The following is a 72,089-nucleotide window of genomic DNA, read 5'->3' as shown; positions in this document are numbered from 1 at the left end:
TCAAATAAATAAATAAAAAAAGAACAAAAAGTATTTAAAAAATTAATAACAAATAAAAATAATAAAATAGAAGATCTCAATAACTAAATGATTAAGCTAAGTGAAGACTTGAACAAATGTAAAAATGAATTCCAGGACACATCAAGAAAATCAGAACTTGAACTGAAATAGTTCCTCAAAAAATACATGAACATGTTGCAAAATAACACAAGAGAAAAAAAAAAAATAAAGCTTTTAAATACCTCCCTAGAACCCCTCAATAACAGTTACTCATGTGGAAGACAGAACCTCTGACCTGGAAGACAAGACAGAAGAAATTGATAAAGAGTCCAAATCCTTTGCTAAGTTAAAAAAAAAATAAAAAAATCAACTGAACATGATATGAGGAAACTATGGGGTACCCTAAAATAACCCAACTTTCAGATCATGGGTATATCAGAAGGAGAGGCATTGAGCACCTATAGACTAAACAATACTCAAAGGTGAAAGACTCAAGGAGTTCTCATTGAGATTGGGAACAAGAAAGGAGTGCCCACTCTCACCACTAACATAATACTAGAAGTAATAGCCCAAGCAATAACACAGGAGAAAGAAATAGAAAGGACTCAAATTGCAAAAGAAGAAGTCAAGTTAGTATTATTTGCAGATAATGTGATCCTATACAAAGGTCACCCAAAAGTCTTCATCTCAAAACTTCTAAAGGTGAATAATTTCTTTAGTAAAGTGATGAAATACTAAATAATATACAAAGATAAGTAGCCTTTCTATATGCCAAAAAAAAAAAATATATATACAAAGAAAGAAATCAGTGAGGCTCTTCCATTATCAATAGCAACAACAACCAAAATAAATAAATAAATAAAGCCTTGGGGTCTGGAGAGATGGCTTAGCAGTTAAGATGCTTACTTGCAAGGCGAAAAGACCCAGGTTCAATTCAATAGAACCCACATGAGACAAATTCACAAAGTGGCGCATGTGTCTGGAGTTCATTTGCAGCAGCTCAGGCTCTGGCACACCCATTCCCTCTTACTTTCTCTCTCTCTCTGCCTCTCTCACTCTCAAATAAATAATTAAAACACTTAAAAAATCAAAAGAAACCTTGGAATAACACTATCAAATGCTGTGAAAGACCTACATAATGAAAACATCTAAAAAAATCAAAAACTTAAGGAAGAAATTGAGGAGGATTTGAGAAGATGGAAAGACCTCCCATGCTCCTAGATAGGTAGAACTAATGTTGTAAAAATGGAAATTCTACCAAAAGCAATATACAGATTTAATGAAATCCCAATAAAAATATCATCATCATTCATCACAAAAATAGAAAAAATTCATCTGATCTCAAAGTTCATTTGGAATGGCAGCAGGCCTTCATTATCCAAACATATCCTCAGGAAAAAAAAAAAAAAAAAAAAAAAAAAAAAAACCCTCTGGAGGTATCACCATTCCCAAACTAAAGCTATAAAACAGAGCCATAGTAACAAAACCAGCATGGTACTGGCATAAGAACAGAAACATAGATCAATGGAAAAAAAAAAAACTGTAGACTCAGACCTTAAGTCAAGTAAATATAGATACTTGATATTTGACAAAGGTGCCAATAATGTAGACTGGAGAAAAGAGAGCATCTTCAACAACTAGTGTTAGACAAATTGGATGACATATGTAGAAAAATCAAACTAGACCAACTCATCTCTCCATACATAAAAATCAAGTCCAAATGAATTAAAGACCTCAATATAAGACAAGAAACATGGCTAGTGGAAAAAAACAAAAACAAAAACAAAAACAAAAACAAAAACAAAAACAAAAAAAAACAGGAGGCTCTCATCATGATGTATTAGTTGGGAAAAGACTTGCTGAACAAAACCCCAGTAGACCAGGAAATTAAACAATCACTCAACCAATGGGATCTCATAGTACTGACAACATTTTGCACAAACACACCATAACCAGAGCCAAAAGATTACCCACTGAAAAAGGGAAAGTTTTTGACAGCTGTATCACTGGCAAATGCAATATCTAGAATCTACAAAGAACTAAAAAGAAAAAAAAAACAGACAATAAAAAAAAATCTCTCAACCCACTCCAAATGTGGGGCAGAGAATTGAATAGGATGTTCTCAGAGGAAAAAGTTCACATGGCTAACAAACAGTTGAGAAAATTTTCAATATCCCTAACAATTAAGGAAATGAAAATCAAAACCACCATGACATTCCACCTCACTCAGTAAGGATGGCAACCACTAAAATATCTAACATCAACAAATGTTGGCAAAGATGTGGGGAAGGATGAACCCTTGTCCACTGTTAGTGGGAATGTAAACTTGTTCAGCCACTATGGAAATCAATATGGAAATTCCCTAATAGAATGAATATATACAGAGAGATAGAGTATATCGAGATACCAACAAACCCAGTTATTCCCTTACTGGGCAGTTATCCTAAACGCCCCATGCATCAATACAGAGACATTTGCTCAACCGTGTTCACAGCTACTCAATTCATTATCAGTAAAGAACTGGAACCAACCCAGATACCCAACATTGGATAAATGGATAACAAAGTTGTGGTACATTTACACAGTGGAATTCTACTCAGAAGGAACAACAACAACAACAAAAAAGATAAAATGAAATTTGTAGAAAAATGGGCAAACCTGGGACAGATTATATTCAGTGAACTCACAATCACAGAAAGACCGCACTGCCTGGTGTCACTTATCTGTGTTTCCTAACCTGGACGTTCTTGAGTTGCTGTCATACCTGATAGGCACCTCAATGGCCAGAAAATGGAGATGGAAGGTTTTAGGGGGAAGAAGGTAATTGGAGGAGGGGGAAAGAAACACAAAATTAAATTTAAATGAGCTGATATCATAGAAACTTTTATCCTTGGAGACAGCCTAAAAGATATAATCTGCAAAGGAATAAGGGGGAGCACCTTGAAAGTAGGACTCTGATGAGGGTGGGATGAAGCCTAAGCTTAAAAGAACATTGTTTATCTGCCTCTGACCTGTAACTTCCCATACCAAATATTGATACCAACATTAAGTTGTTGATCAGAGAGACCTATGAGGTCCCCAAATTAAGATATCTTCCTGTCAAAGCATTGATTACCTGCCTGAGGCAAAGGCTAAGACTCTATTGTTAAAGATACCATTGGCTGCTGATACAGAGGGTGGAGAGACCTGGATAGAATTCAGAAGAAAGCCAGTCCCAAGTTAACCTGCCTAGTGCTGGAAAGTGATGTAGGAGCTATGGGGGAAAATTGCCAACAACAATCTGAGCAACCAGAGGTCTAAGCTACTCAGAAGCAAATACCCTGACAGGATGCACATTCCAGCGCAATAGCGGCACAAAGCCTTGGTGGGTAACTCATAGCTTTTTGATAACAGATCGGCTCAGTGTAAAGAAACACTCCCTCTTCTGCAAAATTCCCTGAGCTTTGGTAGGTATGTTTTAAGTCTACTTACGTGATGAGCTTTTAGGAGCCTCTGGATCTCTGCATTGGTAAGTGTTGAGTAACCTCAGATTCTTTCTCCTTGAACCTGGTGCTGATTGGCAGATTCTCCATAGAAGCCTCATTCCCCAATTTCCCTGTGATTTTACCTGTGAGTTGGCTGAAGTGCAAGGGGTAGTTTGCTCCTCAGGTACCACTACATTCTGAAAAATAGAAAGAGATTTTCCAATGGAGAGCAACATCAACATAGTTTAGATGGGATAAACATTATTAGATTAGGAGTAATAAGATGTATGTAGTGCTTCTTTTAGCCAAAGAGTAGTGAGTTTGGCCATGGAGAGCATAATCTTTGTGTCCATAGGAATCTGACCTGGTTCCCCTTCCAAATAGGTCTTTCTTTTTCTAATATTTAATTCAATTTTTTTTCTCAATTTTTTAAAACATATTCCATGATTATAAAAAATATCCCATGGTAATACCCTCCCTCCCCCCCTTTTCCCCTTTGAAATTTCACTCTCCATCATATCCCCTCCCCATCTCAATCAGTCTCTCTGTTATTTTGCTGTCATGATTTTTCTCTCCTCTTATGATGGTCTTGTGTAGGTAGTGTCAGGCACTGTGAGGTCATGGATATCAAGGCCATTTTATGTCTGGAGGGAGCATGTTGTGAAGAGTCCTACCCTTCCTTTGGCTCTTACATTCTTTCAGCCACCTCAGCCTTGGAAGGTGTGATCGAAATTGTACTCAGTGCTCTAGTCACTTCTTTCCAGCACCATGACACCTTCTGAGTCATCCCAAGGTAATTCCCATCTGAAAAGAGAAGATTCTCTACCCAAAGTGAGAGTAGCATTAATATAATATAAGGGTATAAATATTAAGAGAAGTGCTTACTGGACAGTTTATTAAGCATAGTATATACACTTATCCATACATCAGTAGATGTTACACCCCTAGGGTTCACGACTACCTCTGTTTTAAGTTTTCAGTATCACGGATATATTCCCTCCCTTGGAGCAGGCCTCCAGTCCAATAGGAGGGCAGTTGGTTTCCACCATGACAGACCTGCCACTATTTCACCTTTTGGCTCATTTGGCCTGGTTGGCCAATTATAAGGCTTGCAGAGTCCACTGTTTTGTATCTTCACTGGTGGTATCTCTTTCTCCTATTGAACTGCATGTAGAATGGCTTCTTGCAGCTTTCTGTCAGCTGGTCTACATGGAGGAGGTTTATAATTTCATTGAGGTCCCAGTGGTTAATCTGTGGTTTTACTGCCTGAGCAACTGGGGTTGTATTCAGAAAGTCATTGCCAAGACAAATATGTTGAAGATTTCCCTTACTTTGCTCTAGCAGTTTCAGAATTTCAGGTATGATGTTAAGGTCTTTAATCCATTTAGACTTAATTCTTATGCATGGAGAGAAAGAAGAGTTTATTTTCATCCTTCTACAGATACATATCCAGTTTTCCCAACTCCATTTGCTGAAGAGGCTATCTTCTCTCCAATGAGTATTTTCAGCATTTTTATCAAATATCAGGTGGCTATAGCTACTTGGACTTACATCTGGGTCCCTTATTCTGTTCCATTGATCTACATGTCTGCTTTTGTGCCAGTACCATGCTGCATTTGTTACTATGGCTGTGTGGGATAGGTTAAAATCAGGTATGGTGATACCACCAGCCTTATGTGTGTTGCTCAGTATTATTTTAGATATTTGAGGTTTTTGTGATTCCAAATGAAGTTTTAGATTGTTTTTTCTATTTACATGAAGAGTACCTTTAGAATTTTGATGGGGATTTCATTAAATGTGTAGATTGCTTTTGTTAATATTGCCATTTTCACAATATTGATTCTTCCAATCCAGGAATAAAGGATGTTTTTCCATTTCCTAGTGTCTTCTGAAATTTCTCACTAGAGCATTTTAAAGTTTTCATGGTAGAGATCCTTTACTTCCTTGGTTAGGTTTATTCCAAGGTTCTTTATTATTATTATTATTATGCAATTGTGAATGGGAGTGATTCTCTGATTTCATCCTCTGTGTGTTTGTTGTTAGCATATATGAAGGCTATTGATTCCTGTGTATTTATTTTGTATCCTCTTCCATGGCTGTAGGTTTTTATCAGCTCTAACAGTTTGCCAGTAGAGTCTTTAGGGTCCTTTATGTATAGAATCAGGTCATCTGCAAATAATGAAAACTTGATCTTTTCCTTTGAAATTTGTATCACTTTTATGTGTGTCTCTTGCCTTATTGCTATGGATAAGACTTCCAAAACTATATTAAATAAAAGTATGGTCAGTTGACACCCTTGTCTTATTCCTGGTTTTAAAGGAAGAGCATCCAGTTTTTCCCTATTTAGTAATATGTTGGCTGTGGGCTTGTCATAAATAGTCTTTATTATAGTGAGATATGTTCCTTCTATTCCTAGTCTCTGCAGGACTTTTATCATGAAGGGATGTTGGATTTTGTCAAATGCTTTCTCTGTGTCTAATGAGATGATCATGTGATTTTTGTCCTTCAATCTATTTATGTAATGTATTACATTTATTGACTTGCATATGTTTAAACATCCCTGCATCTCTGGGATAAAGCCTCCTTAGTCAGGGTGAATGATTTTTTTGATATATTCTTGTATTCTGTTTGCCAATATTTTGTTGAGAATTTTTGCATCTATTTTAATGAGGGAGATTGGTCTGTAATTATCTTTTTTGGTTCTGTCTTTGCCTGGTTTTGGTATCAGGGTGATGCTGGCTTCATAGAAGGAGTTTGGTAGAATGCCTTCTTTTTCTACTTTATGGAAAAGCTTAAGAAGCAATGGTGTTAGCTCTTCCCTAAAGGTCTGGTAAAATTCATTAGTGAATCCATCTGGACCTGGCTCTTTTTACTTTGGAGATTTTTGATTATTATTCAAATTTCCATGCTTGTCATAGGTCTATTTAAGTGATTAATCTCATCTTGATTTAATTTAGGTAGCTCATAGAAACCAAGGAAATCATCCATTTCTTTCAGATTTTCATACATTGTGGAGGATATGCTTCTATAATATGTGCCTCTGAATTTTTTAATTTCTCTGGCATCTGTTGTGATGTTACCTTTTTCATCTCTAATTTTATTAATTTGTGTCTTTTCTCTCTTTCTTTTGGTCAGATTTACTAATTGTTTATCAATCTTGTTTATCCTTTCAAAGAACCAACTCTTTGTTTCATTGATTCTTTGGATTGTGTTTTTAGTTCCTATTTCATTAGTTTTTGCCCTAATCTTTACTATTTCTTCCCATCTGCTGATTTTGGGTTTGCCTTGTTCTTCTGTTTGCAAGGCTTTAAGGTGAAACATTAGGTCATTTATTGCGACCTTTCTAATTTCTTAATATAGGCACTTAAAGCTATAAATTTATCTCTTAGGACTGCCTTCATTGTGTCCCATAGATTTTGGCATGTTGTGTTCTCATTGTCTTTTGACTGAATAAATTTTTTTTTTTTTTTTTACTTATTTATTTGAGAGCGACAGACATAGAGAGAAAGACAGATGGAGAGAGAGAGAGAGAATGGGCGCGCCGGGGCTTCCAGCCACTGCAAACGAACTCCAGATGCGTGCACCCCCTTGTGCATCTGGCTAACGTGGGACCTGGGGAACCGAGCCTCGAACCGGGGTCCTTAGGCTTCACAGGCAAGCGCTTAACCGCTAAGCCAACTCTCCAGCCCCTGAATACATTTTTTGATGTCCCCTCTTGAGTTCTTCATTGACCCATTCATCATTTACTAATATGTTGTTTAATTTCCATGATTTTGTGTATGCTCTATAGCCTTTCTTTCTATTGATTTGTAGTTTGATTCCATTGTGGTCAGATAGAATGCAAAGAATTATTTCAATTTTCCTGAATTTGTTAAGATTTGCTTTGTGGTCTGGAGGAATGGCTTAGTAGTTAAGGCACTTGCCTGCAAAGCCAAAGGATCCCTGCTCAATTCTCCAGGACCCATATAAGCAAGATGCACAAGGGGGTGCACACGTCTGGAGTTCATTTGCAGTGGCTGGAGGCCCTGGCTCACCCATTCTCTCTCTCTGTCTTCCACTTTCTCTCTCAAGTAAATAAATTAAATATATATATATTATAAAGAAGATTTGCTTTGTGTCTTAATATATGGTCTATTTTAGAGAATGTTCCATGTGCTGCTGAAAAGAATGTATATTCTGCAGCCTTTGGATGAATGTCCTGTATATATCTGCTAGGTCCATTCCTTCTATGACCTCATTTAGTCCAGATGCCTCTCTGTTTATTTTTTTCCCCGGGATGACCTGTCAATTGATGAGAGTGGGGTGTTGAAGTCACCTCTACCACTGGGTTTGGTGTTATCTGTGACCTTAGTTCTAATAGTGTTTGTTTGATGAATTTGGGAGCCCCCATGTTAGGTGCATATAGGTGTAGGAATGTAATGTCCTCCTGTTGGAGGGTGCCTTTAATCAATAGAAAATGGCCTTCCTTATCTTTCTTAACTAATGTTGGACTGAACTGTACCTTGTCAGATATTAGAATAGCAACCCCTGCTTGTTTTCTAGGTCCATTTGCTTGAAACACTGTTTTCCAAAATTCACCCTAAGAGAGTGTCCATCCTTTGTAGAAAGGTGGGTTTTTTGGAGGCAACAAATTGAAGGATCCTGCTTTTTAACCCAGTCTGCAAACCTATGCCTTTTGGTTGGGGCATTGAGGCCGTTGATATTAAGAGATATTATTGAAAGGTGTGCATTTATTTTTGCCATTTTTTTTTTGTAGTTCTTCTGGTTTTACCTTTGCTTTCTTGTGTTAACTAGTATTTGAGTATTGTTTGTCTCCCCCCCCCCCCTTATGTGTGCTTTTCTTTTTCCTCAGCATGGAGGATTCTTTCAAGTATTTTCTGTAGAGCTGGTTTTGTCTTCAAATAGTCCTTTAGCCTGCTTTTGTTGTGGAATGTCCTTATTTCTCCGTCTATTTGAATGGATAGCTTTGCAGGATAAAGTAACCTTGGTTGACAGTTGGTATCTTTCAGAATTTGGAATACATCACTCCATGCCCTTCTGGCTTTTAAAGTTTGTGTTGAGTAATCTGCTGTAATCCTGATAGTCTTGCATTTGTAGGTAACTTGATTTTTCTCTCTGACTGCTTTCAATATTTTTTTTTCTTTTTTTTTTATGTTTGGTAGTTTGATTATAATATGGCACAGAGAGGCTCTTTCCATGTTTTGTCTCACTGGTGTTCCAAAGGATTCCTGTATCTGCATTGGCACCTCTTTCCCAATTTGGGGGAAGTTTTCTCCTTTGATTTTGTTGAAGATACCACCTATGCCTTTGGAGTGAAATTCTTCTCTTTCTACTATGCCCTGAATTCTTATGCTTGATCTTTTCATAGTGTCCTGAATATCTTGAAATTCCCACTCATACTTTTCTATAAGTTTGTCTTTCTCTTTGTTGGACTGTATTTGATCTGCCACCTGCTGTTCTAGCTTAGATATTCTGTCTTCTTCATTCATTCTACTGGTGAGATTGTCTACAGAGTTTTTTATTTCATTAACTGTGTTCTTTATTGCTTGAAATTCTATGTGTTTTTTCTTTATTATTTCTATTTCCTTATTTATGTCTAGTATTGACCTCTATTTCATTAAATTGCTTCTTTTGATTTCTTCTTTGAGTTCTTTGAACATATTTATAATTATTCTTTTGAAATCTTTCTCTTGCATTTCCTCTAACTTGTTCTCATTGGTGGTCATTTCTGATGCATTAATGCTTTTTGGTGAATATATATTGTCTTGATTTTTGATGTTTCTTGCATTATAATGCATCTATTTTTGCATCCTGGATTATTTAATGATGTCTGAGTGCTTGCTTCTGAGTAGCTTAGATCTTTGATTGCTCAAACCATTGTTGGTCACATTCTCCTAGTTTCTCATGAAGCATTTTCTAGCATGATATGGGATAACTGTCTAGGGACTGGCTGTCTTCTAGATTCCAACTAGGTTTTTCAATATTCTGTGTCATCATCATATAGTATCTTAAGCAATTGCTCCCCCCCACACACCTGTTTTTTTTCTTTTTTAGTTATGTACATACTCAGTGTATAAACAGCCATGTTGGTACCAGGGTTAGTTTCCTCCCTGTCCACCGTCTTCGGAAGGACCCTCCTCCTTGGGAATTGTAGGTCATGCATTGTGGGGGTAGCCATCAGTTATAGGGAAGGGACAATGTCCCAACGTGTGGCTCTATCAATCTTTGAACCCCCTATTTCTTGAATTTTCCTGAACCATGTTGGGTTCGTTTTAGGTCTACTTCAGTAATCAGGTCTTGGGAACCTCTGTGTATCTGGATATCTGGTTTGGTAGGAGTTGTGTGTTCTCTGTGGCTATCTCCTTCAACCTTTTGCTGGCACCAGGTTCACCAAGAAAGCAGCAATCTTGTTCATTTCCCCAATTATTCTGTGGCTTCAGCTGGGACCCTGGTGAGGTGTGGTAGGCTGAATTTCTCCTCAGGTTCTGTATCCATCTGAAAAAAAGAGAAGCAGATTCTCCAACAGATTCTCCACATTGTATAAATGGGATAACCATTTTAGAGGGAACTTAATAGGTGTATGCCCATTTTTTTTTTTTTTTTTTGATTTTCACTTTAGCCCAGGCTGACCTGGAATTCACTATGTAATCTCAGGATGGCTTCGAATTTATGATTATCCTCCTACTTATGCCTCCTGAGTGCTGGGATTATGGGATTAAAGGCATGCGCCACCATGCCCAGCCCAGTGTAGACCCTTCTGTAGCCCAAGAAGGGTAGGAGCTTGATATTGGAGAGTGGACTTGATTTTTGGATATGGTTCTTACATTTTTCCCAGTTCAGTTTATGGGTTCCATTCCACTGAATGGATCTATTAGCTAATTCAAGAACAGCTGGTTACCCAACATGGCTGTGTGCTACTATTGCACTTAGGTGAGCATCATGTCAGGTTGTTTGTGGCTGAGTAGCTTAGACCATTAGTTTCTTGGACAGATGTTGGTCATTTTTCCCCAGTTGCTCATGTAACACCTTCTGCCACTAGACAAGCTGTCTGGGGACTGATTCTCTTCCAGATTCCAGCCAGTTTCTGTACCAACAGCATGTGGTATCTTTGGGAGTAGTTCATACCATTAACCTTTGGTGGGTAACCAAGTGCTCTGATAGAAATCTGTCTACTTTTGGGAAACCATGTAGCTCTCTCTGGTCAGCAGCTCATTATGGATATTAACCACATTCTGATACTGGGAGTTACAGAACAGCACCAAGGGAAGTGAAAGAGGGAAAAAATAGGCAATATAATAGAGAAAGAAGAGAGAGAGAGAGAAACAGGAGAAGATAGAGATTAGTCTTCATTATACTCTCTCCAGGGCCCTTTGATTCAGGTGTTCCCTCTAAAGACCTGATGAAGATTCTGTTCCCTTGGTCTATAATCCTGTTTTTATGCCAATGCCATGTCATTTTTATTACTATGGCTTTGGAATATAGTTTTAGGTCAGGTATGTTGATGCCTCCAGAGGTGTTTCTTTTGCTGAGGATATGCTTGGATATCTGAGGCCTTCTGCCTTTCCGTATGAAATTTGAGATCATTTTTTTGATCTCTGCAAAGAAAAATGTTGGGACTTTTATTGGTATTGCATTCAATCTGTACATTGCTTTTGGTAAGATTGCCATTTTGAAAATCTTAATTCTGCCTATACAGGAGCATGGGAGATCTTTCCATTTTCTCAAGTCCTCCTCAAATTCTTTCTTGAGTGTTTTTGTGTTTTCACTGTATAGGTCTTTCACATCCTTGGCTAATGTTATTCCAAGGGATTTTTGTTGTTGTTGTTAGTTTGTTTTTTGCTATTGAAATAAGACAAAGTTGCTAATTTCTTTCTCTGTCTTTGTCTTTTGCATATAGAAAAGCAACCGATTTTGTGCTTTGATTTTCTATCCTGCTACTCAGCTGAAGGAGTTAATCACCTTTAAGAGTTTTGAAGTGGAAGTTCTTGGGTGGTCTTACATTTTGACTCAGGTGGGTAATTGTAATCAAGTGCTTTGACAGAAGTCTGTCTTGTTTAGGGGACCAAGTAGGTTTCTCCTAGCAACAGCTCATTGTGAGTAACAATTGATTTCTGGTACTGGGAGCTACAGCCCAGAGACAAATAATAATAATAATAGTAATGAAGGAGGAGGAGGAGGAGGAAGTGGAGAAGTAGAACAAGAAGAGGAAGAAGAAGGGGAGGAAATAAGGTTAGGCTTCAACACTTCAGGTGCTTCACCCTTAGTCCTATTGAGGGTTATATCTTTGGACTATCTCCAAGTATAAAGGTTTCTGTGGTACCAGTTGATTTTGGATTTAGTTTTGGGTGTGCTTTTCCCCACCCTCCCCTTCCCCTACTCTGAAACTCTTCCATCCATATTGTCTGGACTTTAAGGTGCCATCAGGTATATCAGCAGCTTAAGCTGGTCCAGGGCAGGATCTGTAGATGAGCGAGGCCATGTGGCATTTTTCTTTCTATTATTGTATGATTTCACTTGTTTAACTTACAACTACAAAATTGATGAAAGTCTTTCTTCAGTAATTTCTATTTTGACTTAAAGAATCTACTTAGAGAGCAAATCATAATATTTGTCAACCTTTTGTCTTCCACATTACAGCATAAAAATACATGTTTCTCAAGTGATTTTCATTATTTGATAAGGAAAATTGACATTAATCCAGAAGTACCAAATCAAAATTGCAAAATGTAATTTTGAAAGATTTTCTTTAGTATGTTATAAGGCAGTGGTGATGATTAAGAGAATATTAGTTGTAAAATATATGCTGTAGTGTTTGTACCCATCCTAATTTCTATTCTTCTGTGACACTCTTTGCCTACATTTCATTCTGTATATTTGGTATGGGAAATTTGCTTATGCTAGATGGTCCAGAGAAAAAAATTTTTGTTTTTCTAGTCACTCTTTGGGATCTGAATGTTCATCACCTATTTTTTTTTTTTTTTTTTTTTGCCATTCATGTTTGGGGATTGAATTTAATACCTGGAATTTTTACTAGCAAAGAGCTTCCTAATCTCCCATGAAATTTTGGATCCTAATTAAATCATTGTCTTAGATCAGTGATGTAAAAGGAAGACCTTATAAGTTATATAATATGACTTCTTCCAATAAAAATTCAACCATCCAAATATAAAACAAATTTTAAAAAAAGAAATAACTGAATAATCAAATAAATATTAAAAAGTCTGAAAATTATTATATACATATTCTTCTCATCAAACTAGAATTCATTTGAATGCAATTTAATGAGAGAGATAATAGAGATAATTTATGAAATGATACTTTTCTATCACTAACATATTTGGGGGACTACAGATTAAGGTGTTGCTCTAACATCTCACTTTTATTTGCCCTAATTACCATGTCTGAGGTCAGTACCCTTTTGCCCTGACCTCACATATTCAAAAAATAAAACTTAGCTGATAACAAAATAACCTTTTCTTCTCTTCATATTTGCCACATGATATTGTAGCTGTTTGTTCAAGTCCTCAATTTCCTTCTGGTACCTGGAAAGCTTCAAAATGATAGGAAGTGTAGACATCTTTTTATTGTCTCCAGTTAACTAATGACTGAATGATTTATATGTTCAACACATATTTATTTCCTCTTAATTTGTTTTTGAAGCAAGGTTTTATATAGCCCAGGATGTACTCAAATAGTCAAGAAAGATGACCTTGAGCTTGTAACACTTATGTCTCCAACTCTCAAGTGCTCATATGGCTGGTGAGCACCTCCATGCCCAGTTTTATGAGGTGCTGGGGATCTAGCCCATGGTTCTGTGTCTGCTAGGAAGTCACTCTTCTAGCTTAGCTACATCCCTGTCCTTGCTCACCAAATACTTCTTGAACAACTGAACAATTGAATTCATGAAATATTTATTTAGGTGCTACTGGATTTCGTTCAATAAGCACATGTTAAGATTAAAGAAAGAAATACATTTAGCAGAGAAAACCTCTGTTTTTCCATGCAATATGGCCAAGAAGTCATATTTATTCAAGGTCAAATGGGTATAGTATATTGATTTGAGAGAACCATGTAACTTGACTCAGATTGAACCAAGTCCATGTTAATAAAAGTGTGTGAACTAGACTCATTTTTTTTAACCAGGTATTATAATTTTCTTCTTGGTGACATTATACATTCAAATAATTTTGAGTTGAAATATGAAACTAAGCTATAGTTTATTATTCTCTTTATCAAGGTAGCATACTTCTCATTATTTTTTTTTCTGGAAGAATAGCATAAATTCACTAACTATAATATATAAACTGCCAAAATTTTGGGGACATTTTATTTTATTTTATTTTATTTTATTTTATTTTATTTTATTTTATTATTGACCAGATAGCAACTTAACGTTCATTTATTCTGACTTTTGAAGTACAGTTTACTTTTGTTGACTCTCATCCACTTCCTCTCCCCAACCTCACTTTTTCACACAATGCCAGTTTTTCTTGCCATAGTATGACCCCTTTAAAAAAAATTTTTTTTTAAATTTTGTTTAAGAGTGACAGACACAGAGAGAAAGACAGATAGAGGGAGAGAGAGAGAATGGGCACCCCAGGGCTTCCAGCCACTGCAAACGAACTCCAGACGCATGAGCCCCCTTGTGCATCTGGCTAACGTGGGACCTGGGGAACCAAGCCTTGAACCGGGGTCCTTAGGCTTCACAGGCAAGCGCTTAACCACTAAGCCATCTCTCCAGCCCATGACCCCTTTTTAGATGTCACATATTTTCTCACCATTCTCTTTACCCCCTGCTAGCACATCACTTTATATTCACTTTTCTTACCATTCTACCTTTTTAGGTCTTCCCTCTCCATATATAGTCCATGTAGGGTTCAATGGTCAGAATGAATGTGCAATTTATGTGCAAGTTTTATCTTAATATGACTCTTTTTAAATTTATTCAAGATTTTTTTTTCATCTGTTGATTTCCAGATAGACTGGCTCCAATTATTAGTCGCTGTATACAGAGCTTCAATAAACTTGGAGGTGAAGTATGTCTGTAGTAGAGTATGGAGTCTGTATGGTATATGCCCACGAATGTTATAACTGGGTCTCATGTGAGTTATAATCATTTTGGATATCACAATACTTATCTCCATGATGGATGTATAAGTTGTCACTTACATCCACAGTGCTTCCTTCTTCCATTTTGCTTGCTCACTTTGCTAATGGTTTCTTTGGCTATACAAAAACCTTTTAATTTCATATGGTCCCATCTGTTAATTCTTGAAGCTATTAATTTTTATATGTAATAGCCACCCAGCTAAATGTGTTCAGTTGAGCTACATATGACTTTTTTTAAAAAGCTTCATGTACCATTTTATTCCTTCCATATTTTCTTCCATATTTCTTATATGATCACTATCTTTTAAAACATTATCCTCTTAAAACCAAAATTAGTTGCTGGGGATTTATCTCAGCAGTAGAGTGCCTCTCTAGTAAGCACAAGACCCTGGGTTTGGTCCCCAGGTCAGTGATGTAGAGAGGAATAAATCTTAAAAATAAAAGTGAGAAAAATTTCTACCATGTTTATCATGGGGTTTATAATCTAGATGAAAGGTATTAATATATGTGTCATTAATACACACTTGTGTGTATTGCTAAAGATTCATAGATTATGCATATGAATTAGAGAAATGAAATAAAAGCATTCTGAGTGAATTAATTCTTAACCTGATTTTGCTTAGGCCTTAAGTTTTGCCCTTTCAAATTCATATCTAATTTTAATGTCAAAATATTAAAAATGGGGTCTAGGAGATGATTCCACTGTAAGGAAGGGCTGCTAGTAAATGACGATGTACCCCTCCCTTTAGGGCAGGTAGAAAGACATTTTGTTAGCAAATGTACCCATACAAGCACCAAATCTGCATAAGCACTGATTTTTTACTTTAAAGGCTCAATATTTGTGCAGCAAAATGAGTATTTTTTGTAAACTATTTGGTTATTATATTTTTTATAGTTGTTCAAACAATTTAAGATGGAACTGAATGGTGGACTAAGAAACAGCTGGTCAAAGTAAATATGCAAACATTGAAACTATCCAGAAAAAACATGTTTTCAAAAATATGGGACTTATATATTACCACTATACATAAACTAGACAGTTACAGCTAGCATAAGTTATATAGTTTTTCTTTATCTCTTCCAATTCCTCAATAGTGATGTGACCCATTTAGATCATTTGCTCATATTTGAAGGATACATATTTAATTTATGAAATATTTCTCAATATACTTTGAGTATATACTTTAATTGAGGAATAGCTTGAAGTTACTGGCCTTGCTTTGGCTATTACAAAATCCATGAACTAAGGGAACATATGTGTATATAATTCAGTTTTGATGAGAAACCACTGAAATACCTGTAATCTGTACCATGAATAGTAAACATTTTACTTGCATAAATCTTCCTGAATAAGTTATCCATGAATCATCAAAGTGGGATTACAAAAAAATGATATAGTAGTTTCTATACTCTGGTTTCTCTTCAGATTGCCTAAGTCTTTCACCTTTCACAACCTTTTATATTATATCTGTTGAATGTTTCCCCTTTCAAAATGCTTAAGTAGCTGATGGAAAAAATAACAAAGTAAGAGTAGCAAATTAATTTATTTTTCACAGCAGTAATATTTTCAATTCATAAAAGTAATTAAACCAGAAACTTAAGATCAAGATGACATCGTTTTAACCACCCTTCAATTCCCAGGGTAATAGCAGGCAAAATCTGTGGGCCCCAGTTTGTGTATGTCTCAGCAGACCTCCAGTGAGCAAGCAAGGAGGGGCACAGTTGTGAATCTTCTAATTCCCACTCTCTCAGCCTACTAGACCCTTAGGTTCCCCTGGCCCCCCAACCACCAGCCCCATTTGACATGCCCTTGGATCCCTGACTAGGTTCTCTGTTGTACTACCTGCAGGCTCCACTGTCCATAGTCCATGCACCTACCTTTTTTCCTGGACTTTATGTCAAGTAACTATAGCTATTTGATATTTGACAAAGGTGCCAGTAACATAGTCTACAGAAAATCAAGCATCTTCAACAAATGGTACTGGACAAATTGATTAGCCATATGTAGAATAATCAAATCGGCACACACATCTCACCATATACATAAATCAAGTACAAAGGATTCTCAATATAAGACCTAAAACTCTTCTTCTACTGGAAGAAAAAGTTAGGAGGCACTATCCACAATATAGAAGTGGGGAAAGACTTCCTGAACAAAACCTTAGTAGTCTCAGAAATTAAATAACCATTAAATCAATGGGAGCTCATGAAGTTAGTAAGCTTTTGCACAGACCAACATACCATAATCAGAGCCTATAGATTAACCACAAAGTGGGAGAATAATTTTGCCAGCTATACCACTGACAGAAGCCTAATATCTAGAATCTACAAATAAGTCAAAACACCAAACAATTAAAAAAAATCACATAACCCACTCAAAAAAAAAAAAAAAAAGAATGGAGCAGAGAACTAAATAGGGACTTCTCAGAAGTGGAAATACAAATAGCTAAACAAAAAACAAAAACAAAAAAAACCCAAACAAATAAACAAAAGGAAAGAAAGAAAGAAAAGAAAAGAAAATGTTCAACAATTGTGAATTACAGCAACCATGAGATTCCACCTTACTCCAGTCAGGATGGCAATCATTAAAAAAGCAAATAACAACAAATGTTGGCCAGGATATGGAGAAAGAGGAACCTTCATTCACTGTTGGTATGAATGTATATTTGGACAACCATTATGGAAATCAAAATAGGAAGCTGTGGTACATTTACACAATGGAATTCTACTCAGCAGTAAAAAAAAAAAAAAAAAAAAAAAAACAGACTGAAGTTTGTAGGAATATTGATGTAGTTGGAACGGATCTTACCCAGAGAACCCACACAATCACAGAAAGACAAATGCCACATGGTCTGGTGGATCAGCTTGAGTTGCTGATGTACCTACTAATAGGCAACTGGAGGCCCAAACAATAGGGATAGAAGTGTTTGAATGTGGAGGGGAGGTTGTGGGGGAAAGAAAACAACAAAACTAAAGCAAAAATTAACTGGTATAATAGAACTTTCATGGTTGAAGACAGACAAAACAATTGAACCCTCAACAGCCATGTAGGGAAGTACCTGAATAGAAAGGCCCTGGAGAGATTGGGAAAAGACTAACCTTCAGAAATATTTTGGCCCTGGCCTGTAACTCTCAATACCAGGGAGTGGTTGCTATCCACAACGATCTACTGTAGGAGAGACCTACAAGTTTCCCAAATCAAGATAGGCTTTTGTAAGACAATTGATTACCTACCTGAGTTTTTAAAAAGTAAGACTTTATTGCTGAAGACCTAATATCCTGTTTGTCTAGAACAGACAGATCTGGCTAATATTCAGAAAAGAGCCAGAACCCAGATAGCTAGACTATCTAGTGCTGTAGAGTGCCTTATGCAGTACTAAGGGAAAGTCGCCAACCAAAGTCCCAACAATCAGGGGTCTAAGCTACTCAGAAACAAATACCCTGGCAAGATGTATACACTAGTGTAATAGTGGTACATAGCCTTGATGGGTAATCAGTAGCTTTCTTATTGGCTAAGGGATTTTCTCAGTGGATAGGAACACATATCTGGAATTGGGAACACTGTCATAAATCTATGAAGAAAAAGATTATGCTCCACATTGTGAAACTTCTACCAGTCTTTGGCTAAAAAGGTTCTACATCTATCAAATTCTCCCTAAATTAATAACACTTATCCTATTTAAACTTTGCTGACTTCACTCTCCCTTGGAGAACCTATTTCTCTTTTACAGAAGGTAGAAAGACCTAGTGGATAAACTACCCCTTGCATTTCAACCAAGGCCCAGGTGAAACCACAGCGGAGTTGGGGAGATCAGCAAGAATGCAGCTTCTATAGTGAGCCTGACAATCAGCACCAGGGTGAAGGACACAGACCTAAGGATAGTCAACACCTACCAAAGCAGAGATCCAGAAGCTTCTAAGAGCTCATCACTGAAGTAGACTTAAAACACACCCTCCAAGGCTCAGGAAAGTTTGTGAAAGAGGGGGAAGGAAGATTGTAAGAGCCACAGTTTGGGACAACATGCCCATAGACCTTGCCTTTCCCCAACAACCAACTGCTGCTCTCACAATGCAGAACCCACAACCCCAAGGGGAATATTTGCAACATCACTAAGGAGGACATCCAGCAAAATGGGAGCAGGTAATAGGGAAATGATGGTACCAACATAGGATGTATACCAATTACGAATATCAGTAATAGGACTGGAGAGATGGCTTAGCGGTTAAGCACTTTCCTGTGAAGCCTAAGGGCCCCAGTTCGAGGCTTGATTCCCCAGGACCCACGTTAGCCAGATGCACAAGGGGGCAAACATGTCTGAAGTTCGTTTGCAGTGGCTGGAAGCCCTGATGCACTCATTCTCTCTCTCTCTTTCTGCTTCCTTCTCTCTGACCATCCCTCTCAAATAAAAAATATTTTAAAAATAAATATCCACTTCTGAGAAGTCCCTATTTAGTTCTCTGTTCCATTCTTTTTTTTTTTTTTTTTTGAGTGGGTTATGTGATTTTTTTTTAATTGTTTGGTGTTTTGAGTTATTTGTAGATTCTAGATATTAGGCTTCTCTCAGTGGTATAGCTGGCAAAAAAATATAAGTAATAATAATAATAATAATAGTGATAATAACAATAATAAAAGTTCTAAAAGCCATGCAGAAAACTTTAAAAAAGTAATTAATCAAGGTTGTTGGAAGTTATTAGATATAAATGAGCAAGGAAAAATCATTCTTACCCTATTTAATTTTCACAAATTTGTCACACTCAATTCTCATAGGTCAGAATTTTGTTTCAATAAAAAAATCTGGTCATATTTTTGATAATGCATCACATGAATTTTATGTCATAAATTTCATTAATGGATTTTGCTAGATACATCAAAGCTTTAAAAAATGAGAATGTTTAAATTTATTCACAACTCTACTGTTTTCATTTTATGTGAGTATTAAAATGTAATAAAAATTTAGGGCTTGACATGATTTATTAATTTTCCCAGTGTATATATTATGAATTTGTTTGACATTCTGAAGGTATAAAATTGAAACATTTGTAGGTACTAAGCTAATCATTCAGGTTAATTTGCCATCAATATTACAGCTATTATCTTTGTATTATAGAAGGTGCTGCTTCTTTTTCTTCTTACAAACACTAATGTTTCTAAAAGTTTGCCCTTAGCTATGGTAACAATTAATTTTTGGTTAGATGTACAGTTCACTACTGTTTGCTCATCTACTGTTTAATTTAAAATTTGTCTCAAAGTGAGTACATGAGTTTTTGACACTGGAATTTAAGGTTGACATTTGGACCATATGGGAATCAAGGTAAGGGTATTCACTTGCTAAGTGGTTGTAATAACATTAAAGTAAATGTACTATGTGAGTGAGAACCCTAATCAATGAGTTAATAAAGTTGGAACTGTGACATATACATTTCATAGCCAATACTATGGCTGCATTTTATTGGGAAAAGACTAATAAAATATATGTTATTATTTTCCAAAATTTGTTTTCTTTTAAATATTTTTCTTCTTTATTTATTTATTTATTTGACAGAGATAAAGAAAGAAAACAGGCAGATAGAGATAGAAAGAATAGGCATTCCAGGGCCTCCAACAACTGAAAATGAACTACAAACACCTGTGCTATCTTGTGCATCTGGCTTAAGTGAGTACTGAGCAGTTGAACCGGCAGTTATGTTTACATTCATTTATTTACTCATGCATTCACTCATTCATCTTTGTCTTCAATGTTTTCTGTTTGTATCATTCTGCACAACATGACAAAAGAACTCTTAGGTTTTTGTGTTAGGCAACGTTGAATATGAGAATATCAGTTTCTTCAAGTATAATAAGGAAAATATAAATAAGTTCTGCTTTCACCATTCCACAATGATTTTATGAGAAGCACATGATATCAGCTGGAAAATGATTTTCACAGAGAATGATTCACTGGACAGAGTATTCAAGTAGGACATTTCTTGTGGTGGTCAAGGTAACCCTCCTCAATCAGAGGTAGACAGAATAAATTCACTGATTTCAGTTTCTCATATATGTAAGAGAAGATTAGTCTAAATATTCTTTGAGTTCTCATTGACTTTCAGGAACAGGACTTTGCAGCTCTTTCCATTAAGAAGTGGTGTAATACTTAAATTAGTTTTCAAGAAATCTGGGGCAAATTTCCTCTCGTGGAGCTGTATCTCTGTGAAGAATCCTAGTGTACGGTGCTAAAAGGCAAAGGAGACATGGCATAATCACCACTGTTCCTCTAGAAATAGCCAGGAAAATCAACTATTAGGTGACAAAATAGCTAAATCCAAATGGAAGAGTGATCCCAGTTAAAATCAGATGAATCACCCAGGTGGTACCAACTTGATGGGCAAAATAAACTCATTTTTAAAGCCACTGAGTTTAGGGTAGTTCATATGTAGATTGCTTAGTAATACAATTTCCCAATAGTAAATCAGGTTCAGTCAATTACTCTTACTTTACTTTCGTCTGTAGATCAAGGGCACACTTTTTATGAATTCTCTTCAGATAGAAGGTGGAGCATCTGACACATTGTCATGATAATCTTCTATATGCCTTTGCATAATTTTCTATGATTGTGTTAGTTGCTATGACAAAAGTTTTAGCAGACATGTTTAAGATTCATTTTTGCCTTAATCTATTTCATATTTAGATGAAACCAAGTTACGTATAGTTCTTGAGAGTTACTGAAGACAATAATGTAATCAAAGATAACTACTTAATTTCCTGAGCCCTTCTCCCTGAGTGCTATAATCCTTGAAGGGAGATTGCACCTTCTGTTGAGCTTAGATGACTGGAATCTTTCAGCATAAATATGTTAGTGCATTTGTTTATTACTATGTTAAAATACAACTTAGTTTTTAGCATTTCTAGGTAACATTTCCTTAGGTAACAAATTGACTTTGCTATGACATGGCACTGCATCATAGCAAACAGTTCAAGTTGCCTTGAGGAGAAAGTGGAACTTGCATTTTTCTATTACTGGCTTCAGACATGGTTTGAATTAGTTTTTATTCCCTTCAATAATCTATTTTATTTTGGACTATCTTGGATTATAAGAATATTTTCTCCTAAAGACAGCTTTTCCTGCAAAAGTTTACACATGTATTGAGGCAGATTCTCACTGTAACTCATTGTACCACATAAAGTATCTAAACTAATAACTTTCTCTATGGGAATGCAATATTCATTTGGCCAGATGAATAACTCGATGGTGTCTGGATAAAAGGATAGGGTGATAAGTAGCAGTAGGATCAGCATCACTTTGGACACAGATGGAAAGCATCCCCAGGAAACTTCAGGAACTAGTAATTGTGTGGTGAACTGTGGCTGACAGTCAACACCAACATTCAGTGTACTGACTGTTGTCTTACAGGTGTGATGTGCAAAGAATGTGAAGCTGAGAACACAGGTTGTTAGTGATAGTGCCTTCCACTGTCACTTGGGAGAAACATTTACAAACACCATCAAGAGGACTGATTCACTAGGTCTGGTAATCTGTATTATCTCAAGCTCTCCATGTAATTCTAAAGACAAAACAGAGAATTCATGCTTTCCAAAAATTAAGGCTGCTTAATCCCTAACCCAGGAGTAGCTTGAGGTATGAGGTACTAATCTAAAGCAGTATAGCTCTTGAAGAACCTTTCCATTCCAGAGCAGTACAGCTGTCGATGTGTTGCAATATGTTGAAGTGGATGTGAAATTGAATTGGGGCAGGTAGGCAGGAAGTTTTAATTGCTCGCATCACAAGTATCAAAGCAACATGCAAGCCATGATGACAACTTATGAAACTGAACTTTGTGAAAAAAAAAATTGTTAACCTTTACAGCATAGGTCTTACTATGACTCATTCAATTGCAGGGTGAATATAAAAGGAACCTGGATTCCCTGCCAGAGGCCAGTTTCCCTAGGATCAGGTACTATGTTCCTTGGAAGATCCATGAAACCATTTTTCATCCTGACCCAACAGTAACAGGATGAGGTAATCAAATCCCATACTTGCTGCTGTGGAATGATTTCTCCCACCTGTTTAGAGGAGTTTATTTTCTTCTTTAGTGAGGAAAATTTTTTGGCCAATCACAAAGAGTCAAATAGAGACTGAGAATGTGGGGTTGAGATGCCAAAATGTTTTTGTTGCTACGGAGATATACTTCTTTTACACCTACATAATAGAGTATGTAGTTCTATAACCTAAAAAGAATAAGAAACTATATTATGTGAGTAAATGTATAATAATAGTATTTGCACAGTTTTTCACTTTTATTCAAAGGCCAATTGACATAATTTTTGTTTCTGTTCATCATATTTAAAAAATTTTGTTTTATTTATTTGCCAGTGGAGGGATACAGACACACAGAGTCAGTGAGAGACAGAGTATGGGTTTGCCAGGGCTTCTAGCCACTTCAAATGAACTCAAGATTCTTGTATCAAGTTGTGCATCTGGCTTACATAGGTACTAGGGAATCAATCACTTATCATAAGCTTTGTAGCCAATAGATTTAACCACTGAGCCACATTTTTAGCCCCATGATAATATTCAAAGAGTATTTGGTGGGGAATTTAACAATTCCACACCTTATACAACTATATATGTCTAATATTATACTCTAAAATTCATTGTTTACAAATGGCCATGTTTAATATTTTAGCTTTTGTTGGAAGATTTATAAAATGAATAAAATTTCATTCCTTTGATTTGGTGGTGGATTAAGAACAAATATATTCATAAAATGTAGACTAATGACAATATACAAAGCAAAAGATCATGCAGTTTTCCTGATGAACCAGATACCAGCACAAGGGGGAAGAAGACCAACACAGAGAAAAATCAACTCCTACCAAATCAGAGAGCCAGAGCCTCAGAGGCCCCCAAAACCTCATCAGTGAAGCAGACCGAAAATGAACTCAACATGGCTCAGGGAAATTTTGCAGAAGAGGGGGTGAAAAGAATGTCAGAGACACATGTTGGGTCATGATATACAGAGACATTTATCATACCAATAACTGTGGGCTAACCCCACAATGCACGACCCATATACCTCAACAACGAGGGGCCAATGGGGAGGGTGTAGGTCATGGATGAGCCTAATAACGGTACCAAACTGCCTGTACTTGCAGAATAGAAAACTAATAAAAAATAAATAAATAAATAATAAAAAAGATCACATGGTAATGTCTTGTTAAACCTCATCCTTATAGGTTTTCATTTTTTGTCTGTTCTTCTGTCTTATTTATTAAAATGAAGAACATTTCAAGAAGAAATATTTGATGGAATTTAATAGGGCATTAAACACATGTAACAGTATATTTTAGGACATTTGGGGAAGGTGTATGTGGCTAGAACTCTCTTAATGTGCAAAGGACATAAAGATAATGTGTCCCATGTTAATACTCATCAGAAAATGACCTCACCAGAGGATGACTTTAATAATCAAGTAGCTAAGCCGAGCTCTTCTGTGGGTAGTGGTCAACCACCTCTCCTCAGCCATCCCTGCCATTGCCCAATGGGCCCATGGACAAAGTGGCCATGGTGGCAAGGATGCAGGTTATGGATGGGCCCAACAACATGGACTTCCACTAACTAAGGCTGACCTGGCTATGGCTACTGCTGAGTGCCAAATTTGCCAACAGCAGAGACCAACTCTGAGCCCCCAATAGGGTAGCATTTCTTGGGGTGACCAACCAGCAAATTGGTGGCAGGCTGGCCATATTGGACCATTTCTGTCATGGAAAGGGCAGCGTTTTGTCCTTACTGGAATAGATACTTATTCCGGCTATGCATTTGCTTTTACTTTTTATAGTGCTTCTGCCAAAACTACCATCCATAGGATTACAGAGTGTCTTATACACCATTATGATATTCCACATAGCATTACTTCTGACCAAGGAACTCACTTTGCAGCCAAGAAAGTATATCACTGAGCTCATGATCAGTGGAATTCACTGGTCTTGCCATGTACCCTACTCCTGGTACCAACATTTATGTTAGTCAGGGTTCTCTAGTGTAACAGAACCAGTAGAATGAATTTTATTAAAAAAGGAATTTACTGTATTAGCTTGTGGTAGTCCAATAGCAGCTGCAAACCTGAGAATCAAGGAAGCCAGTAGCTACTTGTCCATGTGGATAGATGCCTCAGCAGTCCCAATCAGACTGAAGACAAATGCCAACTGAAGACCCATGTGGAATGAAAACCAGTGGCTCCTCTGGAAACCTACAGGCCTTCAGTGCTTGGTTGGTACTCCTGAGGTGTCTAGTCATGTGGGCTGAGCAGCTACTGGGCTCCTTGATTCTTGGGCCTGCAACTGCTATTGGACAACCCTAAGCTAATCCTATAAATTCCCTTTATAATATCATTCCTTCTAGTGGTTTTGTTCCTCTAGAGAACCCTGACTAATACAGGCATACAACATATGTAACATTTTCGGAGCTTGTGTTAAATTTCCAAAAAAATATATATATATATGGGCATCAGACTATATCTTTGCATTTTAAAATTTATCTCCTAAATCTTCCTCTGATCATACATGTTGCTGATGACAAAATAACTGGTGAGAAGAAGCATCACCATAGAACTGAGAGTTTTTGAAGATAACTGATCATGTTGAAACTCTGAGAAAGGACACTTGTGACCTGCTGCTCAAGCATTCTGGAATGCTTGTAGTAAAATAATTAGTTGAAGAATAAATTTTGGGTAAAAATTCAAGAGTTTTAATGGCACATGGGCTCAGGATGGTAATAAGGAAATATTGTGTTTTTTAAAGATATATTCAAGTTATAAAAATATTTACTTCTTAGTGATGTATACTCAAATAGTTAATGTTAAGTATCATGGCATTTGTGGTTTACTCTGAGAAATATTTTGCCAACAAGTAAAAAACTATTAATAAGAAATTTTGCACACTTTTGTTAATTGAAGATAAGTCTTGTGAATTAAGAACCATTACTCAACAATATTTTAAATGATAAATGTATGCTCAGTATTTGCCAGATGTTAAAATTTCAAGAATAGCTATAAAGCAATATTTTATAAAACACGACAGAGTTTTTAATTTTGGCATTTAATTAATCACTTTTTGAAGGTTATTTATTCAAAAAGGAGTTAAGACCCTTAAATCTTTGAGCCATATTTGAGATCTTCACTATAGGCTTATGCAGATATGAGAGAAAAGCAACCTGATGCTTACAGCTATGGTGGGGGGAACAACAATTTGAGATGTACTCGTTGTATTTTTCCAACCAAGAATGTGACACATGCTGCAAGTGTTCAAGGAGTTCGTTCACAGAAGCTTCTTATTGGAAGATATTTATGTTCAGCTGCTAATACATCCATTTTGCCTCATACATATATGAGCATTTGTTTGTTCAGTTTTAGATTGTATATGACCCATGCAATGTTTTCTTAATTTGGGGAATAGAATGCCCTCCAATAAATTCCTTTAAATCTATGTTTTTCTGGTGAGAGACAATGTGGAAGGATTTTTTTTTTTTTTTATTTAAAGCACCACAAAGTAACTGTGACTTCTTGATGGCATATTGTTCTGGAAAGGTCATACTTTCTATAGATATCTTATAGTTTCTGATTTGGCTAAGTGTCATTTAAAAAATGAACTTGATCAAGGTGGTGAGCAGAATGAACAGTCAAGCATAGAGGCCATGCTGTTATCATGGTTGATCTCAATTGTCAATTTGTCAACTAAGAGATGTGCCCTGGGCAGATCTATGATGGCATTTCCTGGAGCATTAACTCAGGGGGAAGACCCTCTCCAACAGTAGCAAGCATGTTATAATGCAGCCTAGACATAATTAGTCTGAAGAAAGAGAAGGGCTGCTTTTTCTTCCTACTTTTTGCACCTTGCAGGTGATTGCAGCTACATTCAGCTGCCATTCTTTGCTGACATTAGAAAAATGACGACTTCTTTGGTCTTCAGATATGAACTGAAGTTCATTTTCTCTCCAGGAATTATCCACATTAGAACTTTTAAGGCATTCAGCCTTGTTGTCTGATCAGGTACTGGGTTTTACCCTCTTTGGCCTAAAAAGAATCATTGCCAGAATATTCCCCTATATCATGTAAGGCAATTCTAATGAATCTTTGTGTAAGACATGTTCATTCTATTGGTTTTCTTGATCTAGAGAATCCCAATACAGTTTACCTTAACTAATAAGTGTGTGGAACAGTGGGGGATAAACTTCATTAAAATCATAATTCAATAGGATTGAAGGAGTAGCATAAAAGAAAATAAAATTTTCAGAGTAGGATTGGTTATAACATTAGTCAATGCTATGACTCTCAGTGTCATGTGCTGTACAGGGTTGGCAGGAGTTTAAGCAAGTTGGGTGGGAACTGGACATGCTGATACAAAACATATTGCTAAATTTAATTTGTAGTTTAATGGAGAAATCTGAAGTAATAATAAATTTTGGCAACTCTAATTGGATGATATTTACAGCAAACTGTCAAGGAATATATGGATAGTGAAAAGTGAAGACTTCAAAATGATGGCTCATAGTGAATAAAATATAATTACAGCCTTCTCAGTAATCATGAACTTATTCTCACTTTCTAAATGTGTGCACTTAACCAAAACTAGAACAATCAAAACACACTATTCCTTTCACCACAGTTGTTAGTATAAGAGTAACATTAATGCTGGGGAATTATCTCTTCTAGGGAAAAATCTTGGGATGTCTATGTAATACTGAATTATAAAATTAATGATAAAATTTAACATAAAATTAAAGATGTATGCTTAGATACAAGTAAAAATGACCCAGTAATATAAAATTGTAGGAAATCAGACTAAAATTATCGAATTAATTCTTAACTCACAATTGAGGTAGCAATAATAGTAGATCACAATAATTAAATAATAGCATTCTAGCACAGGCATTGAAAGACAACTAAACCAAGCATTGCACCAAACATATCTTTAAAATTTATGAAAGAAAACAATATACAACATTATGTAAACATTTTAGCAAATAGTTTATATTCTTAAACTATTTACGTCCTTATCTTTCATGTAAGCAAATTGATCCATTAATAAAACCATGCTATCATGACACAATTAATGTTACAACTTAAGTAAAATTATCAAATTCTCCCCAAATTTAATTATTAAAATTAATTTCATTTGTATCTTTGTTTTATGTTGATTTTTAGATAAACAACTAAAAACAACAAAAACCTTGTCTTATTTAGCAAGATATGTACACAGGAATGACAGTGGTATTTAGATTTAAATTTATTAGCAATTTAGATTAATTGAGAAAGGAGGTAATGACACAGCATTGTTCTACAAGGAGTAGATCTATGAAAAGATTGCACGCTAGATTGAGTATTTAACAATAAGCATTACTTTATATTTCTACTATTTACAATTGGAAATAATACCTAATATACTGGTTATGAGAACCTTGATGGACGAAAAGTATCTATCTTGAAGATTTTCAGGAAGACTATAATATTTACCCTTTACTAGATGTGTGGGTATATGGGGGCAGTGAAATTGCACAGTAGATGATAAAAATTATATGTTTTCCTCCTTCCCTCCTTCCCTCCTTTCCTTCCTCCCTCTCTCCTTCTCTTCCTTCCTCCATTCTCTTCTTTCCTTCTAGGACTATGAGTTTTTACCACCATACCCAGGTCTTTTTCTTATTTTTATTTACTAAATTTTGAGATGTAACTGCTTTGAGTTGTAAATGGAGTAATATTACAAAAGTCAGTACATTTTAAGTATATAAGTTGGTGCGGTGTTTTCATTCAGGTGTCCCCCATAAACGTAGGTTTTGGGAATGCTAGCTCCCCAGCTGATGGATATTTGGGAATTAATGCCTCCTGGAGGGAGTGTATTGTTGGGGGTGGGCTTATGGGCTTTATAGCCATTTCCCCATGCCAGTGTTTGGCACACCCTCCTGTTGCTGTGGTCCACCTTATATTGGCCAGGGGATGATGTCCACCCTCTGCTCATGCCATCGTTTCCCCCTGCCATCGTGGAGCTTCCCCTCAAGCCTGTAAGCCAAAATAAATCTCTTTTTCCCAGAAGCTGCTCTTGGTTGGGTGATTTCTACCAGCAATGTGAACCGGACTGCAACAGTAAGTAAGGACATGATAAATCCTCATTTATTAATATAATTAATAAATATGCCTTTACCATTTTGCTTCATTTTGGCCATATGTAATTTTACAAAAAAGATGTAATTATAGGGCTGGAGAGATGGCTTAGCGGTTAAGTGCCTGCCTGTGAAGCCTAAGGACCCCGGTTCGAGGCTCGGTTCCCCAGGTCCCACGTTAGCCAGATGCACAAGGGGGCGCACGCGTCTGGAGTTCGTTTGCAGTGGCTGGAAGCCCTGGCGCGCCCATTCTCTCTCTCTCCCTCTATCTGTCTTTCTCTCTGTGTCTGTCACTCTCAAATAAATAAATAAATAATGAACAAAAACAAAAAAAATTAAAAAAAGATGTAATTATATTTTCACAAAGCATATGTAAAGAGGTTGAAGATGAATAGCATGCTGCACTCTTCCGTGCACTTTTCTCTGAAAAGATACCCATGTTTACAAATGCATGCATTATTTTTTTTAAGATTGTCTAGATAAATGATCAGACTTAATTCTTTTAAATGTGGTATAAACAGCTTTGTAATATTATGATGGAATATGCAATATGATACTTTTTAATTAAAAAAACTAAGTACTTGTAATGTGTATGGTGGCCAATTTGCAATTATGATCTCCATGATGAGATTCTTACAGGAAATGAGAAGAGCATTATAATTTAAATGGAGTTGTAGATTGGGTTGATTTCAATTTGCAACCTGGAGGTCAGTGGTTATGGGTGTAATAACCCTCCTGCAATGGGAAAATTTAAGGCACATTTGTATAATGAGAAATCATAACTCGTTATAGCTCAGGATGATAATGCTTTTTCTCTTTGCCATGTGAATTTCTGTGATTCAGCCTCAATTTTATAGAGTTAATGTTTCTCGAATTAAGAAATAGAATATAAAGAATATAATATATATAATACATATTACAATATAATATAAGAATAGAAAGTTAGTTTTTGACTTATAAAAAGTGTGTATAATTTAACTTTCCACGCAGTGTGGAATTAATGTGCCTATCCTTTATAAATACAACACTTAATGTACTTATGAAAACTCTTATTTTTGAATAATCTACTGTATTTTCAAGATTATCTTACAGACATTCAGGTTTTCCTAGATTTATTTGCCAAACAAAAATGTTTTCCACATGGAAGAAATTCAGAGCAGAGATATCTGTGTGTAAAATGCTTTATTATGTATAATATAAAACTAAAATTTATTATTGGGTTACAAATTAGCATTTTCAAGTACAAATAGGATTACTCTGTAAAATATTTCAATTGCATTATAAAGTATCATAAAACTTAATCTTTATTCCTCATTACTTGAATCAGAATGTAACCTTGGACTTAGAATAATACAAGCCAAAGTACAGATAAACCTTAATATCTGAATAACAAAGCTTTTATTGTGCAGAAGTACTTTAAACATAGATGATAAAAAATGAGGTAAGAGCTCAAAAGAAACTTTATTGCAGTGTTATTCTGTGACAGCAACTTTTTTTAGTGATTATTATGTATTCTGTTAGTGAATTTCCATAGAAACTAGATGATATAAGTATCATCATTATACCCATAACAATAGGAAATTTGAACTTTATATGTTTAATATGTAGCTCAGAGTCACATTGCATTAGCCAAATTTAGGAGTTTGTGGTACCTCACCTCATCTCTAAACCTTTGCTCCTCAGAGGTTTTGGTAACTACCTTTAACAGATCAGCTGAATAAGAATTAATAGGTTTTGCAAATATGAATCTGCCTTTTAACATCTATACTCTAATTCAGGTTTTTTCATATAATACCTGGTAGAAGATATGAAATACTAAGGATAATTGTATTTATCCTTAGTTTTAATATACTTCAAATAGGCTACTGAAAATTTGTGTTGATAAGCCCAATAAGAAAATGGGATAAACAACTGATTTTCCCAACTGCACATTTTCAATGTCACCTAACATAATGATGACTTGACAAGTGCTTCCATCTGAAACTTTTGGTTTCATGGCATATATATATATATATATATATATATATATATATATATATATATATGTAGTCTTAATGACAATTTCATTGATATGTATCTTTCTTCTTTCCCAGATTTTAAATAGATGAAACAAATATCTCCTCTAAAGACATTTTAATACTTAAATGAGTAAATTTTCATTCACTTTTTTTTTTTTTTTTGGAATTAAAAGCAAACACAAAATCCAAAGCAGGAATTTCAACCTTGACCATTTGCTATATGGATGAAAGACAAATTTAACATGTTTGGGTTTTTAAATGGTTTCACTGAAATTATTGAATTTATACTGTCTAGAAATCCTGAGAAAATACACATATTAAAATGCAAGATTGTGTCTGGGGAAAGATAAAGGCACCTTCATGCAAAAGCCTGTTAACTTTGGTTTGATTCCCCATCATCCATGGAAAATAGGACACACAAAGTGGTGCATGTATCTGACATTCTTTCACAGTGACAGAAAGCCCTGGCAGGCCCTTAACTTACTCTTTCAGTCTCTTTCTCTTTCTATGTCTCTAGCTTGAGCTTTCTTTCTAACTTTCATAAATTAATATAATAAAATTTGTTTTTTAAAAAAGCCAGTGTTGAGCTGTTTATAGTTTCTTTGATACAAATATCTCTTTTCAAGAAAGAAATACACATTTTGTTTTTAAAATATTAAAAATGAGTTAACAATAAAATAATTTTGTTCATATGGGCTATATTTTAAGAGTTTTATTTTAGCCTGTGTACCTATGACAGTAAGGAAATTATTACATTTAGCCACTGAAAACGCTTAAGAAAAATAAATATACATTCCAGATGAGGCAGATTTGCTTAAGTCCTTCATTATTTCAGACCAGTCCAGCATAGACATGGGTTTGTTGTGCGTATTTATTTAATTGGTATCTCTGTATATTTTTACCTGTATTGGGCTAGCATCATAGTGATATGGTATTTTATTATTATAATGTTGAGTTTCCATCTCTACTGCATCTTTTCATACCAAGAAATAATCTTTGACAACTCTTCATTTCATGACATTATTCTATACCTCAAAAGGATTAAAATATGGTCTGGAGGGATGGTTTAGTGGTTAAGGCGTTTGCCTGCAAAGCCAAAGAACCCAGGATTGATTCCCCAGGACCCATGTTTGCCAGATGCACAAGGGGGTCCATGCGCCCGGAGTTCATCTGCAGTGGCTGTGGGCCCTGGTGCACCAATTCTATTTCCCTCTCTCTCCATTTTTCTCTGTCAAATAAATAAAAATAAAGTATTTATGACAGAATTAAAATATGTAACAATTAAATAGATTATTGGTAAAAATGACAGTTACCCAAAGATAAGGGATAAATACTAGCTTTGGAAATCCACTATAAAAACTCAAAATAATGAGTCAGTCTTTTCCAAGCTGAGTCACTAATTTTTGTGCACTGCATTTTTTTAAACCGAAAATGTGATAGAAATATCTGCTTACAAGAACACAGAGCTCTCATGAGAATTGAATAAGTTAAATGTTAGATGTTATAGTGATAAATATGTGGTACTTTTGTAAAATAGAATGCATGACTGTAGTTCAGATACTTTGTCCTTAGTATTTTTCATACTCACAAAATGGTTTATCAGGTTTTTCCACTTGAATATACTGCATAGAAGCAGCCATCTATATCAATGTGTCTACATTGGAATATACTCATAGCAAAAGCCACCTCTATAAATGCATCTATGTATTTATTGTTTAATCTAGCATCTTAGATTATGTTATCTATCTTTCTCTGTGCTTACATCAAACTTGGGCCCATTCCTAGATACAGAACATAGGTTCTTACCTGATAGGAGAATTTTTGTAATTTCACAAGTTAGGAAACATTAATGTCCCAGGCATAAAATTTAGGTCAATTTCTAACAAATTTTTTAATTAGTTTTGTACTCAGTGAATAGTCAAGTTCGTACCATTGTTAGCCTCTGCCCTATCCTTCCCCCTCCACATGGACTCTCCTTGTTGGGGTATATTGGTCATGCATTGTGGAGTTAGTCCACAGTTATGGGTAGGAAGAAATGTCTCTGGGTATCATGACACAACATGTGGCTCTGACCTTCTTTCCTCCCACTCTTCTGAAAATTCCCCTGAGCCATTCTGGGTTCATTTTAGGTCTGCTACAGCGATGAGGTCTTGAGAGCCTCTGTGTCTCTAGATATCTGATTTGTTAGGAGTTAATTGTTCTCTGTGTCTATCTCCCTCACCTCTGTGCTGATACCAGGTTCACCAAGAAAACAGCTTTCTTGCTTGTTTTGCCAATTATTCTTAGTTTAAGCTGTGACCCCTTTGAAGTATGATGGGGTGGTTCTCTTCTTAGGATCTGCATGCACCTGAAAAAGAGAAGCAGATTCTCTGATGGACAGTAAAGTTTGCACCAGATAAATGGGATAACCATTATTTTTTTAGAGAACATTTAATAGGTATAGGCCCACTTGTAGCCCATGATTGGTAGGAACTTGATTATAGAGTGCAGGCTCATTTTTGGTTCTGATATGTTTCCAGCTCCAGCTATGGGTTCTGTTCCACTTAATGGATGAGTTAGCCAAATCAAGAAAGTTTGTTTCCCACCATGGCTGTGTGCCACTATTGCACTTGTGTGAGAATCATGACAGGTTATTTGCTGTCAAGTAAATTAGACAATGAGTTGCTTGAACAGATATTGGTCATTTTCTTCCAGTCACCAATGTAGCACCTTCTTCCACTACATATGCTGTCTGTGGACTGACTATCTTCCATCTTCCAGCAGTGTTACTCCATGTTACGTGCCAACAGCCTATGGTATCTTCAGCAGTAGGGTCTTACCAATAACCTTTGGTGGGTCATCAAGCACTCTTATGGAAATCTGTCATTCTTTTAGGAAACGTGTAGTTCTCACTGATCAAAAGCTCATTGTGGACAGTAGCCACCTGCTGGTACTGGGAGTTACAGGTCAGTGCCCATGAAGAGAAGGAAGAAAAAGATAAGTAATATAAAAGAGTTAGACAGAAGAGGGGGAGAGAGCAGGGAGAGAGAGAGAGAGAGAGAGAGAGTGAGAAGCAGTAGATGATTAAGATCATTCTTCATTGTACCCTCTCCAGGACCTTGTGACTTGAATGTTCCCTCTAAGAGCCTGGTGAAGGTTCGACAATTTGGTCTGCCTTTTAGTAGGTAGAATTTTATGGTACCATTGACATTTGGGACCAGTTTTGTGTCCCCCACAACCTCCATTACCCTCACCTCCTTCCCCACCTGGTCCTCAAGATGCTTTGTAGGTTTGTCAGCATCTTGGGCAGATTCAAGTTAGGAGCTGTAGATGAGTGAGACTATGTGGAAATTGTCTGTTATTGGTTGAGTTAACTTAGAATGATCTGTTCCAGATTTGACCATTTTTCTTCAAATTTCATTGTGTCATTTTTCCTTACTGCTGTGTAGAATTCCATCATGTAGATATACAACATCTTAGTTATCCATTTGTCTAATGATGGACATCTGGGTTGATTCCAGCTTTCAGCTATTACAAATTGAGCATTTGTAAAGACAGTTTAACAAATTTCTCTGGACTGAGGCTTGAAGGTTTTAGGGTAGATGCCCAGTAAGGGAATAACTGGGTCTGTTGGTAACTCTATAGTCAGCTTTTGTAGGAGTCTCCATATTGTTTACCAAACAATTGTACCATGTTACATTCCCACCAATAGTGGATAAGGGTTCCTATTTCTCTACATCATCATCATCATTTATTTTCATTTCAGTTTTTAATATTTGCTGTACTTTTGGGGCAAGGTGGAATCTCATAGTTGTTTTAATTTGAATTTCCCTGATGATTAGGGATGATGAACATTGTCTTAAGTGTGTGTTTACCATTTGTATTATTTATCTGAGAACTGCCTGTCCAGTTCTTTGTTCCATTTTGTAAGTGGATCTTTTTATTATTAAGTTTTTGAGTTCTTTGTAGTTCTCTGTCAGTTGGATATTCAGCAAATATTTTCTCCCATTCTGTGGGTAATCTATTGGCTCTGCTTATTGCATGTTTGTGAAGAAACTTTTCAGCTTCATGTAATCCCATTGGTTGAGTGATTGCTTAAGATCCTATGCTACTGGGGTTTTGTTCAGGAAGTCTTTTCCCATTCCTATATTATGAAAAGTTCCTCCTATATTTTCTTTCAGTAGAAGCCAGGTTTCTGGTTTTATATTGAGGTCTCTGATCCATTGGACTTTATTTCTGTGTGTGGTGAGATGTGTGGATCAAGTTTAAATTTCCTGCACATGGTTATACAATTTGTCCAGCATAATTTGTTGAAGATGCTGTCTTTTTTCTAGCCTATATTGTTAGGGTCTTTGTCAAATATCAAGTAGCTGTAGCTACTTGACCCAAAGTCCAGGTCCTTTATTCTATTCCATTGGTCTATACTCCTGGTCTTATGCTAGTGCTATGCTGATTTTATTACTATGGGTTTGTAATATAACTTTAGATAAGGCATGGTGGTGCCTCCAGTAGTTTTTCTTTTGCTTAGGATATGCTTGGATATCTGAGGCCTTCTGCCATTCCATATGAATTTTGAGATCATTATTTCCTAATCCTGTGAAGAACTATGGTGGGATTTTGATTGTGATTGCATTAAATCTCTATATTTCCTGGTTCCAATCAGAAGAAAAAATTGACTACCCCAGAGGAGGATTTCACATATTGTTGGCAGTATTTCAAGCTACCTTATAGAAGATACTGGCATCTGGCAGGTTATTGGAAGAACCATGCCTTGATCAGCACTGTTTACCTTTGCATACTTTTGGCCATCTACTTAAACAGAAGCCTCAGTCAAGACCATGAAAGATTCAGAGGTGGTCACCAGACCTCTTTGTCTGTCTTCCTAAAGTAGCCACATTGAGTAAAGCTCTTATTTCTGCTTTTCACGACTAACTTAGCTCTTTCAATTGCATTACTAACAGTGAGTGGACAAGAGTGTTAGACTCCCAGGCACACGCTCTTAAACTAACAAGAGAAACAGCCTCATAGTTCCCAATGTTGCTGCATATAATAAATCATATGCAAAACTAAAAAATACCTTATTTTATAATTGTGTCCATATTTTAAGTTTATTCATTATATAAATCTTTTTATGTTTTCCAAATAATGCATAAAAAATTTATGTAGTGACCAATTCCACAGCTTTAGAAACCAGACTGTGTCTACCTGCCATCTTCATCACTCCATTGGAGAACTTATATCCTAAAAATGCTGACAAATGAAACAATGAAAGACAATGGCAGGTGAAAAGCATGTGCACAATGCAACTGTGGAGCTGGACTTGGTTTGAGAGTGCCTGTCTTTAGTGCTGCACTTGTTCCATGGGTTCAGTGGAGCAAAGAGCAGAATGCTTCAATACTGTACTCAATACCTCCCTTAGGTTGAGTTTTCAAGAATGTAAGCCAGGGTCAGAGCATGTGGATGTAAAATATGTCCAGTTAATATTTCCAAATAGCTAATTTTAGCATTTATTTATTCAGATTACGTGTCAACATTTAATGCTATTCATTATATTTGTGTACTTTTGATTTTAAGCAAATGATTTTTTGTCAATATTTGCTCAGAAATCTCTGTTATTGGCTTTTTTGAATAAAGATATAAATCAGTTATACAGCATTTTAAATGATGGAAATTCAAAGTAGTGGTATGATTTTAAAAAATGGAAGAGAGCTGGAGAGATGGCTTAGTGATTAAAGCACTTGCCAAAGGACCAAATTCAATTCTCCAAAACTCATGTAAGCCAGATGCACAAGGTGATGCATGCTTCTGGAATTCGTTTGCAGTGGCTGAAGGCCCTGGCATGTCTATTCACTCTCTTTTTTTCTCTCTGCCTCTCTTTTTTTTCTCTCTCTCTCACACATATACACACAAGTAAAAAAAATCAAATAAAAGTTTTTAAAAAGAATCAGTGCATTTAAAAGTTCATCAAAACTGTGTCTCTGCTGATATGGATTAGGAACAGGTAGCTTTCTCCCAACAAGTAGTTAGGGATTTGTCCACCGAAACATGGATGCCATCTTGTCTGCTCTGCTAGCACTAGAACTTGCATCCATTGCTACAACTCCAGCATCATCTTTTGGATTACTATTCAACTCTTCCCAGGTTTCAGCCTTGCGGGTTGGCCCTTTCAGAATCAGACTCTTTATAATTTTAAATTGACAATTTTATTTATTTATTTATTTTGTGTTTTTTAAATTTTATTTCTATTAATTAGTTTTGTACTAATTGAATACAGTCAAGTTGGTATCATTGTTAGCCTCCTCCATGTCCTCCCCCCATCCCCTGGCCTCACCCTGTTGAGGTATATGCACTGTGGAGTTAGCTCACAGTTATGGGCAGGAGGAAATGTCTCTACATATCAAGACCCAATGTGTGGTTCTGACATTCTTTCCATCCCCTCTTCTGCAAAATTTCTGTGAGTCATGTTGGGTTCATTTTGGGCCACCTTCAGTGATGAGGTGTTGGGATCCTCTGTGTCTCTGGATATCTGATTTCATAGGAGTTTATTGTTCTGTATGTTGATCTCCTTCACCCTTGTGCTGATATCAGGTTCGCTGGGAAAACAGAGTCCTTGCTTGTCTTGCCAATTATACTTAGTTTCAGCTGGGACCCTTTTCAGGTATGATGGGGTAGTTCTCTTCTTAGGATCTGCATCTATCTGAAAATGAGAGGCAGATTCTCCAATGTAGAATAAAGTTAGCACCAGATAAATGGGATAACCTTTATTTTTTTTTTTATAGAGAATTTAATAGGTGTAGGACACTAATAGCCCATAATTGGTGGTAGCTTGATAATGGAGAGCAGGTTCATTTTTGGATATGTTCTGACTTGTTTCCCAACTCGAGCTATGGGTTCTGTTCCACTGAGCAGATCAGTTAGCCAAATCAAGAGCAGTTGGTTTCCCACCATGGCTGTGCACCACTATTGCACTTGTGTGAGCATCAAGACAGTTTATTTGCTGCTAAGAAGTTTAGATCAGGAGTTGCTTGGACAGATATTGGTCATTTTCCCCCAGTTGCCCATGTAGCACCTTCAGGCACTAGACACACAGACTCTCTGGGGACTACAGATTCAGCCTCTTGATCTCACCAAACTATAAGGTAAATCCCTTGCACACTGGAGTCTGATGATGTGGTTTATTCCAATTGTATGTGATTCATATAATTTGACCTGGGCCACATGTGTGAACTTTAAACTTTGTATTGTATTCTTCCCTAGACTTCTTTCCTACAGATAGATGTGAGAGGTCTTTTGGCTTAGCTATTCACGTCCATTTTACCTGTCCCAAAAATAAATTGCATGATTCATAATTGACCCTTCTCTGAGTATGAATCCCGGTTCATTGTTAATGTGGATGAGAACCTGAGACTTCAGTGCTGCTGGAATGGGAGGTCTAATCCCACTTGGCTCTTTATCCTGTGTCAGTGTCATGGTGGAAAAACCATAACTAGATTAAGCCATGATGAGAACATGGTATCATTTTTGCTGGTAGTGATACAAGGAAGTATATATCTTACTTTTCTTTCCCACTTCTGCCAGCTTTTCCATACTTTGGCTCTTTATATCTGAAAGTATCATTTCAAGTTTTCCTTCAGAAAAACTGTTCTGTGTACTGATGTGGGGAGTGATATTCAATCTATGTACAGATGTAGAAGATGGATTGCCCCGGAATAAATAACACATTGACTTTCTCATGGACTAGTTTCCCTCAACTGAAAAAAAAAAATTGTCACTTGCAAAGTCTCTTCAGATAGCTTTCTCCACTTTTTTCAATGGTTATTGAGTGAAACATTAACCTGAGAAGAAGGATGAATAATGGAAAAGACTCAGGAAACTGGGGAAAGCAAGTTTAGCCTCATATGTGTTTGCCCTTGAACAACAAATGCCTCTGTCAAATCTTTTCTTCATTTTGATAACTCTAAACTGTTTCTTCCCAGGTGTTGAATAGTCAAGCCAGTTTATTTGAATATACTATTTTCTTGACCTTTTAGGTTGTGCTCTTTGTTTCTTCTCCCTTCCATATCATCCTAACAAACATATTTATTAGTTTGCATAATTTACTTGCTATGAATGGACTGAAGCTTTACTTAAAAAATTAAAAAAAAACATGCAAAGACATTCTATCAAGGACTACAAAATATAGTATTTGTTAATGTGGCTGGATAGGGACACATAAACTGCACACAATAAGCATGTTAATTCACAGTTAATAGCATTTACTAGATATTTATTTATCTATACATTAAGCATTGTACTAGGCACTAGGAAATTAGGAAGGATAGACATTTTTTAGGATCCCAATTTCCCTTGTTCTTTTCCATTGTATACACACACACACACACACACACACACACACACACATATTTGAGAGAGAGAGAGAGAGAATGAAAATGGGCATACCAGGCCCTTTTGCCACTGCAAGAGAGCTCCAGACATATGTGCCACCATGATCAGCTGGGTTATGTGGGTACTGATGAATTGAACCCAGGTCTGTAGGTGTCATAATCAAGTGCCTTACCTGCTAATCTCTCTCTCCAGCCCTGTCTTTCTTAGAAAATAAGAAAAATTGGCAATCTTATTATCTCTAGGTATAATGAATATTTCTACAGAGCAAAGTTAAACTTTAAAGTTGTAAAACATGAGCCAAAACAAATGAAAGCAAAAGGAAACATACAAAACTAAATCATGTGAGGGGATGCTCTGTGGTCTGTATACACACACACACACACACACACACACACACACACACACACACTCACATATATATTTGTTATCCATGACCTAGAGCTGTGTCAAATGACAGGAGGGGGGCATGAGGTTTCACATTGTGTCCTTGACAATGTCAGGTCTACTTATTGAAAAGCAATAATAACTGAGTAAAAGAGTACATAGTGTATATATAGTCAAAGAACAGACAAAGAGCTGAGATAGATCAAGGAAATGCCATGCAGTTTAAAATTTAATTTATTTATAAATAGAAGATAAGTAACAGGCTCTGTAATCAATGGATTCATATATTTATTTGACAACATAACTTCATAAATATTCATCTATGTATATTATACTCACCCTAGTGTAAAGTATTTTACACTCAATAATTGATTGTGTAAGAAAGATTATAGCATAGATGATACTAGGAGAAAGCTAATTCAACTATGCTATGCTCAAGGCAGGCAAAAAAAGTCATACATTTAAAAGTGCATTCTTTTTTCAGAATATTAATTAATTCATTTATTTGGCTAAAATTTTTTTCTTATTTAATTTTGAAAGTGAGCAGCTTGGCTCATGATTTTTTTTTTGAGAGGGAGAGGGAGAGAAAGATTGAATGAAAATGAAAGATAAGGAGAAAGAGGAATAAAAGTTCATGTCATGACCTCCTGTCAGTGACAGCTAACTCCAGATGCATGTGCCACTTTGTGCATCTGGCTTTCCATGAGTACTGGAGAAATGAACCCAGGCTGTCAGGATTTGTAAGCATGTGGCTTTAACTATTGAACTATTTCTCCAGCCCCCAAACTGTGTATTCTTAAATATCGTTTAATCATATGACTTCATTGTGAACATTTTGCTGCAAGCTAAGGATAGTCTGGAAAAAATATTTATATATTTTAATTTGGATGTGTTAAGAGAAAAATAAAGTAAAAACCTAATGGAAGGAATTTTAGAAATTAAAATGGCAGTTGAATCAATAGATACTACATGGAAACAGCACTTCAGTGACCAGGTGATAAAGAACTGATGTGCAAAAGCAATGAGGACAGCTGGAGACAAAGGGAAGTCGTTTTATTATAACTATGACATTGTTATTGGAGAAGCAAGAACCATAGCTGTTTCTGTCTGTATAATAAGTAGATGTGGTGGATCTTTGGAAAGAAAGCACATCAACCTGAGGTTAGTAGAGTGGGTTTTGGGCTCACTCCCAAGGTCTAAGGCTAATAATAAATGTTGTGTGCTGACTAAGAGGGAGAAACAACAATGATATGCCTTTAAATAGACCGAAAATATGTTTTTGAGATCACCTTCCCAGAGAGAAAACAATCATTGCGGGAAAGTGTCAATCTAAAAATAAAATTCATGATGGTGTTTGCACAAAAGCTTTGAGAAAGAAAAACTTTCTTTCAAGGTCTCCAACATGTTCTGTACAATTGAATACCCCCTTCCCATTTCTCCTATACACTGGGATAGAAAAAAAATTATAATCAATTTCATGCAGCTATATGAACTACCTATTAAATGCAAAGGACAACTCAAGAGAGCAGAAAACCTATAAAGACTCAGGTCGTATCCACGCCCCATCTAAAGTCTATGCCTCCCCTTATCTTTCAAGTTTTTCCTGCTTCACCTCATTAGAAGTCCATGGAGTACTTTCACAAAAGCTAGGAACCTAAGAAAACATTTTCAGCATTTAGGTTTGGTAGTCATAAGAAATATGAGCTGAACAACTGTATTTATTGTATATTTGAAGTTATTTATTTATTTAACAATAGTGTTTATAATTTAATAAAGCAGACACTTGAAGGAAGACAGCAAACAAACACACAATTCATTGTACAAAAAGTAAATATTTTTAAAAACATGAAGCATAAATTAAAAGTCATGGATGTCAGAGCAAAGCACCACTTTAACACAAGATAGTTGTGACATCAGATTGACAGTTCTAAAAGAATCACAACTATTTATGGTATGTTGTAAATTTTTAAAATGAAGTTCATGAGTAAATATGATTAATTCTCAGTTGAATATGAATGTATGTAAATGATGTAAACTGGCATATTGTGGGTATGCAAGTTTCCAAAGCAAGCATATATTTCTAAGATCTATTAATGTTCACAGTAGTCTGGGTGGACACCTATTAAACTATTCAGCCAAGATGGTTCTAGGAAGTTGAGTGGGCTCTTAGGTCTTTAAGCACAGCCTTCTTGCACATTTCCTTATTCATAACTGCTAAATCAAACCCACATTCCTACATGGAACCATGATAGAACTAGTTGACTCTTGGATTGAAGCAAATTAAGGGAGTTGCTTGTGGACCTACATTTATAACTCCATGTGCACTTTCATGGGAGAATATGTACCAAAAAATTCAGCAAACATTACAAATTGGTAATTTTTGTATGCTTCTTTGTCATCGTGTCCTCATCTTTAGAACAGATGAAAGGTGTACCTTCACCCCACTGGGTGGAACTATTTAACTGGGGTAGAATCATGAGCAGGTGCCCCTCATTAATCAGTTTATGTGAAAGCTATTGAGAAAACTCAGAGATCTTAGCAATTTTAAATGGCTAGATGCCTTACATAGGGGCAGGTCAAGAACAGTGATTATTTTCATGTTTTCTGGACTGGTCTAGCATATTTCAACTATCATTATTAATGCTAGAAAATATATTTCCAGTGTTCCATTGATAAAAGATTTACATGAAGCAACACAAAAAGGAAAACATAGAAAGCACCACACATCAATGACTGCCATGATAGGGGATGCTTAGAGAGAAACAGGGAACACCATGGGGACCAAGTGTCCCTCAGTATTTATGAGTTCATAATTTGAAAGTGATTTGACTTCTAAAAGTTACAACTGACATGTGCATTTTTATACTTCTCAAAACCAAACTCCTCTTGATGTGCTGATTGTGATTAACAGCATGTGATTAACATTATGGGCTTGATTAATTCTGACCTTATTGACATACTTTGTTTCCATTTTTAGCTGTATAAACCTTAAAAAATCATATTTAATACATTTAAATTAAATACATAAAGTTCAATCTACTTTATATAATCCTACTCCAACTCAAAATTACTTACTGTACACAATGTGTGAAAAATAATCTTCATGCTCTTATAAAAGGCATATTCATTTCAAATTTTGTGTTGCTCACTTTAACCATAAATATGACTGAATATGTGGAACTCAGATGGAACAAGCATGTTTTTATTCATTTGACCTGTTGGAAGTGTGAAAAAGAAAAATGGTTTAGTGTAATCATTACCACACACAGGAATCTCAGGCTACATTTGTGATCATGAAGACAGGTCTTCCCCTTTTAAAAGTATCACATTCACACTGTTGTCATTAGTTATGAGAGTAAGACTCTGTCCTCCACCCTTCTTTTCTTTTTTTTATAAATTTTTTGTTGTTGTTTGCCGAGCTCCTCTGGTGGGCAGGTAGTTCTGAGGGAAGGACTAGGCCTGCTGATTCCTCCCTAGGGGTTAAGGAGGAAGATGAGCTTACGATGACTCAGAAACCTCTCCTAGCCACCAGAGAAAAACCACACTGTGTCAGGAGTCTTTTCGAAACAGGAACTCACAGGAACTCACTTTATTGCTAATGAGCAGTTGCCTATATCATGTTAGGGATGAAGGCGGGGATTTTAGGAAGGGGTGCAGGTAAGGGCCAATAGTAAACTGTATCTATTGAAATGGTAATTACAACTGCCAGGCGGAGGTGGCCAGCAAGAAGCCATTAGGCATCTTGCTGAGTCCTAGCTAGCCAGAGACAGGTTGCCAAACTAGCTAGGCTCAGGAAGTTCCACTAGGCCTCACACCTGGGCCTTGCAGGGCCCAACATCTCCCCATTTTGCTTTTATAAGAGCATTAGTCACCATGGCCCCTGTCTTAGGTTGTCCCTCTCTGGGGATCTTACCTGTCATTGGGTACCAGGTGTTTAGCTCAGAGCATTAGTCATCATGGCCCCTGTCTTAGGTTGTCATTGGGTACTATGTGTTTAGCTCACTAAGAACCTACTCCATGGCCTATATTAGGTTGTCTCAGTCAGTCTGACATCTTGCCCACCATCGGTCACATGGAGGGAAGGGAAGGTGGCAGTGGGTCACCTGAGGAACTTAATTCCTGAGTTGCTAGCCTGTGATAATGTATCTCGACCTGATGAAGTTTTATTGCCTCTAGCCACTGGTGAATAAATTGTGTAATTTTGTTAATTACACAAGGCTCAACAGTGAGGATAAGGATGAGGTTGGGGGAAGGGTCCAGGTAGAGGGAGAAGGTAGGGTAAGAAGTCATGTAAGCCCGTCCACAGCAGGTTGTCCTGGAGGTCCTTCTGCCTCCTCTCCAAGTCTTCCTGGAGTCTCTTAATCTTGTCCTGGATGATCCCCAATTTATTGGCATAAAAGTGGCATTTTTTTCTGTAAAAATAAACATACGCCTACGCCTCCCTTTTTGGCCGTTAGCAGGTCTAGTCCTCTTCTGTTTTGTAGGACTACCTCAAAGGCCCATCCAATTGGTGGGAAGAAAGTTATAGGCCATCCTGCCTCCACAAACATAAACCATTTCAGAAGGTGGGCAGCAGTGAGCACTGGGCTCAGTTGTGTTAAAAGTACATAAGGAAGGATGAATGTATCCCACATCTATACTGTAATTGTTAGGGTAAGGTGGGGCACAAATGCAAGTTCCAGAGGAAACACTGGGAAAAGTGGATGGGGAAGGTGGCTGAGCAATTGTACTGCAAGCAGCCGGGGAGGCCCAGATATTTTCAGTCTCTCACTGGTACCCAAATGGGTCTTTTTTTTACAAAGTTTTCCCATGGACAAAAATTCCATGAGCTTTACGTAAGTTTTTATCAAAAACCTCCTTCTTGTTACAGAGGTTTTGCACTTTAATCACTTCTCAGTATAAAAGATTATCCCAAGGTTGGGAAACAAACAAACCCTTTGATCTCAGAAATATAAACATAAATATTAAGGAATGACCATCTCTTATCAGTAACACTGAATATGTATGATCTTTCTGACATGTAGGTCTTGTCAAATGGCCCAGAGTTATGGATACAAGGCCAGCCAAATGGCTTTAGACAATTTCTTCCCTTATTTATTTATTATTTTTTATGAACCAGGCCCCTCTGGGCCTCTGTGCAGAAAGACTGTGTCTGTCTTAGGTTCTCTTGTACTAGATTTGGGCCTTACCCGTCATCAGTACATGAATTCCATCATTCATGCCCTGTCTCAACTCAAGAGAATCTTACCCATCTTTGACTACCAGCTTCTGCAGGGGCTTTTAGATAATGTCTCAGGAAGCCAAGGTCAGGTCCATAGCTGTATTCTATGTACTTCTGTATGGATATCTATAATGGATCTCAAAAGGCATTTAACAAGTATGGGCAGCAGGCACAGAATGAGCAAAAGTCAAACACCTGTAGTAGCAAAGCTTCCTAACTAAGAAGTGAGAGAATTCCATCTAGGCAAGGCAGACTTAAAAGCAGATATTAAGTCATCAGCAGCTTTAGCTGCATTAAAAATAAGACGATTATTTTGTAAATATAAAATCTTTGAATGTAACTGAATTAGATAAATGTATTTTCCCAATGTTGTTGACTGTTATTATATTTTTTAGAAGTAACATAAATCCATTGAAAATCTACATGACACCCCAAATGAGTTTTAACTTTTAACCCTAGTATCTCTTCACCCAAATATGTAACCATATCATATAGATCATCTAACAGGTGAAACTGTACCTAGGGTAAGGATCGAGCCCAAGATCTTAAAGGGAGGTACAGTTTGAACTTTCTCAGGAGCTACTTTAAAGCTACGAGTATGAAGGATAGTTAGACATTAAAAGTACAAGCCTAGGCCTGGAGAGATGGCTTAGCAGTTAAGCGTTTGCTTGTGAAGCCTAAGGACCCTGGTTCGAGGCTCAACTCCCCAGGACCCATGTTAGCCAGATGCACAAGGGGGGCACACACATCTGGAGTTCGTTTTCAGTGTCTGAAGGCCCTGGCATGCCCATTCTCTCTCTCTCTCTCTCTCTCTCTCTCTCTCTCTCTCTGTCTGTTTGCCTCTTTCTCTCTCTGTCTGTTGCTCTCAAATAAATAAATAAACAATAAAATAATTAAAAATTTTTAAAAAAGTACAAGCCTAAAGCCTAAAGCCACAGCACACTTTAGAAACTCTGCTAGGCACACTTTGTGTATCTTTACATTACAATCTGAAACCCACCAATACACCTTAAGATAAACAATTGAATATATTGGGGGCCATTTATTTAAATTGCCACATTTTGCCCCTGGAGCCCAATAGACTTATAACCATCACACATTATAAATTGTTAGAAAAAATTAAAATATTTAGGGTAAATAATGCCATATTTAGGGTAAATAAGGCCTTTTTTAGTTGGTTGTGTGGGGGTAAGGATTTTACATTTTTTTTTTTTTGTAATTCATTCATTTTTATTTACTTATTTGAGAGTGACAGAGAGAGAAAGAGGCAGAGAGAGAGAGAGAGAGAGAGAGAGAGAGAGAGAGAGAAATGGGCATTCCAGGGCTTCCAGACACTGCAAACAAACTCCAGACACATGCGCCCCTTGTGCATCTGGCTAACATTGGTCCTGGAGAATTGAGCCTTGAGCCAGGGCCCTTCCCACTCTGGTATGTCATGATGGACCCTATCCTGTGGAGCTTTAAGTTAAACACTTTTCTTTCCATAAGTTGCTTCGGTTTTGGTGTTCAAACAATGAGAAAGTAGTTGTTACAGATAGTATAAATGTGTATATGAAATATATATATGATTTCTACATTGCATATGTTTTTCAAAATATTTTTCTTAATATTCAGCATCACAGAAAAGAAATGCTTGTATTTTCTACAATCACAATGCAGCTATAGATGTTATATGATAAACAGATTAGCTCTTCTTTGTACAACCTGGGCTAGTCAGAATGATGCCTTAGCAGAAACAGAAATCTGAGAGAGAGAGAGAGAGAGAGAGAGAGAGAGAGAGAGAGAGAAAGGTAACAGCATGTGGAGCCCACACATAATACCTCAAGGTACACTCCAGGGTGACAAAGTTCCTCCAGCAAGTTTCTACTTTCCAAAGGTTCTACAACCTTCTAGAACAACCACAGCTGGAGAGTAAGTATTCAAACACAAGAGCTGTTAGGGAACATTTTACATTCAAATCACCAACTATATTTAACGCTCCAAATATACTGTAGAATGTGAATTTTTATTCAAGTACCAATTATTGAAGGTTTAGTGGCATAATGCTATATGAACTCATTATCCTGTGACTTTAACCTCTGAACAATCTTGGAGGCATATAGTCCTTAATGATAGATGAGAAAACCAACTGGAGATCAGTGCTATGAAATATTTTTTTCAAAGTAATAACTACTAAAATCTAATTACATTATACACAAACATTTCATATACAAAGGCAAATATATAGCATAATTTCACATTAATGAAATCTCATTATATTTGAAGAAAATTTTAAGAAAAAATTATGTAAGAATTTAAAATGAGAGATTAAAGATCATCTGTGTTTTTTGGAAAGAAATTAGATAAGTAGATGTTATGAGCTAATAATTACTGTGGTATGAAGGATCCAGGAAAAATGGCAGGAGATCAATCAAAAATCTTAAAGTATTTTTTTACTGATAATATAGGAGTTAAGACAGGAAAAATGTACTAAAGATAATGTAAAAAGAAAAATTCATGAAAATTTTAAGAGGAAGAAGTTGTTAATAGATAACTTAGTGTTGCATTTAGGTTTAACTTGCTGGCTGGAAACACCTGACCAAGAGAACATTATGAGGGAAAGGGGTTTATTTTGGCTAACAGACTCAAGAGGAAGCTCCATGATGGCAGGGGAAAAATGATGGCATGAGCAGATGGTGGACATCACTTTCTGGCTAACATCAGGTGTACAATAGCAACAGGAGAGTGTACTGAACACTGGCAAGGAGAAATAGTCTATAACACCCATAAGCCCATCTCCAACAATACACTGCCTCCAGGAGGTGTTAATTCCCAAATCTCTATCAGCTTGGAACCTAGCATTCAGAATACCTAAGTTTATGGGGGACACCTGAGTCAAACTACCACATTCTGCCTATGGCCCCCATAAACTGATAACCATCCATGACATAAAATGCAACACATTCAGTCCAACCAACAAGAAGGGTCTCTGTGGTGGGGAGGGCAGGAAAGAGGCTAACAATGGTACCAATATGTCTATATACACACTGTGTACATAACTAATAAAAGAAATTCCCAGATTTCCAATCAAGATGGTAACCGCCTAACTGTGCTGCACCTCCCTGGGAAAGAAAAGCAAGAAATTAAGGGTTCACTGGGTCTTTTAGAGTAGAGCAATCTCTTAATAGATCACCAGTGGGAGGGCACAGAGGGGAAAAAAAGAGAATTGCTGATTCCCTTGCTGACAGTTAGCCTGCCAGTCCCCCAATCCTCCCAAGCAGCCACTATGCCCATAGTCTCAGCCTCAGGCTATTCATGCATTTACTATAGGAAAGGGGAACAAGGCCAGCATAGTTCCACTTGCCTCACTGCACAAGGGCAATTTTTCTGCTGATATCCCCACCCACACGTGACCTTTGGCAGGTTCTTCCTGCTGGCTCACTAGAGGCTCAATTTGTCCATCTGCCCACCACACTTGTGCCACCCATCTGTTCGTGCAAGCTTAGCCTGCTCTGAACATTTTCCTGCTTACTGCTCCAGCCACCCACCCATCCACACAGGAGCTCAGGCCCATTCCACCTGCCCAAGCCAACTCAGGCTCATTCTGCCTGTCCACCTGCACTAGCTAAGGACCTACCCTCCATCTGCCACTGGTCATCCACCTGTGACTCACTGCACATGAGCTTCAGTGTCCTGCCACGCATAAGTTTAGCCTGCTTTGGTGCTCGGTTCTTTGGCATCCTTGTCACATGCAAGCTCAGGCTGCTTTGGTGTTCTGCCAAGTGAGAGCTCTAGGCTTTGGCATCCAGCCTCAGGCTGCTTCAGCTTCCTGCTTTGCATGAGCTGAGGCTGATTCACCCCCCATGTGTTAGCTCAGAATCACTCTTTCCATGTGCTTGCCTGCCTGCTAGCTCAGGCCAGCTCCCTCAAGAGGCACCACTTCTCCTGCCCATTGAGAACACAGTCCTATTCTCCCTGCCCATACACTGTGATAGGCAGACCACAGAGCAAAGGAAATAACATGAAAAATCAAATGCAAGTAAATTCAGTCCTACAATGAATGTCTGTAATCAAAATATAGCAGAGACAATAGGATCAGAACACCAAAATGAAGCTATGAGCAATGCAACCCTGACCAAGATACTGGTAGAACTTGCAGAAAACCAACAAAGGACCGATAATCATGTGGATGCTTCCATCATTAGACTAGATCTAGTAGATAAGAAAATGGAAGGAGTTCAAAGACAGTTAAGAGATATGAAGGAGAGTGAAAAAAAGAGGACCTGAAAAATCAGCTGATGATGCTAAATGAAGACATAAGAAATGCAAGGATGAATTCCAAGAAGCATCAAGGAAATCAGAAAATGATGTGAAAAAGGAGCTTGACAGATGGATGAAAATTAAACATAGAAAAGTAGTAGAAAATGCAAACCCAATTGAAGAAGTCCAAAACTCTCAAGAAGTTTTTAAGAATAGAGTCAGTCATGTGGAGGATAGAAAATCCAATCTGGAAGAAAAGACAGAAGAAACAGTTCGAGATTTCAAAGGTTTCAAAAAGTTCAAAAATTTCTGTGAAGAGAACATGAGGGAATTGTGGGATACCCTCAAATGTCCCAACAGCTGGATCATTGAAATACCAGAAGGGGAAGAAATTTAGACCAAAGGCATGGAGAAGTTATTTAACAAAATAATTGAAGAAAACATTCTCACTCTCTCAAAAGAAAGGCCCATCAAGGTACAAGAAGCTAACAGAACTCCAAACAAATTGGAAAAAAGTGGAAACTTTCCAAGACATATTGTCATTATGACTCTAAACATTGACACCAAAGAGAAAATCCTAAAAGCAGCTACAGAAAGAAAGCACATCACTTTTAAAGGTAACTCCATGAGAATTACTTCAGATTTCTCAACAAAAACCCTGAAAACCTGAAGGGCCTGGAATGGAATACTACAAAGTCTAAGAACCTATAGCTTCCAACCCAAACTACTTTACCCAGCAAAAGTATCCCTTATAATACATGTTAAATAAAAACTTTACATGACAAAACTCAGTTTTATAATTACACTGACACAAAACCAAACCTACAGAGAGGATTTCAGGAAATTCTCCCCACAGAAGAATCAAATAATCAACCACAAATGCCTAAAAGAAGTATAACACAATAACCAAAATCAGAGAAGGCACAAAAAACATCAAAGTCCATGAAAATACTAAACCACATATACCAATACAATATGGCAGAGATCAAATTAAACCTCACAGTCATTACCCTAAATATTTATGGCCTTAATTCATTCATCAAGAGACACAACAGAATGGATCAGAAAATTAACCCATCAATCTATTGTCTTCAAGAAACCCACCTCACCTCCTCAGGGTGAAATGGTGGAAAAAAATATTCCAAGCAAATGGACCAGAAACTCAGCTACTACTGGAAGAAAATATAGGAGGAATGTTCCATGAAATAGGAATGGAAAAGGACTTCCTGAACAAAATCCCAGTAGCACAGTATCTTAAACAGTCACTCAACCAATTGGATCACATGAAGCTGAAGAGTTTCTTCAAAGACAAGCATGCAATTAAGCAAAGGCAACAGATTACCCTGACAGAATGGGAGAAAATATTTGCTGAGTATCCAGCTGACAGAGGCTTAATCTCTAGAGTCTGCAAAGTGCTCAGAAACCTAGATGATAAAAAGTCAAACAACCCACTCACAAAATGGGGCAAAGAGCTGGACAGGCAGTTTACAGAGCAAGAAATACAAATGGCAAACAGACATTTAAGAAAATCATCATTCCTAATCATCAGGGAAATACAAATTAAAACAACTATGAGACTCCACCTTATCCCACTAAGGATAGAAAACTTCAAAAAATCAAATGAAAATAAATGCTGGTGAAGATGTGGAGAAATAGGAACCCTCATTCACTGTTGGTGGGAATGTAAGATGGTACAACCACTTTGGAAGACAATATGGAGACTCCTAAAAAAGCTGGCTATAGAGTTGCCAAAAGACCCAGTTCCTCCCTTACTGGGCATCTACCATAAAACCTTCAAACCTCAGTCCAGAGATATTTGCTCAACCATGCTTATTGCAGCTCAATTTGTAATAGCTAAGAGATGGAATCAACCCAGATGTCCATCAGTAGAAAAATAGATAACTAAGATGTGGTATATCTACATGATGGGATTTTACACAGCAGTAAGAAAAAAATGACACAATGAAATTTGAAGAAAAACTGTTGAACCTGGAATAGGTCATTATCAGTGAACTTACCAAATCACAGAAAGATAATCGCCGTATAGTCTCACTCATCTACAGCATCTAAACTGAATCTACACAAGATGCCAACACACCCAGCAAGCATCTTGAGGATTAGACAATAGTTTGGGTTGGGAGGGAGGGGAGGGCAAGAGAGGGGGTGGGAAGCACAAATCTAGATCCAAACAGCAATGGTATCATAAAATTGTACATCCTAAAAGGCAGAACAAATGGTTGCACCTTCATCAGGCCCTTAGAGGAAGGACCTGAGTCACAAGGCACTGGAGAGAGTAAAATGAAGACTGACCTTAATCTTCTACAGCTTCTCTCTCTCTCTTTTTATCCTTCTCTCTCTCTTTTATCTCTAACTCTTTTATATTAGTTATCTTCTTTTTTCTTTCTCTTAGTGGACACTGTCCTGTAACTTCCAGTACCAGCAGGTAGTTATCATCCATAATAAGCTTTTGATCAGAGAGACCTACAAGTTTCTTAAAAGAACAACAGATTTCTGTTAGAATACTTGATGACCCACCAAAAGTCAGTGGTAAGACCCTATTGCTGAAGACACCTTCTGCAGTTGACACGTAACTTGGAGTGACATGGCTGGAATCTGGAAGAGAGTCATTCCCCAGACAGTCAGTGTGTCTAGTGCCAGAAGGTGCTACATGGGCAACTGGGGGAAAATAACCAATATCTGTCTAAGCAACTCATGGTCTAACCTACTTATCAGCAAATAACCTGTCGTGATGCTCACACAAATGCAATAGTGGCACACAGCCATGGTGGGGAATCAACTGCACTTGATTTGGCTAACTGATCTGCTCAGTGGAACCAGACCCATAGCTGGATCTGGGAAACAAGTCAGAACCATATCCAAACTTGAGCCTGCTCTCCATTTTCAAGATACCAACAATCATGTAGTACAAGAAGGCCTACACCTAATAAATTCCTTATAAAAAAGTAAGTGTTATCCTATTTATGTGATGCAACCTGTACTCTGTGTTGGAGAATCTGCCTCTCTTTTTCAGACAGATGCAAATCCTAAGGAGAGAACCACCCCATGATACCTGAAAAGCTGAAACTAAGAATAATTGGCAAAAGAAGCAACGGTGCTATTTTCATGGTGAACCGGGCACCAGCAAAAGGGTGAAGGAGATCAACACAGTGCACAATGAACCCCTACCAAATCAGATATCCAGAGACACAGAGGCTCCCAACACCTCATCATTGAAGCAGACCCAAAATGAACCCAGCATGGTTCAGGGAAATTTTGTGGAAGACGGGGAAGAAAGAATGTCAGAGCCACACATCGGGTCATGATACGCAGAGACATTTCCTCCTACCCATAACTGTGAGCTAACTCCACAGTGTATGACCCACATACCTAAACAAAGTGGGGCCAGGGAAAGGGGAGAGGACTTGGAGGAGACTAACAATGGTACCAACTTGACTGTATTCACTTAGTACAAAACTAATTAATAGAAAAGAAATTTCCATAGGTTTTATAAATACCAGTGATATTCCAACATCCTCATAATCTAAGATCTTTTAATTGAGCCATAATGCCAAAAAAATCCCCCTCAAAACCCATAATGTCAAAGAATAAAAATTCATACTGAAAAAGATGGCATTAGGTATAGCAAAGAAATATGCAACCAATACATCATTTAGAACAAGTAGGGCAAATTTATGGGGGACAACTCAATCAAACAACCTCACTTAGTATTACATATAACTTTCAGACTGGAGAGATAGCTCCGTGAATAAAGTATCTGCCTTGCAAACATGAGGACCTGGGTTCATTTCCCAGCACCCATGTAAACTGCTAGTGTGTTGCCACTTGGTTCTTATCCTGGGTTTGTGGTCTCAAAGACATAGGTGGATACCCAGGGCTTGCTGAGCATCTAGTGTAGCTTAATTGGTGAGTGACAAGCCAATGGGAGATGCTGTCTCAATGGAGGTGCATGACATTTCTTAAAATGATACTCTACTGTGTCACACACACACACACTCACATGAAATAAAGTATTGTATATAATTATTTTCAAGGACAATGATAAAAAAAGTAGTATACCTTAAGATTATGTGTCTGATACTTTATAAATTAGAAACTAATTTATAGTAAATTTCCTAGATAATTGATGTGAAAAATTAGAATAAGACAAAATGTCCTAAATAAGCTTGTTTTATTAGTACCTTTACATTTCCTCTCAATCAAATTACTTTTATTTTGCTTTTCATGTTGTTTTCAAGCTCGGTATATGGACACGGTATAAAAAATCTTTATATTTGTTCTTAGTGTTTTTGTAGCCTTGGTTTTAAAACACACGGTTCTATGTCTTCTATTTTTCTTCCTGAAGTGAAACTTCATAGTCTCTCTGAAATATGAAACTCTTGGCAAAATAATTTACAAATCCTAGCATTGAGGCCTGAAGAGAACTATTGATAGGCCTTACAAAGTTTAATGTACTATTCACTATTCATTAATTAGCCTCAAATTTAGCTTAGAATATCTTCTATGGCTGATCCTGTGTGCTAGTTTTCATATATATTTTCTGAACTTTTATTGATTGCAGAGACAGTTCAACAGCATGTGCTATATCAAACATTGGGATTAAGGACATCACTTTACTATTAGGAAATGTCCCTTCTAATCACAAAGTACACTGAGGATACAGTCATAGGTCTGTTTTATTTAACCTTAATGTGATTATGGAACTTTAAGGGATTGGGAAAATAATGGGAAAATGGGAGAAGGGTCACTGGGTAGAAGACAAAAGGATGGGTGTGATCATGAATGAAAAATTCAAGTAAATATCATCTTTAACTCTATTAATTTAACAAATAATTATGTTAAAAGCATAAAAATAAAACAATGAAAATATGAATCATAGGTATCTAGAGAAATATAGAGATTTTGAATATTTATTCAAAATTATATTTCAATTGATGTATAAAGGAGGACAGTAAATAGAAGCAGGTCAAATATTTGTGGTCTTCCCAGAACATGGGCCCGTGTACCAGAACATATGAAAAATAAAGTTTGAGGAAGACTGGAACACTTGTATTATCCCTTTTATTTTCCACTTCTCCACATGAGTAAAAATGGAAAAAAACTGTGTAACAACTAACAAACACCATTTCTCATATTTATCTTATACAAAAATAATATCCACATTTCACAATTAAAACATTAATTTGGGGCTGGAGAGATGGCTTAGCAGTTAAGCGCTTGCCTGTGAAGCCTAAGGACCCCGGTTCGAGGCTCGATTCCCCAGGACCCATGTTAGCCAGATGCACAAGGGGGCACACGCGTCTGGAGTCCGTCTGCAGTGGCTGGAGGCCCTGGCGTGCCCCTTCTCTCTCTCTCTCTATCTGCCTTTCTCTCTCTATCACTCTCAAATAAATAAATAAAAATAATAAACAAAAAAATTTAAAAAAAATAAACAAAATTGAAAAAAAAGAAACATCGATTTGGGGATGGAGAGATGGCGTAGCAGTTCAAATGCTTACTTGTGTAACTTAAGGACCCAAGTGTGATTAACCCAGTACCAACATATGCTAGATGCACACGGTGATGCATGCATCTAGAGCTCATTTCCAACGGCTAGAGGCCCTAGCGTGCCCATATATTCTCCTCTCTCTCTCAAATATATAACTAAATAATAAAAATATTTTCCAAAGACATCATTTTTTCTAAATTCATTCTGTACAGTTTTATTTTCTAAGCCACAATTACCCCATAACAAATTCACTCTAGCATTTTGAGTAGCTATAAAATTTTTTAGCATTCTGTAGAGAGTTCAACAATAGGATCTAGATTGTTGCTCACAGTTTATAGAAATTTCACATAGAAAATGAGAATTGCTCCTATTTTGGCATGCCTGTTGGCTGACAGCAATCTATTTACATTTCTAAAGTGTTCCCAAAGGTTTTGCACCTCATGGCCATTTTTGTTGCAGCATATGTACACTTGAATTTTTGGACCTTAGAATTAGAATTTTCCACTGTCACCATTTCTAAGAATAATTTAATCTTTTACAGCGGCTTAAGTTAAGACTATTAAGTTCCCTTGGTAAAAATGTCAATATCACATTTGTACATCATTTTTTTCATGGATATCTATCACCTTGACTCTTTTGAAAATACTATTAATACCTATCTCTCCAACATATCTAAATATAGCTCTTCTTTTCCTGAACTTATAAAATTTTATTATACAGTTGCCTTCTTGCCAGTGCTGTTTTATACTTAGAAGCAAGAACTAAAATCCTCTCATCTTGTCTATTATTCATGTAAGAATTTGTTAAGTGCCTACAGTTGACCTGAAATTATAGTAGGTCAAAGGAAATAGGACCCTAGTAATAGATGACCTCATCTTGGAATATTCAGCTAAGAAGAGAAGATGAACATCAATAAATGATTTGAAATTGAGGCATGTGATGAACATGATGAATACAGCCAGTATGTGGACATTTCAAAGGTTTAAAGAGTTGATGCTATTGTGAAGATTTTATAAATGACTCAATCATTTGGGGCCAATTTACATGAGAAATTTTAGATAATAACAATTAAGTAAACAGAATTGAATCCCTATACCATTTTCTTAATTGTCTGATAATTGAAAAGTACTGTATTTACTTTTATTATATTTTAGGAATGGTGGACAAACCCCACATGTCTGTGAAGGTGATGTGTTGGAAACAGCTTCACTAGTAAGATACAGATGCCATCCAATAGTCACTTGGCATTTACTCTGAAAGCCTATAACGTTTAGCTTTTCCCAGTGAGTGACCTTGAGGATGAAATTGGACATTGAATTTTCTAAAATCATATTATTGTTAAAAGTAGTTTTATGAAAACAATATCACAGAAACAAACACAGTTCTACAAGTTATTTGTGAGTGGTATTAGAAGAAACTTATAAAGAAAAATGTCATATCTGGTAATTTTCTTTCGCATTTCTGTATTGAGGTCTGTAAATTAAGATAGCACCACCTCGTATCCTGTATTCATTAGAAATGTGCATAAACACTGCCAAGTGACTGAACATCCAACATACACAATAAATTATAGATATTCTATTGACTATGGTAAGTGTGACTGTGTTCACCTTCGGGATATGGAAAACATTCAATTATTTATTTTAAATGGCATTAAGAAAACAGATGTCTTTAAATTTTATCAGTAAATCTTAAACTAGCCCTTGTTCAAAGGCCAAACTTGGTATTGTGTCTCTAGTTTCTAATTCAAGTACTTGGGAGGCTGAATAGCAGGATCATCATGGGTGTGAAGCCAGGCTGAACATATAATAAGATTCTGTGTCAAAATAACCAAGCAAACAATCATACCAAAGTACACTTTTTCACTATGTTTCTATATATTTGTCTCAACTTCTGATATTTTCTAACGTATATAATTGGGAATTTGTAAAGGTGTTTTTTGTAAATATAATTTTATCAATATAGTCTCAGAGACTATATTTGCCATACTCTTGAAATAGGCTGATAATATCTTGTAGATTAAGTTTATTTTCTGTGGAAAGGTTTATTAGGATATCTCTCCTCCTATATTTATATTAGGCATCTTTCCATTTAGAATTATCAAAAATTTATATTACTTATTTCTCAGATATTTTCTTTTTTAATTTCTATTTGTGCCCCCCCCCATAGTTGGATTTTTGAGGCACCCTTTATTTTACATTCTTTTGTATATTCACAGTAATAATCAGTTTTGTAATGACTTCAAATCAAAGCTTCATAACAATCAGAAAATGACACAAGCTTAAGCCCATCCCTGGCATACCACACAGATCAGCTATGATTGGAAGCATCCACTCTGTGTTTTCTGTATTTCTAAGAGAATTCCATATTAGCTCAGCCCAGTGAAACCAAAATGTTTCTTGTTGTACATAGCATACATTTTTTCTTTAGCACTGATATGCCTCAATGGTTCATGACTCCATTGTCCACCAACGAAACTGCATATATTTCTTCTACTTAGAAACACCACTTATTCCTCAATCTGTTCCTAGCATACTTAGTCCTCAGAAAATTGAAGAAATAGTTGTTACATCCAACTTCATTTTATATATGATGAAATCAAATCACTCCTAGGTTAAGTAAAAAGCTGGTAGTGACACCTTCACTTAGTGGAAATACTATTTGTACATAAACCTGAAACTTCAGTAGACTCTGGATTGAGTGTCTTTTTCTGAAGGATCCTAACTTCTTATGGCTAATGCAACTTTCTTACTATGTTACATGGTTGGAGTTTCTACTTTTGCTTATAACAATTGAAATCATATGTTTCACATTTAACATGTTAGTGAAAGAAAATCCTGAAATATCATTCAGCTCTTTCTTAATGCCAAGTTAAAGCAACATTAAAATTTGATAGTTCTCTATGGATTCTTGTTATACCATAACAACATCTTAAGCTTATCATTTTCTAATAAATAAAGGTTTGATCAAAGAAAGGGCATCAAATTAAAACTCTGAAGCAATGTTTTAAAACATTATTTAGTAAAAATCTTCTAAATTATTTGTGAGAAAGTGATAGAAAGGCCTAAGTTATAAAATATTTAGTATAAAACTGCAGTTTTAGCACAATTTATTTATTTAGTGTGTATTCATCCAAATATTTTGGAGCTTGGAAATTGGGAAGAATTTATCTCCATAATTATTGAAGGTTCTTTATTTTTCTTCTGTCTCATATTTCTCACAGTTAACAAAACTGTCTAAGAGACTTAAGACATTGACTATAGGAAAAATATTTACAAAAATTTTAAAGCAAGTATAGTAATATGGTTCATAATAACTTGACTCAGGTAAAATTAAGAAAAATAAAATTCAGAGTGAAGAATGACCTAGGACTGATACAATTCAATAGTCTTTGACAAAAATCTGACTTAATCTTCATAAGACTCTTAAATAGTACCTTCCTGATATTCAAAGTTCCTATGTTAGATGAAATTTCCAGAAAAGTCATCTTTGAATAGAATCACGTTATTTGTTTTCATATTCCAAATATAGACTGAAGCAAAAGATCCCTAATTTGTAAAACAACAACAACAACAAATAGCAACAAACAACAACAACAACAACAACACCCAAATGTTTACAAGAATGAACTACTTTCGGGCTGGGGAAATGGTTTAGTGGTTGAGGAGCTTGCCGGCAAAGCTAAAGGACCCAAGTTTGATTCCCCAGTATAAAGTGTGCAAAATGTTATATTCTCTATATTTTTGTATTCCTATATTAGAAAAAAATAGAAGTCACTTCCTTATAGGAGCGCATAAAAGAATAAAATGAAACCCTTGTTTAAGCAGATGGGGTTATAGATAAACAGGAGGCTCTGCTGGTCTGAGTAGCATTTCCTGGGGCCTGCATTGCTGAGCAAACTCCTTACCATAAATGGGACTCCTGGTCACAGGCCTACCTTGCAGCCCCACCCCCCAGGTGCTTCTTCCTGTAACTGACCAACAGACCTATTTACAAGTTATTCTTTTTTAGCTTTTCTGGCTGTAACTGTCACATGTGAACTGTGATTTATGGCTTAACTTCCATCCTGTTTCTTTTTCTATAAAACTTACACTCCGAGCAGTTCAAAGCTGTACTTACATTCTGGGGTGCAGACTTGACATACCAGACTTTCTTCTTGTCCTTTTCTTTCTCTTTTTAACCAAAAAAAAACTTTGCCTCACATTCTATGAATCAATGGTCTTACTTGTATGACACTAGACCCCACAACACCAGGACCCACATAAGCCAGATGCACAAGGTGTTATATGCGTCTGGAGTTCTTTGCCAGTGGCTAGAAGCCCTTGTAAATCTATTTTCTCTATATATATAATTATTTCTTTCTCTCTCTCTCTGTCTCTTTAAAATAAATAAATACAAATAAAAACTTTTTTTAAAAAATGAATAAACTGCTTTAAGACATCTAGAGTGTTTATTCCAAACACATTGCCTAAATGCTATTGCCTATTATGTTGGAATCTTCTGGGAAAAGTTAGAAAGGAAAAGAAAAACACCACATCTTCCAAATAGATGGAGATTTGAAGACCATCTCTTGCTTTCTCTTTGCTAGGTTCTGAAATGAGCAAGGATTCTACATTTTCATATAGACTATTAGTTTAGTTTTTGGCTAGATCAGTACATTATTTAAAGAAGCTACTTGAAATTGATGATGCTAAGATCATTTGTTAAAGATATGTTTGTGTAGTCTTTAGCACAAATATATGTAAATGACATAGGAGTTATTTTTAAAGTACCTAGTTAATGAAAGTTGTATAAGAAATTAGATAGACAAGTTGGTAGATCATGAATTGAGTAACTTTTTTTAAATCTGTGATTATTGTTTACTCATTTGATATTATAAAGGTAGAGAGTGTATCAATATGTGGGGAAGTAATTTATGCATAGCAGATACAGAAATGCACAAATCAGGCAGAAGTCTTTGCTTATAATCTTTCTAATGAAAAACCAAACAAAATATATATCATATTAGTTGGAGAATGTACACCACAGGGGACAGAAGTTAGGGTACAGAGAAGCACTCTGTGCACATTTCATGGTAGAATGAAAACTATATAAAATATTTATGCCACAGTCATACCTTTATGTAACAGATTAAAAAAAAAAAAAACCTTCCATTCCACAAAAACCAGATATGAGACCAATGAATGTCATGGTGCCTATTGCAGTCAGGTTTGCATTGCTAGTAGAACTCACCCAACCAAGAGCAGCTTGTGAAAAAAGAGGTTTATTTTGGCTACAGGTACATGATGGCAATGGAAAATGATGGCATGAGCAGAGGGTGGATACCTCCTCCTGGCCAACATCAGGTTGACAAGAGGAATAGGAGAGTGTGCTAAACACTGGCACAGGAGAACTGGCTATAACACCCGTAAGCCTGCCTCCAACAATACACCACTTCCAGGAGGCTTTAATTTCCAATTGTCATAAGCTGTGGGACATAGCATTTGGAACACTTAAATTGATGGGGGACACCTGAATCAAACTAGCACATTCCACCCCTTGCCCCCATAAACTGAAAGCCATCCATGATGTAAAATGTTTTTATTTTTCCAATGATATTCAAACATTCCCATAGTCCAATATCTTTTAACTGAGCCATAATACCAAAAACTACCCCCAAAACCCATGATGGCAAAGAATGAATATTAATACTGCCAAAAATGACATTAGGTATAGTAAATAAATATTCAACAAATACAAGATTTAAATAGGACAAACAGAAAACTGTGTAATTCCAAATCCAACAAATCTAGTCACTACCAAGTCTCCAAATCTGATAATTCTAGCCAGCAACAAGTCTCTGGACTTCCAATTCTGCCCTCACAGTTCTGGGAAACTTCATCTGGGGCTGGCAACTGTCCTTGGCAGCCATCTCAAGGTCACAACATCTTCGTTGGGTCTCCACTGAAATCCATGGTTCATCCTCATGGTTCCATTGGGTGGTCTCCATGCAGGCATCCATCAAACCTGCTGCTTCACACTGCCCATGTCCATTTCCAAAACAAAACACCACATTGCAAACCCAATGATCTTCTCTTTCCTGCATTTTTTTATATTCCACAATACCAGGAAGGGTGCAAATTTGTTAGTCCATGGGGGGAAATAAATCATATTTTGAAGTACAGGACACCCCTTGAGCACTCAGACCCCTTCAAAAGAGTCTCCATTCTTCCTGTTGCCCCAGTGCATGTCAGCTTGCCCAATCTCAATGTTTGTAATCTCATAAATTACAGCTGAACAGGTAGAAGTTTGTGTCTAAAGATTTCTTTCTGTGTCATATTTCTCTGCACATACCAGTCCATTTCTACACACTGCAACCTTGCATAACTTCTCAGAACATGGACATAACAGCAAGCCTCTCACAATATTGCTTGTATCCCAGGCCAGGCAAAGCTCTTTCTCATCCTCATAAGCCAAATCTCACAGTCCATAGCTCTTACTGCATTCAGGTCTTTCAACTCTGACCAGAATAGTCCATCAAGCTGTATGTACAGCATTGTAAGGCATCTCTTAGGCCAAGGTTTCAACTCCTTCCACATTTCTCTTAAAAGTCATCTCCAAAAGGCCAAAGTCACATAATCAGATGTCTAGGAGCAAATCACACCAGTACTTGATATCAACATTATTGTGGCAGTGAGGTTTGCATTTCTGGTAGAAATCACCCAACAAAGAGCAGCTTGTGGGGAAAAAAGAGATTTACTTGGTTTACAGGGTCAAGGAGAAATCTCCATGATGGCAGGCGAAAACAATGTCAAGAGCAGAGGGTGGACACCTCCTCCTGGCCACCATCAAGTGGAAAACAGGAACAGGAGAGTATGCCAAACACTGACAAGGGGGAACTGGCTCTAACACCCATATGCCTGACCCCAATAATACACCACCTCCAGGAGGCTTTAATTTCCAATTGCCATCAGCTGGGAAATCTAGCATTTAGAACAGCTAAGTTTATGTAGGACACCTGAATAAAACTGCCACAGCACCTTTTTCTTATTGTAGAGTAACACGTGATATGTTACAAGAAAATACAAATTCATTGTGAAATTGTTTTTGTTTGACATGACTGCCTTTTTCATTCAAAATTATTGAAGACTTCTTTCAACTTATGGAATACTCTTCTACACATACTACTTCATGTTCAAAAACTGACTTTAGTCCAATGAGTGGAATTGTTCAAGAGATTCACTGGTATTTATGTATGTATATGTACATATGAATTTCTATCTATACACCAATATATATTTATATACATGGGGCCATGTGTATTTGCATTGTCACACAAAATTACATTGTGTATGAGGAATGAAACTACTAAACTAGTGAGCATTAAGTATATGTTCAGTTTAGAGATGCTGTAATGTAGCTATTTCTTTATTGCTCAAACCCATTCTACAAATGCCAAATGATATATAGATCACTGGTTATTGTAATTAAGAATTCATTCTAAAACATAAACAGGACATTATTGTTTTGTGCTGAAGATTATGAAGTAAAGGATCACTATTACATAAGAATGATGAAAGGAGTATATATATAAATTTAAGATTTTAAAATCTGGGTGTGGTTGCTCACACCTTTAATCCCAGTACTTGTGAGGCAGAGTTAGGAGGATCACTGAATTCAAGGCCACCCTGAGACTACATAGTTAATTCCAGCTTAGCTTGGGCTAGACTGAGACCCCACCTTGAAAAACAAAAACAAATAAAACAAAATAAAACTGACAAAGAAAACACTGTCATGATAAAAAGAAAATACTTAACTACATATATACATTGAATACATAGTTAATGAGCTTGGGCATCACTCTATATAAGGGTCCAAAACAGTGTGCATCAGAACAAAATATTTTGGCTTCTCAAAGCTAAAAATAAAATCATGGAACTAAAAGAAAAGGCAAAGAAAAGTAACCGGTTAATAGAGAGGAAATATAAGTGTCAGCAGTGTCCAAGTGGCAGGTACAGAAGAGCAGTGAAGCTTGTATGCTGCCCCAGCATCTCTTACTTGTAGTGTACACACATATATGGAGGCACACACATAGGAATGAGCTGCTTTATGATGAGGACCTATTCCCAGAAAGGCATTGTGAGGTTATCTCATTATCGTGGTAACATCATGTGTACATGCACAAATTAGCTTGGAAAAACATAAACACTCAGGCTGCATGCTGCATCTATAAATGGTATAGATAATTGCTCTTTGGACATTATCAATCACATCAGATAATATTAAGATGTACAAAAGATAAAATGCAAACTTCCAACACAGTAAAAACAAGATGTATGAGACTTGTCTGGTTTAAAAAAATGTTTTACTCTCAACCTTTTAGTAGGTAAAATAATTATTAAAATGTGCATTATATGAACTATATAAATCAATAATATAGTCTTTTATTATTATTATAAAGTAGTACGCACTATCTAGAAAATTATATGTTCTAGATTCTTATGTGACTGGTAGTGTAGTATAACTCTTTACAATAATGACAATTTCATGAAAACATTTGTGATAGTATATTATGATAACCATCATATCACTGGGTCAATGGGAAGATTTCACATCTATTATAATCATATATGATACTAACATTTTGTGTGTAGTCCTCTGCCCACTAAACTTATTTTAAGTTGTGTGTGACTCTATATACATACACATGCACATATCATATAGGCAGATTAAATCAATACATTGATAGGTATAATGTATAAATATATACTATGTATCTATTTTATTTTGAATAATATATGATATATATTTGTTCTATATATAAATGATTATAATAATTTTTCCTTACTTTTAAGTAAGTTGAGGTATTATGGAAATAAAGTAGGTCACTCAGAAAAATAGGGCTTAGATAAAAATAATTGATTAATGTGTTTCAATATGTGCCACGTATTAATTAATGATAATTAAATTAGTGGGAGCATTGTCAACAGTAGTAAAACCATATAAAAGGGTTTATTTCACATCACATTGTGCAACTGAAATTGGAATTATTTTAGACAATTTGTTTTCATTTAGATTTACAAACACTGGACACATTTTCTTTGAGAGAATTCTCACCATGTGATTAGAAAACTTACCCATAATTCAAGAAATCAAGAAACCAAAAAGACTAGAAACAGATTCACTATCAAGATCATTCTTCAAAGTCCATTTCAAGCAGTGCCCATGGTGTCATCTATTCTATCTGACACTGAGGCTACTGCAGTTGTTGCACACCTGATCGAAGGTAGTTCACAGTCATGTTCCAATTCACTAGCAGGAAGGATAAATACTTGGAATTGCTGTACCAATTTTATAATGCCCACACATGGCAGAGATGAATCTCCCTTCCATTGACATTCTCAAAGAGCCAAGATGTGTTCACTGTTTTTAATTTAGAGGAATTTGGGAAGTGGTAATGTCTCTGGGCAATTATGTACCTTTTTTGTTTCTCTTTCTCTCTCTCTCTCTCTCTCTCTCTCTCTTATATGGGTATGTCAGAGATCACACAAAAAATTGTGATATCCAAGCAATTTTAGTCACAAGCATGTGAGAAAATTTTAGAAGGGTAGTACAGTATTCTCCTATACTGCTTTCAATAGGCCAGAGAGGTAATTGTCTTTTTATCTATCTATCTATCTATCTATCTATCTATCTATCTATCTATCTATCTATCTCTCTCTCTCTCTCTCTCTCTCTCTCTCTCTCTCTATCTATCTATCTATCTATCTATCTATCATCATTATCATCATCATCATCATCATCTTCATCTATTACTTATCTATTTATTTGTCATCAGTCAATCCATCTTTCATCTATCTACCTCTCTATCTATCATCTAATATAAAATTTATTTATATATTTTATTTTATTTTTTTAGAGAGAGACAATTGGTTCACCAGGGCCTCAGCCACTGCAATCAAACTGCAGATACTTGCACCACCTAATGGGCATGTGCAAACTTATGCTTGCCTCACCTTTATGTATCTGGCTTATGTGGGATCTGGAGAGTTGAACACAGGTTCTTAGGCTTTTCAGGCAAGTGCCTTAACCATTAAGCCATCTCTCTATCCCTGATTTGTATACATTTTGAATATATAATAAAATTATATTACTAAGACTTCACACATCATAAAAGCTAATCTTCATATTGCAATCTTGTGAAATATTGAATAAGTTCATTTTATGTTGGGACATTTACCAAATATTATAGAAACCACAAACAAGTAGTTTTTAATTGTCAGTCTTATTTTATCACTTTTGGATGTTTATCTTTTTCTTGAATCAATCCAAAATTCAGAGCTTCATGAACTGATGTCACTCTGCAACTGTGTGGAGAACATGGCATGAAAACCAGTGAATGGAACTGGGTGGAGGCTATTCACTGTGAATCAGTAGTTAACTAGAGATAATTATGACATTTACGAAAACATCAATATCTTATCAGAACATATCCAAAATGTTTGTATTCTAAACTTGTTTTCAGATATTTTTATCTAAAGATAACCCAAGAAAGAGTATATCAAAATTAATATAATACAATCTCTTAGATGCCTCTACTGCCTAATGGCATGAATTATGTTGACTATGTAATCAAACTATGTAATAATGTAGAAATGAAATGTGCTACTAGCATGTTTGTCCTTTCTACATGTAAAATGTAAATGGTTTCAGTAATCATTGCATATACTTTATCTGACCAAACCATGTTATATGTTTATACTTATTCATTTCTATCAATGTTAATACTACTATTTACAGCCTTACATGGCATTGTGTATGGGCACACTGTGCAATAAAATACTGAGCATAATTAGGATCTAAATAAACTTTCATTTTTTTTGCCTTCCTCATCACAGTAGTCAAACAAACATAAAAGTTGATTCTTATGTGCATTGAAAAGTGTTAATCTCAACTGTGCATGAGAAATTGTGGAGATAGGTGATTTTATAAAAGCACCTGAACATATCTCAAAGGATGATCAGATATGAATTAACATGCCCTAGGGACAGCAGCTCTGAGTATAATTATGCCCATTTCCTCATCATGTTACTTTCAAAGTATGGCAGACCACCAACAATATCATGTACAATATAGCATATAATTAATAAAAGTACAGTGTTGAATTTTATCATCCATTAAAGTGATGAAGGATTTAAATGGATAATCATGCTTACATATTTTGGATTGAAGTTTCTATTATTGCATTGACATTAGACAAATTGGAAATCACTATGATAAGCATGATGAAAAAGTTACAAATGTGATATCTTAACTTTACTAGTTTCCATTGAGTAATTGATATTTCATTGTTTTAAAAACTTTTTATGATCTCTTTACTTTTGTAAACTCAATTTATATTTTTTATCACCCACCCTACTGAACCTCAAATATATGACCAAGTTATGTATATAAAGATGAGAGTTGCAATTAGGTGGAAACAATACTAATATTGTCACTTGGAACATAGACTCACTTGTACAATTGTAGGTGCATTAAGAAACTCTGATTAAAGAAAAGCTCATGTTTCCTGCCTGTTTACAAAACATGAACATTGATTTTTCTTTTCAGATTTTGCATGATCCATTCTTTTGCTTATCATCAAGAGAAGTGAGGTCAGGTGAAAACTGTGTAATCCATTGAACTGTGCGAGGCAATCAAAACTGCAGAACAAATAGCACAATTTTGGCAGCGTCTTAAGGCAAGCAAAGAATTTCATGCACTGCACTTATGTCTGGCAACTAACAGCAAGCTCATAAATAAAAATAAAGTATTTAAGCAAAAATAGAGCTTATAAATAATTCTGACATATGGGAAGATATATTAAGTTTAAGATTAAAAACTAAAGCACATTTTCAATAATGAGGAAGATATATTGGGATATGCATATATGTTGTTGTATATCCTCAAGTAGGACTAAAATATGATCTCCTAAACAAGGTAACCACATTATGTATAAACAATGATATATGTTGAACCAAGGAGTAGATAGAAAATCCAGTAACAATGACAGGATAGAGCAATATTTTATATTTGTTGTAAGTAAAAATAAATTAAATTCATATAAATGCAGCATAAAATGGAATTAAAACAGATTATTTAGTCATTTATAAAATCAAATAAGTTGAGACATAGTTATAATACATATTGTAACACAGATCACACATTGAGGAAGACAGATAAGACATAACACTAATTACTTTTTCCTATTAAAATAATATGAGATGATATTTTAGAAAAAAAATGATAGAAGTAGGTCTCCAATAAAATAAAATAATTTATTTAGATAATAAATACTTCATATTTCTCTGTGACAAATAGGTAAATAGATGAAGAAACGAATGCATATGTCCAACTGAAATAATTTGAGAAACTTTCCTAAAAAACATGCAGATTAGAAGAGGTCCAGAAATGTTGATCAAGGAAATTATACCAATTAAGTCTATAAACTAGTGTGCCCCCAAATTAATAAAAAGCAGATTAAATATGGGCCTCTTTGAAAATTATATGCAAGAAGACAATGTACAAATATCTTCAAAAAATTGGAGAATAAGACAAATGACACATGAATTTTCTGAGTAGTCCTGGTTCATTTTAAAGCAACATAAGTCAATTAAGACATTTGTAAGCTCTGACATATATGATGTAAATTGAGGAAGGAGACAGAGCAGAACAAAGTAACAATGATAAGATTTAAACACGCATTCAAAAATATGAAATAAAATTTAAATATAAGGGCTGGAGCTATGGCTTAGTGGTTAAGTGCTGGCCTGTGAAGTCTAAGGACCCCCGTTTGAGGCTTGACTCCCCAGGACCCACGTTAGCCAGATGCACAAGGGGATGCACGCGTCTGGAATTCGTTTGCAGTGGCTGGAGGCCCTGGTGTGCCCATTCTCTCTCTCTCTCTCTCTCTCTCTCTCTCTCTCTCTCTCTCTCTCTTTCTCTCTCTTTCTCTCTTTCTCTGTCAAATAAATAAAAACAAATCAGAAAAAAAAAATTAAATATAAGACCTGAAAAGGAAAAAATCAAAAATCAGGATATTGTGCTAATGAACTTTTTTTTCTTATTTTAAAATTATTAATTTATTTAGCAAGACAAAGAGAGTCAGAGAGATCATGAGAGTGAGTGCAGTCATGCCAGGGCCTTTTGTCATTGAAAAAGGACTCCACATGCATGCAACACTTAGCACATTTGGCTTTCCATTGCACTTGTGAAATCGAACACAGGCCATCAGGCTTTGCACGTAAGGATATTTACCCAACAAGCCATCATTCCTGTTCCATAAATAATTATTTTTATTTCATTATCATCATTATTACTACTACTATTATTATTAACAACATATTTTGTATGTATATATCATGTGTTGATATTATCTTTTCCCTTGTCCCTGCTCCCTGCCTCCATTCTGCTGGGAACCCTCCTCAGTGGGGTGGTAGATATTTCTTATGGAGTTATGGGTTATGTGTTGTGGGAGCAGCAGTCACTTTCTTTTTTTTTAAGTGGGGTGAAGATAATGCCTCTGGGCACAAAATCTCAACCTGTGGCTCTTATATTCTTCCCCCCAATCCTTTCACAAAATTTCCTGAGCCATAATGGGTGAGTTTTAAGTCAACTTCGGTGATGAGCTCTTAGGAGTCTCTGCATCTTGGCTTTGGTAGGTGTTGAGTATCCTCAGGGTCTGAATCTTTCACCCTGGCATGGATTATCAGGTTCGGAATGGAAGCAGCACTTTTGCACGTCTTCTCAATTCCCCTCTAGTTTCACTTCTGCTGTGCCTGAGGTGTGAGGGGTAGTTTGTCTCCTCAGGTCTCACTACCTTCTGAAAAAGAAGAACAGATTCTCCAATGGGGAGTAACTCAGCATAGTTTAAATGGGATAAGCATTACTAATTTAGGGAGAGTATGATGTATTTGACCCCTTCCATCCCTATTGTCTGAGCCTTGATTTGCCTATGACAGTAACTGGAGCTGGTACAGGTTAGGAACTGCAGACAAGTGAGACTATGGGGAATTTACCTTTCTGTGATTGTATAAGTTCATTGAGTATGATCTGTTTCAAGATTCTCCATTTTTCTACAAATTTCATTATATTGTTTTTTACTTACTGCTGAGTATAATTCCACTATGTGAGTGTACCACAACTTCATTATCCATTCATCCAGTGATGGGCATCTGGATTGATTCTAGTTTTTAGCTATAATGAATTGAGCAGCTAAACATGGTTGAGCTAATATCTCTGTAATGAAGCATGGAATATTTTGTATAAAGGCCCAGTAAAGGAATGACTGGTTCTGTTGGTATCTCTATGTTCATCCTTTTCAGGAATCTCCATATTGATTTCTACAACTGTTGTGCAAGTTTACATTCTCACCAACAGTGGATGAGGGTTATCCCCCCCCACACACACACACATCCTCACAAACATTTGTTATTTTTTGATTTTTTAATGATTACCATCCTTACTAGAGTAAGGTGGAATATCATGGTTGTTTTAATTTTCATTTCCCTAATGGTTAGGGATGTTGAACATCTTAAGTGTGTGATAGCCATTTGTACTTCTAAGAACTCCATATTCAGTTATATCCTTAATTTTGGAATGGTTTGTTTAATTTTTTATTGTTTAGTTTTTTTTGAGTTCTTTATAGATTCTAGATATTAGGCTTAGTCAGTGGTATATCTATCTATATATAAAATTTCTCCCATTCTTTGGGTAATCTATTGGCTCTGCTAATGGTATGTTTGCTTGTATAAAAGCTTTTTAGCTTCATGAGATCCCATTGCTTGAGTGGTTTTTTGTTTGATTGTTTTGTTTTGTTTTCTGAGGTAGGGTATCATGTTAGCTCAGGCTGACCTGGAATTCACTATGTAGTCTCAGGGTGGCCTGGAACTCTTGGTGAACCTCCTACCTTTGCCTCCTTCATGCTGGGATTAAAGAAGTGTGTCACCATGCATGGCTTGGTTGAGTAATGTTTTTAATTTTCTGGGCAACTGGGGTTTTGTACAGGAAGTCTTCTCCCACTGTATCGTGGAGAGCTCCTCCTGTTTTTATTTCCAGTAGAAGCATTTCAGGTCATATATTGGAGTATTTAATATACTGTACTTTATTTTTGTATATGGTGAGATGAATGGGTCTAATTTCATTTTTCTACATATGGTTATCTAATTTGTCCAGTTCCATTTGTTGAAGATGCTGTCTTTCCTCCAGTCTACATTATTGTTTTCAAGATCAAGTAGCAGTAGTTACTTGACCTAAGGTTTGGATCTTTAACTGCATTGTTGCATTGGTCTATATTTCTGCTTTTATGCCAGTACCATGGTGTTTTTGTTACTATAGCTTTGTAATATAGGTTTATTCTGGATATGGTGATACTTCCAAACGTGCGCCCCCCCCCCCCCCCCCGAGGACACATTTGGATATTCAAGGCTTGCTGCCATTCCATGTTAATCCTGAGATCATTTTTTGTGTCTCTGTGAAGAATGATGTTGTTATTTTTATTGGTATTGCATTACAACTGTATATTGCTTTTGGTAGAATTGCCATGTTTACGATATTGTTTCTACCTATCCTGGATAATGGGAGTTCTTTCCATCTTCTCAAGTCCTCCTCAATTTCTTTCTTGAGTATTTTTTTTAATGTTTTCATTATATAGATATTTTACATGCTTGGTTAGTGTTAGTCCAAGCTATTTAATTATTTTTTGTCATTGAAAATGGGACAGCTTCGCTGATTTCTTTCTTTGTATATTTGTTATTTGCATATAGAAAGACTACCAACTTTTGTGTGTTGATTTTGTATTCTGCCAATTTACCAAAGTAATTCATCTTCTTTAGAAGTTTTGAAATGGAAACGTTCAGTTCACTTATATATTGGATCATGTCAGCTGCAAATAGGGCTAACTTCACTTCGTTCTTTCCAAATTGTACCCCTTTTATCTCTTTCTCCTGTATTATTGCTTGTGTGAGGATTTCTAGTACTATGTTGAAGAGCAGTGGTGAGAGTGTGCAACTCTGTCTTGTTTTCTATCTCACTGGGAACTCTGTGAGACTTTCCCCATTAAGTATTATTTGGGCTTTAGGTACTTTATATATAGCCTTAGCTGTGCTAAGATATAAGCCTTCCATTCTTATTCTCTCCATTGTTTTGATCATGAAGTGTTGTATTTTGTCAAAGGCCTTCTCTGCATCAGTTAAGATAATCATGTGGTTCTTGAGATTATGTTCATTTATGTGATGTATTATGTTGACTGATTTCTATATGTTGAACCTTCCTTGCCACCCTGAAATGAAGCCTACTTGATCAAGTTGGTAATGATTGTAATATATTGTTGGATTCACTTTGTGAGGATTTTTTTTTAAATTTTTATTTATTTGAGAGCAACAGACAGAGAGAGACAGAGGCAGATACAGAGAGAAAGGGAGAATGGGTGCACCAGGGCCTCCAGCCACTGCAAACGAACTCCAGATGCGTGTGCCCCTTGTGCATCTGGCTAACGTGGGTCCTGGGGAATCGAGCCTCAAACCGTGGTCGTTAGGCTTCACAGGCAAGCACTTAACTGCTAAGCCATCTCTCCAGCCCAGTTTGTGAGGATTTTGTTCAGGATTTTTGTATCTAAATTCATCAAGTTTATAGACCTAAAGTTTTCTTTTCTTGTATCTCTGACTAGTTTTGGCATTAGGGTCATACTAGCTGCATAAAAGGCATTGGGGATGATTCCCTGATCTCTAATTATGTGAAACATTTGAGGGAAAAATTGGTTTCAGTCCTTAAATGAAGCTTTTATAAAATTTGAGTCAGAAGAAATCTGGTCCTGGATTTTTTTGTTTTGTTTTGTTTTTGAAGAGGTTTTTGATTATCTTTTCAATCTCAATGGATGTGATAGTTTGGTTTAGGTCTACATTTAGTTCTGATAGGAGGTATATGGCTAGGAATTCACCCATTTCCACAATATTATCCAATTTTGTGGAGTAGAGGTTTGGGGAGTATGTCTTGATGATTCTTTCAATTTAGTTCATGGCTGATGTAACCTCCTTTTTCATTTCTGATTTTGTTATTTTGAGATTATCTTATCACTCTTGATAAAATTATCAGGAGTTTATCAATCATTTTTTATTTTTTCAAAGAACGAGCTCTTCATTTCATTGATTTTTGAAAAATTCTTTTCTTAGTTTCCAATTCATTAGTTTCTGCTCTGATCTTAATTTTTATTTTCCATCTGGACCTTCTAGGGTTGGATTCTCCTTGTTTCTCCAATGGCTTTAAGGGGTTAGTTTGGTTATTAATTTGGTATCTCTTTGTCTTTATTATGAAGGCATTTAATGGCATGAATTTTCCTCTTAGGACTACCTTCATTGTGTCCCATAAGTTCTGGTAAGTTGTGTTTTTATTATCATTTAATTCTAGGAATTTTACAAATTCTTCTTTTTTTTTTAATTTAATTTATTAGTTTTCATTTCAGTGAATACAGGCAGTTTGGTACCATTATTTAGGCTCATCTGTGATCTACCCCCTCCCATTAGACCCTCCTTGTTAATGAAAATGGGTCATGCATTGTGGAGTTAGCCCCCAGTTATTAGTATGATAAATGTCTCTGCAAATCATGACCCAACATGTAACTCTGACATTCTTTCTGCCCCC

Source organism: Jaculus jaculus, chromosome 2 (genome assembly GCF_020740685.1).
Source record: "Jaculus jaculus isolate mJacJac1 chromosome 2, mJacJac1.mat.Y.cur, whole genome shotgun sequence".
NCBI classification, from domain to species: domain Eukaryota; kingdom Metazoa; phylum Chordata; class Mammalia; order Rodentia; family Dipodidae; genus Jaculus; species Jaculus jaculus.
Note: the sequence above shows the minus strand (reverse complement) of the source record.